We start from the raw sequence: 72,089 nt of genomic DNA, 5'->3' as shown, positions 1-72,089 counted from the left end.
AGCTACACAAGATGAAATTCACTCCTTCCCCGAATTAGGGGTAAGTAGATAGATAGCTCCCTTGAGGGCTGATTCCGGGGCTTGAACGATGTGGCGCCACATACCTTCTTTTTGCCCGAGAGGTGTTCACACATATTTGGACTATGTTGTATTGTTAATTAGAGGAATCAGTAGTACTTAAGGAGTGAGATGTAATTACAGGAGCAAAATGGTAATTTGGCCCAGCTGTACTTACGAGCATCTGTGAAGGATCATCGTACTCATGATTGGTTATATCCGATGGACACAGAAATATATATGTGGTAAGAAGAATTCAGCTATTGGTCTTTAGTGGAATGCCTGATAGTTAACGGATGGTGGATTTCATTGCTAAAGAGTTTAGTCAGTTATTCACGGACCGTTGGAGCTTCAAGCCACAGGTCCATTAGGTCCCCTGGGTAGCTTGGATAAAGTCGAGAATTAGTATTTGGGTTAATTTGAAATGTTCAAATTGACAAGAGAGAGTTCGATTATATATGATATAATTAGATTGGGTAATTATATATGATATAATTGACTAAATGTATGAGATACATTATTTTGGAGAAAATTAGATATAAATATGATTTATATCATGTAGAAAATATAAATATGATTTATATCATGTAGAAGAGAAATTATTACAGTAGATATGTGATATCAAACTATAGGGTAAGAATATATTATGATTATATTTATTAATTATTTAATTATTTAATTATATGATAATTGGCCTAAAATTTCTCTCGGGCGTGCGTTAGTGGGAGCAGCCCCTTCGGTTATGGTAACTGAAGAATAAAATGAAACTAATTAGTTTCATTTTACAAAAGTTCGGAAAAATTGGCATGATGTGGAAACATTAAACGATCGCATAGTCGAGAGCCTATACGATAGTCGCTCAGCGCCTAAACGATCGCACACCTTGCGCCTAAATGATCGCACGCTAGTTTCTAAACGATCCTTAGCTTTCCTAAACGATCGCATAGTGTGTCGTGTTTTCTAAACGATCGTCCACCTTTTACTAAACGATCTCTTAGTAAAACCTACATGATCGTGTAACTTCTTCTAAATGATAAGCATTTAGCTATACAATAGCTCCTTTTCTCTCCCACTTGTTTATCGTCTACATGATTAGTTCTTTCTCCAACCTCTACCAAACTCACCAAAGACCACACTTTGGATTCTCACTCTGAGAATACCAAGGGCTCAATTTTAGTGGTGTCGTCCCCGCTGCGTTCACTTGTTCATGTTGTTGCCATTCGTGTAGACGATCGTGTTGCTACCGCCGGCTTGTTTGCTAGGCGATAGAGTTCGCGTAGAGGTCTTCCACTGCATCTGAGTTTCAAAGCTTGAAGAGGGTCTTCAACTGGTATGAGAACTCTTTCCTTGTAATTTTATTGTTCAAAGAATGCCTTTAATTAGTGTGAATTTGCGTAATTGTCTGTTATAATGTATATGTTATATTTTGGTCACGATGAAATTGGAAAGATCTGAATGCGCTCATGGAAGCTCTTCATTAAGAGTTCCTTCAGATGGGCACTGGAAGCGGAACTGTCCTCACTGGTTAAAGGAGAAGAAGAAGGCTAAGGCCAAGGCCAAACAAGGTAAATGTGATTTATTAGTTTTGGAAACTTGTTTAGTGGAGAATGATGATTCTGCCTAGATTATAGATTCTGGGGCCACTAATCATGTTTTTCTTCTTTTCAGGAGATTAGATTCTGGCGGCAACTTGAGGCTGGTAAGATGACGATACGAGTAGGCATCGGAAACGTCGTCTCAACTGTGGCAGTGGGAGGCCTCCAGTTTACTTTACATAATAGATTTATCATTTTACATGATGTATATGTTGTTCCCGAGTTAAAGAGGAACTTAATTTCTGTAAGTGCTTAATTGAATGTAAATATACTCTCAACTTTTCGGTGAATAAAGTGTTTATTCTGAAAGATGGTGTTGAGATATGTTCAGCAAAACTAGAAAATAATTTGTATGTGCTAAAGCCGTTAGCAACAAATTCCCACAATACCATGGAGATGTTTAAAACTGTCGTAACTCAAAATAAACGGCTTAAGGTTTCTCCTAAGGAAAATGCCCAACTTTGGCACCTTCAATTAGGGCACATCAATCTCAATAGGATTGAGAGGTTGGTAAAGAATGGACTTCTAAGCGAGTTAGAGGAAAATTCTTTACCTGTGTGCAAGTCATGCCTTTAAGGCAAGATGACTAAAAGACCTTTTACTGGAAAAGGTTATCAAGCCAAAGAGCTTCTAGAGTTAGTGCATTCAGACCTTTCTAGTCAAATGAATGTGCGAACCAGTGGAGGCTACAAGTATTTCATCACTTTTACTGATGATTATTTGAGGTATGGGTATGTTTATTTGATGCAACATAAGTCAGAATCCTTTGAAAAGTTTAAAGAGTTCAAGGCTGAAGTTGAAAATGCATTAGATAAACAGATTAAAACGCTTTGATCAGATTGAGTTGGAGAGTTTTTGGATTCTGAGTTCCAAAACTATATGATAGAACATGGAATCGTTTCCCAACTCTCAACACCTGGTACACCTCAGTAGAATGGTGTGTCGGAGAGGAGAAACATAACCCTATTGGACATGGTTCGTTTGATGATGAGTTACACTTTCTTACCAGACTCGTTTTGGGGTTTTGCAGTTGAGACTACAGCTTATATCCTCAATTGTGTTCCTTCCAAGAGTGTTGTCATAACACCTTTAGAGTTTTGGAACGGGCGTAAAGCTAGTTTATGTCACTTCCACATCTAGGGTTGCCCAGCACATGTGCTTGAGTCTAATCCTAGGAAACTAGAACCACGTTCGAGGTTGTGCCTATTTGTAGGCTACCCTAAAGGGGCACGATGGGGTTATTTTTATGATCCTAAGGTAAACAAGGTGTTTGTGTCGACAAATGCTACCTTCCTTGTAGAAGATCATATAAGGGAGCACAGTCCACATAGTAAAATCATATTGCGTGAACTTTCCAACGAAACTACTAAAACTTCAATAAGAGTTGTTGAAAAGCCTGCTACATCAGCAAGAGTTGTTGATGGAAGTTCATCTAGTAGGTCGAATCCACCTCAAGAGTTGAGGGAACCTTGACATAGTGGAAGGGTTGCGAACCCACATGTTCGCTATATAGATTTCATTGAAATATAGGCTATGGTAATCGATGACGAGGTTGAGGATCCATTGTCTTACAAGAAAGTAATGGAGGATGTTGACTGAGATGAATGAGTCAAAAACATGGATCTCGAGATGGAGTCTATGTACTTCAACTCAGTATGGGATCTTGTAGATCAACCTAATGGGGTTAAACCGATAGGTTGTAAATAGATCTACAAGAGGAAACGAGGTGCTGATGGGAAGGTGCAAACCTTCAAGGCTAGACTTGTGGCAAAAGGTTATACCCAGGTAGAGGGAGTTGACTATGGGGAGAATTTCTCACTTGTTGCCATGTTGAAGTCTATCCGTATCCTCCTATCCATTGCGTCATATTATGACTATGAGATATGACAAATGGATGTCAAGACTACCTTTCTGAATGGTAATCTTGAGGAGACCATTTATATGGTGCGGCCCAAGGGATTCATAGCCCAAGGTCAAGCGCAAAAGGTTTGCAAAGTGAATCGATCCATTTATGGGCCGAAACAGGCATCTCGATCTTGGAACATAAGGTTTGATATTGAGATCAAATCTTACGACTTTGACCAAAACGTTGATGAGCCTTGTGTCTACAAGAAAATCATCAACAGTTCAGTAGTTTTCCTAGTGTTATATGTAGACAATATCCTACTCGTTGGGAATGATGTAGGTTTACTGACTTCAATTAAGAACTGGCTAGCGACCCAATTCCAAATGAAAGATTTGGGAGAGACTCGGTTTGTTCTTTGAATTCAGATCTTTCGGGATTGGAAGAACAAAGTACTAGTGCTGTCTCAGGTATCATACATTGACAAGATGTTGATCAAGTACTCAATGCAGAACTCCAAAAGTAGCCTACTGTCTTTTCAGCATGGAGTTACATTGTCTAAGAAATAGTGTCCTCAAACACCTCAAGAGATTGAGGAAATAAGGCGGGTCCCCTATGCCTCTTCCATTGGTAGTTTAATGTACGCGATGTTATGTACTAGACCTGACATTTGCTACACTATGGGGATAGTCAATAGATATCAATCTAATCCAGGACAAGGTCACTAGACTGCCATCAAGAACATCCTCAAGTATCTTCGGAGAACGAGGGACTATATGCTTGTGTTTGGATCTAAGAATTTGATCCTTACAGGATACACGGACTCTTATTTTTAGACTGATAAAGATTCTCGAAAATCCACTTCAAGATCAGTGTTCACTCTTAACAGAAGGGATGTAGTATGGCGAAGCACTAAGAAGGAGTGCATCATTGACTCCACTATGGAGGCCAAATATGTAGCGGCTTGTGAAACTACTAAGGAGATCGTTTGGCTCAGGAAGTTCTTGACTGATCTAGAAGTTGTTCCAGACATGTCTAGGTCTATCACCCTTTATTGTGATAATGGTGGTGCTGTGGTGAATTCCGGGGAGCCTAGGAGTCACAAGTGCGGCAAGAATATAGAGTAAAAATACCATCTCATCCACGAGATTATGCATCGAGGGGACGTGATATTCACGAAGATAGCTTCGGAGCACAATGTTGCTAACCCGTTTATGAAGGCTCTCACGACTACAGTTTTTCAGAGTCACCTACAGAGCATGGGTCTACGGGACCGTCCACGGCTGGACCAAGGCAAGTGGGAGATTTTGTATTGGGCCTTTGTGCCCTAGTTTATTGTTTTCTACTTGTATTTATCTTGTACACCTACTCGCTTTAGGACAAGTGGGAGATTGTTGGGTTTGATACCCTAAATCTCGTAGGTTTCTATACTTTGTAAAAACATGTATGAACAAACATTTGTGATGTAATAATATGAGATATTTTCTTCACTATTGTCTATAAAATATGAGATATTTTAGTTGCATTAATCACAAACCAATAAACTAAGATCCCTGGTTATCATTGTAACTTAAGGATGTATGTGGAGACATACAAGTGGATCATGCCTTAAGTGATAACCTAAATGATTTGTAGTATATGGATAAAGGAGGGAAATCTTATCCTAGTGACACTACGGATATGGCCCGCTTTGTAGATGTTACAAATGTTGTAAAGTGTTATAGATGGTCTGATCTTGATCATTCATGTGGAGACATGCAAGCGAGGGTATCCTATACAAAGGAGTTTGTATAAGACCGACCACGAAATGTTTAGTCTCATTATATAACGTCGTTCATGACAGAGAATTTCATTTTACTAGGTATGTAACATGACCTTAATCCTGAGTGAGTTGGAAACTCCTCCCTATGATGGCGATCCTTTGATTTGCATGGGTGCAAGTGGCCAGATCGCCGACTCAAACCTACCACTTTGGGGATTCGTTTGATTGGAGAGCTGAGAACTCAGCTATACAAGATGGAATTCACTCTTTCCTCGAAGCGGGGGTAAGTAGATAGATTGCTCCCTTAAGGGTTGATTTTGGGGACTTGAACAATGTGGCGCCACACAATTTCTCATGGCCCGAGAAGTGTTCACTCATAGTAAGACTATGATGTATTGTTCATTAGAGGATTCATTGGTACTTAAGAAGTTAGATGTAACTACAGGGGCAAAACGGTAAATTGGCCCAACTGTACTTACAAACGATCTGTGAAGGGTTATCGTACTGTTGATTGGTTATATCCAATGGACACAGAAATATATCTGTAGTGCGAAGAGTACAGCTGTCGGTCTTTAGTGGAATGCTGACAGTTAACGGATGGTGGATATCATGATTAAAGAGCTTCAAGCTACAGGTCCATAAGGTTCACTTCGTAACTCAATGGAAGTTGAGAATCAGTTTTTGGGTTAGTTTGATGTGTTCAAATTAACAAGAAGGAATTTGATTATATATGATATAATTAAATTAATGCAATTATATGTGATATAATTTATTTGATGTATTAGATACATTAACTGGAAGAATTAATATAAATATGATTTATATTAAATAAAGAAGAATAGAAATATGGTTTAAATATTATATATGATGTGATATTAAAACTATAGGTTATAAATATAATATGATAAATTAGTTATTATATTTATTTATAATAAAGACAATTATATGATAATTGTTGGTTGGTTAATCTCTCGATTATCAGTGAAGTGGGAGGTTATTTTCAGTTTTAATAATTGAAGAATAAAAGTGAAAATTGTTTTCATTTTTCATAATCGCATTATCGCATAACAATCGATCGAGTGAAAGAAGAGTTATACGATAGCCCTTTCGAGAGAGTAAATGACCGAGCGAGTTTACTAGATGATTGTTCCTCGTTACTAGATGATCGAGTACCCAGTGTCTATACGATAGACTAAGCTTTTCTCCCACTTACTCGATCGTATACTTCCTCCTTCCCTCTACCAAATTCACACATAGCCCACACCTCCTGGATTCTCATACCGAGAATACCAAGGTAACCGAGTGGTAGTGTCGAGTGTTGCTATTCAAGGGTCGAGGATCGAGTATTACTCGATTGCTTTCAAAGATCTGACAGTTCGTGATTTCAGTGGTTGTTTGTTGCATTCGTGCTCGTGATCGAGTTTGCTAGGACACCTGACTAGTGTAGATCAAAGGAATATGTGAAGAAGAGTTCTTTGAAGGTATGTCACTCGATTCCCTTTGTATTTAAGATGAAATGCATGTTGTAATTTACTCTAAGATGCATAACTGTTGTTGTATATTCGTGAATGTGTTTATTCTTTCACAATGGGTTTGGAACGATCTTGCTTCCAGTCAATGGTTCTCTTGAATAAGGGTTCCTTCATAACTAGCATGTCAGACTATTAATCAACTATGCATGAGAATAATAGGAGGTAAATAAAGATCGATATTAGAGAAACCTAGTGTTACACTTAATTAATTGATTGCATGAGAATGAGTTCATGATTAGGTGTGAGAAAGGGTTGAGTTCGATAGAGGATACCTGGATAAAAGGCTCTTAGGTTTATGTTAGCATAAAATAAATTCGATGTCTAAATAATTAATTTTGTTGATCCATTAATGAAATCATCACCCTAGAATGTGTCATTGTCTAGTTCCACTCCGGTGTTATCTTTTATTTGATTTTTAAGATTAGATTAGATTTAAATTCATCTCAGTCCAGTCCCCTAGATAAAATTAGAAGAATCTCTAAATAGCTAAGAGCGAGTCAAACCAATTTTTCAAAGGGCGTTACTTGGTTTCTTTACCGTTTAACTATATTACAATTTGACACATGTGTATGCATGTATCAGAGGACACATGTCATCGCACATAATATGGAAGTCCTTCAGGTGTTTATGGGGATCCTCACCTGCACGCCTAAAAAAAGAAGATGGTAAGTGAATAAGACCATTTTTAAGCTCGAAATTACCTATGCTCTTAGGGTAAGTAATGCATAGAGTTTTTTAGTCAAGTTTTGGGTCGAGAGGTCCTTCAATGTGTATTCCTCAGCTTGCGCCATTATCTCTTCTCTTTCTACTTCCTTTTCAGAATGCTCTCCTTTTGAATGCTCCAATGCTTTTATGCCTTATGCATAGATTTCCTTGGCTTTCTTTCTTCATCGTCGTTCCTCCCTACCTAATTCTGCAAAATACAGCTAAGAAGAATGAGTTCATGATTAGGTGTGAGAAAGGGTTGAGTTCGATAGAGGATACCTGGATAAAAGGCTCTTAGGTTTATGTTAGCATAAAATAAATTCGATGTCTAAATAATTAATTTAGTTGATCCATTAATGAAATCATCACCCTAAAATGTGTCATTGTCTAGTTCCACTCTGGTGTTATCTTTTATTTGATTTTTAAGATTAGATTAGATTTAAATTCATCTCAGTCCAATCCCCTAGATAAAATTAGAAGAACCTCTAAGTAGCTAAGAGCGAGTCAAACCAATTTTTCAAAGGGCGTTACTTGGTTTCTTTACCGTTTAACTATATTACAATTTGACACATGTGTATGCATGTATCAAAGGACACATGTCATCGCACATAATATGGAAGTCCTTCAGGTGTTTATGGGGATCCTCACCTGCACGCCTAGAAAAAGAAGATAGTAAGTGAATAAGACCATTTTTAAGCTCGAAATTACCTATGCTCTTAGGGTAAGTAATGCATAGAGTTTTTTAGTCAAGTTTTGGGTCGAGAGGTCCTTCAATGTGTATTCCTCAGCTTGCGCCATTATCTCTTCTCTTTCTACTTCCTCTTCAGAATGCTCTCCTTCTGAATGCTCCAATGCTTTTATGCCTTATGCATAGATTTCCTTGGCTTTCTTTCTTCGTCGTCGTTCCTCCCTACCTAATTCTGCAAAATACAGCTAAGAAGGATCCTAGGAGGATTGAGTTATACACAGATGGGAAAAACAAAGCACGATAAAAGAACCATAAACCCTCTAAATGATAAAATGTTTGGCTCTCTAACAACGGTGCCAAATTGGTTGTGCAGAATTCATTGCCCAATTCTAGACCAAATAATTTTATACCGTTTCCACTAAAAATATAGTAACAATAGCACGAAATTTAAATTGCATAAATAAAAGCACCAAGTAAAGGTTTGAGAAAATCGTATGGAGAAAGCCTAGCTTGGATTGTAACGGAATTTTCCTATTCAAAATATTTGATCATCGAATTCTCATTACTAATATTAAATAATTGCTTACACCTAACAATTTAATTAGAAAAGCTAATTAAATCGTCTTAATCAACTAACTAGTCCGAATTGAATCGATGAAAAACATGCAAATTCAAATTCGCCCTAATTGCATTAGGGTCTAGGGTCGTGTTAGGTCGAATATCTAATTTTCAAGCACCTAATTAAATATTCATTCGATTCAAACCTAAGTTAGTTAGAATATTACTCGTCGTTATGGATTTGCAAGCTAACCTAACCTATTACATCTTGATATTAACATACAATCAAGTGTCACGAATCATACATTAATCAAAACAATTAGATAACATTCGATTAAATTTAAATTGAATCCGACAATTACAATAATCTGATTCAAAAACTCACAAATACATCAAAATAGGGAAAAATCCTAAAACTCAAGCTAGAGAATGATTACCTTATTCCATAATCGACATGTCAGTCAATGGGGTAGAGTTTTGAAACATATAAGTGTGAGAATCAGCAGGAATCGGCAAATCTCCTGACCTAGATGGCTGGAATTCTTTTTATAGAAATCAAGACATCATCGCGACCTAGGATACAGCATCACGACGCTGATGGAAATTGTGTGCATCCAGACTTCGGAGTGCCACGATGCTTTAAGGTAACATCACGACACTGTGTATTTTATATGGAATTGAAGCTCTCTACCTTGTAGCGTCGAGCGTGGTGCGTAGCCTAGCGACATTGCGCTCACCCCAAGGGAAAAATGGTTATTTTGCATTCTTTTTCCCGATTGATGGAATTAAGCACCGTTTTAGCCTATTTTAGCTCCATTTCGTCACCAATACCTCATTATACCCTTTAAGTACTTGAAACCTACAAAATATTCAAATAAACCCACAAAATACAACAACAATCTCAAATTAGGCAAAGTAAGATAACACTTTTTCGGTGCTATCAAACACTTAGGCTCCACCTAAGTGTGTGAGACTTCTTTTTACTATGAAGATATATTTCCTCCTTGTTGTGAACATCCCTTCACGCGAAGAACTTAGGCTCCTCCTAAGTTTGAGAACTCCATATGGATGAATGAGCCCATAGGATCTGCCTAAGGAACAGAATCCCTTCTCAATCAACTTTGCCTTAGGCTCTCCCTAAGACTAAATAATGCTTCTTAAAGATAAAACATCCACATCAAGACCAACTAGAGAATGAGCCACCCATAACAAGACTTCTCTTGCTTTTCAAACAAAGAACATACAAAAGGTTGTCTGATAAAACTCAATAGACGATCTCACACAATAGCACATGACAGCAACCTTAGCAAAGATGCTTCTTGGTCTTAAATAGCACAGTAGAAAGAAGGAAAATATCCCCAAACAAATTCAATAAAACACCAATAAAGAATGCAACCCAGGAAAAATAAAATACAAAATATTCTAAATAAGGAAAGGAATATTTTGTAGAAACAATATTCGGTGAAACAACCTCTAATATATCTTCTAAGACAACACCAAAAACAACCTAAGAAGTAAATTCTAGAATCCTTAAACAAATATATAGCCAATAACATAAATCAAACATTAACAGTTAAAAACACAAACTTTAAACGACGATTAAGTCCAAGTACAACGACAACCACCAGCCATATATATTTTTTGCATGTATAGCTTAGTGATAATTTATTGTATTTTAAAAATAAAAAAAAAATTATTGTATTCTTTTCTTTTCGATTTCCGTTTTATTACATTTTTATGTGTAGCCTTCCCTATTGAACTCATTAGAAAGAAAAGGTTGAATGAATCTTATGATTCACGGAAGAAATATAGTATAGCTATCTAACACAAATTAGCTACTATACTATTGGTTAGGGTTTAAGCTTAAAGTTCAGGAAATCTTGTAGCTAGTGTTGAAGAATATTAATAATCAATAATTAAATTGCTTAATTTAGTCATATATTAACAGTACTTTAGATTTGCCAATATAAGTGAAACTGATGACTCATGACGTTTTATTTCCTTTAACGGTATTAATTAGTTTGGGTTCACATCGATAGTTTTACATTTATGATATAATATTTTCAAAATAATAATAATAATAATAATAACTTACAACATTGATAAAGAATATAGTTGTATAGTTAAATTATATGTTTAATCCCAAAACCATCGTGTTTGTGATCCAATAACTTCTCTTGAGTTTTGAAAAATATCAAACAAATTCCTAACTTTTCACCTATGAGCCCTCTTGTTGAGGGTCGTCCAAGACAAGACCCAAAACCCATGACAAGTCCAAGTTCATGAGAAATTGGGAGACGACATGAGAAATGTACATCCGCAAAAAAAAAAAAGTCAGAGCCTCAAATTCTGGGCCAGCTAAGTCGATAAAATATACCAATCGAAAAATAACTGAGCTTCACTCGGTTGGCGTCCTATAACCTCGAGCATTATAATCCACCCTAGCATCACCTGAGTTACATGTAACCACAAATGACTGTCAAACAGAGAATATTATAAATAGCTCATTCTCTAAATTAGGTGAGCTCTGACCTTACTTTTGTGTGCTTAATTGAAATATATACTCCTTGTACTAACTGAAGCATTGAAGTGTGGTAGGCTCGGCACCACACCAATGCAAGGACCTTTACGTAAATCTACTCGGAAGGCGAAACCATACTAGGAAAAGCGAGTCAAAGATCAAGTCCACAAAGAGCTCTTAATGATAACACGAACACGTGCGAGATCCATGTGAAAATAAGTCTAATAGGTCCCTAAACTAAAAATATTAAATAGATCTCTAAATTTTCAATTTTGTGTTTACAGATTTCTAATCTATTAGCATTTTTTAGAAAAACGATGTGTCTAATTTAGGTTGAATTTTAGAAAATTGCAAATAGTTATGTCAATAATCTATTAGACATGCAAAATTTTGAAAATGAAGACTTATTAAATCAAAAAAAATTTGAAGTTCAAAAATTTATTAGATACAAAATTAAAAGTTCGAAACCCTACTAGATATTTTTCAAAGTTTAAAACCTTACTTGGCACAAACTTAGACATTTAAGGACTAAATTTGTTACAAGATTTTTTTACAATTGATTTTTTTCAAAAAGTTTTGGAACATTTTCAAGCCTGATTTTATGAATTTGTTCCAAGATTTTCTTTTCAAAACAACATTGTAAACAATGCGGTTAATGCTGCTACTTATATTGCTTTTATCCCAAAAAAGCTTGTTGCACAAAAGCTTTCTATTATAGACCCATCAGTCACACTACTAGCATTCATAAAATTCTTGCTAAGATTATGGCTGAAAGGTAAAAAAAAAATAAAAAAAATAAAAAAAAAATGCATGCTTCCTTCAATCATTAGTAACAATCAATCTGCTTTCGTTTTTGGAGGAAAATTACTGATTCCATCTTTGTTGCTGATGAGATTGTCGATTATTGAAGGTGTAGTAGATCCAAAGGATTTATCCTTAATGGAATGAACACATGCGTAGTGGAAGAAAGACGGATCTAAAGTACTCTAATTAGATTAATTATGAAGATAAGCATGCATGCAATCAAACAAGTAAAAGGGAAAAAGAATACAACCTTTGTAGTCTTTGAATCTTCTCCAAATCAACTCCAATCTCCTCATGAATGGTTCATAAACCACCAAGAGAGTCTTCCCGACTATTCTTCGACCTTAGAACAGGATGGTGGAATCCGGTGAGTGACTAATTTGGAGAGGAAAAAACTAAAACCTTGAGAGAAAAATGGAAACGCATTAAACACTCCCTTTTAAAGACCATTACATGCAAACATGCAACTTTGAGTTTAATGATAATTTGACACTAAAAAGTCTACTAACTCAAAAAGTGGGATTTAGTGGGACAAGTATCTTCAAGTGAAGACAACACTTAGCCATACAAAAGTTGGTATTTCCCACTCATAAATAATGAATCTTTCTACTAACTTGGTCAAAGTTTGACTCTCAAAGTCCAAGGTCAACAAATTTGACTTTTTGACTCTCAAAAATCAAAAATCAACAATTTGACTTCCATTGCATTTTTTACCTAGTCAACAACTTGGCTTTTAATGCAATTTTGACCAATTCCATTTAATTTCAAAATTAATTCTAATAATCAATGTAAAATTAAATTAATATTAAATAATTTAATTAATTTAATTTAATATTAAATCCAACATTTATCCCAATTTATATGAATCCCTATTCGTAATCTTGATATTTAAATCTTATTTAAATATCTCCTATTTTCTTTCTTTATGTTTAATTCACAATTAAACATTAGGTTAGATATATTGTATATATTTAACGCTTTGCTCCAAAAATCGAATTTGAACACTTCAAATTCGTTCATCACACTGTTATAAGGTTTAGTCTGATATGAACTAGTAGGGGGACCTCATGGACCTACATATCATGGGCTCCAACAATCCGCAAATAATTGGCTAAAGTCTTTAACCTAATTAACCACCATTCGTTAACTACTGGGTCACTCCACTAAAGCCCAGTAGTTGCATTCCCCTCACTATAAATATGTTATGTCCACTCGATATAACCATGATTAGTAAGTTAACCCTTCACAGGTTGTTCGTAATAACGGCTAGGTCAAAAGTTGTTTTACCCCCGAGATTACATCTTGCTCCTTAAGTCCCACTGATCCTCTAATGAACAATTGGTTTTTGATCCAATCACTAAACCGAGTCCCTCTCGGGCCAATGAGAGGGTGGGGGCCCTTGTTCAAGACCCGGAGTCAGCACTTAAGGGAACAACCTCTCTACTATCCCCAAAAGTGAGTAGGAGTGAATTCCGTCTTGCACCCTATGTCCCCAACTATCTACTCGGTCTTACCCCTAAAATGGGAGGCCTATTGAGCCGGCATTGTTGAGTCAACCCTCATCTGTGCAAATCTAAGGATAATTCCGAATAAATAGAAGTTAGCTCAGGATTAAGGTCAAGTTACCTAGGTTATCGCTTTGAAATGGTGAATCTTAAACAGTAAATAGCGTTATAAAGTAAGAGTGACGTAATTCTTGGTCCAATCTTATGCAAACTACATATGATGCCTCCACTTCTCATGTCAATACATGAACGAATCAGGATCACTTCGTTTGTAGCACTTTACAACAAATTATAACAACTACAATGGGCCACATCTAATGGTGTTACCAGAATAAGGTACTCAGCCTAATTTATATGCTATAGACCGTTTTGGCTATTTACTGAACTTGATCCACTCTTATGTCTCCATATAAAGTTCATGTATTCAAGTAATAGCCATAGATCTTTAGTTTATTGAATTTAGACTTTACAAGTACAATTCACATATTCAATAACAGTTTTATTGAATAAACATCAATAACATCTTTATTGATAATAGAATATATTAATCATTACAAATTTCGAGTTTTAGGATGTACAACAATCTTAAAGTTTGATATTGAGAAAGCATTTGATAAGATTAACCAGGAGTTATAACTATATATATTCTTCATCATAAAGGCTTCCATAAAAAAAGGATCGGGTGGATTTATGTTTGTATCTCTTCTGTGAGTTACTCCCTTTTACTAAATAAAAAACCTAGATGATACATATAGGCTACCAGAGGAATTAGACAGGGAAATTGATAGATGTACAAAATGCATGATTTGTTGGATATATGTTTTAGTTTTTTTTTTTTTTTTTTCTTCCTTAGTGAAAGTTGTTATTTATATGTTATTTACCCTTTAGTTGGCTTAAATTGAATAAAATGATCAAGTATAGGTCCTTTAATGATCTTTAAGTATGTTTTTATGATTTTTGGTTGTTTTCATGCCCTTTTACTATGGATTTTGATTGTTTTGTAGAATTTGACATGATGCATCCGCATCGTCTGGATTATGCACTCACAACAAAACCTTAATTTTTAAAAAACGTGACCTTTCATGGTTGCTATTTTCTCGGTTCGTAGCAATTATTCAATGCCAAAAATGCCCGATAAACACTCAGAGCACCATTTTCGACCTTCTTTTAACCACTTTGGGGCCTTTATAAAGGAGCATAAGCCTTCTCTTCATTCATCATGAAATTTAGCAATTCTAAAGAGAGATCTCACCATTTCATCAAAAAAAACCTTCAAGAATGAGAGTTTCTCTAAAGAAACCTAGGTTTAGGTTGTCTCTACTCCATGAGAACGTGTGTAGAGAGAAGATTCATTATTGAGAAAGGTGAATTCGACCTAGAAAGTGCTAGAGAGTGTGAGATTGATTCCAAGGAGTCCTTTATCTATATTTTCCTGCATTACTTTATTTTCACTTTCACTCTTTTATATTTTTATTTTCTTTATTCTTTGAAGGTTAGACATTTTAACCAGGACTTTTGAATCAATAGAATATATTGATTCTTTTTTAGTTATGAGCTAAATTTTTAAGGGATTTGGTCATGTGGATACACTAAGATCTTATGACTTGAGTAAATGCTAAGTCATCTTGTCACTTTGATTCGTATATTTTCTTTATTGAGTCTAATTCCTAACTTGTTAAGTTGAATTGGCATTTAATTTAACATACAAGTGGAGTTTTAATACTGAGAAGCTTAAGATAAAAATTGATTTCACAAATGAATGCGGGACTAAGAGCCTAGTCCAAGCATAATACCCTTTTCGTTGAAACTAGACTATAATCCCTGTTTATCAACTATTGTTTATTGGTTTTTTACTCCGCACTCACAGTCAAACCAATCATCACTCATTTAACCGGTTACTATTGGTTTCATTGTTTACATTGTGCTTAACAAAATCTTAATTAAATCTAGTCTTATGCAATAAGATACTTGGAATACTCTCAAGTTATCACTTATTGACAGTGTGTATATATATTTGTATTTAGACCACTCTTAGCTATATTTTTACCACACATACACATCCGGTCGATCAATGATTCTCTTTCACCTTTTCTTATTGTCATTGCCAAGAATTATCTATCTAGTTTAATCGAATATGCTTAACAAAAATATCTTGCTCAGGGCTTCTCCATCATAAATTCAATTCACATTTCCTACTTGGTTTTTTTAGATGATATTTTGTTGTTCTCTAAGACGGATGCTATACACTTGAGTAATCTCAACTTTATTATTAAAGCATATGAGCATGCTTCTGGCCTATAAAATCAATCCACAGAAATCCTTCATCTTTGGTATAAATATTGACCAACCTCTTATTGATATGGTCATCTCGATCTGAGATTGTTGTTTCACCCCCTCGCCTATCAACTATCTTGATATGCCCTTGGGAGGTAACCTTAGATCTAATTTATTTTGGCATACCTTCAGTGAAAAAATCAAGAAGAAATTTGATCCCTAGAAGTACTTATATATATCCAAAGGTGGTCAGCTCACATTGGTTTAGAATATACTTTGTAACCCATCTCTATTTGCAAATCTATTAAAAAACTTGTGCATGATTTCTTATGGGAATGATCTGAGAAAGCAGGGGACTCACACCTTGTTAGATGGGACTTTATCACTCTCCCGAAGGATAAAGGTGATCTTGGTATCGCTAAAGGGTTGTACAAATGTGGCTCTCTTTTGCAAATGGCTTTGGAGGTATTATAATGAGCATGACAGTCTTTGGAAGAGGCTCATCAGTGCAAAATATGAAATGGATACCCCTGGATCAATCCCTTCCATTTGCAAATACAAAAACTCAAAGGCCCCTTGCTTTCAGATTTCTAAATATATACGATTGGTTCAAGAAATATTTGCTGGAAAATTCAAGATGGGTCAAAGGTTTTCTTTTGGTATCATAACTGAGCGTCAAATGGGCCCCTAGATTTGCATTTTCCTAAATTTTATGCATTATTTGATGCCAATCTTTTATCTATCAATGATGTTTGGACTGCGACGAACAATACATGAACTTTCTATCCTCGTAGATCTCTGCTAAATCAGGAACAAGCACATGGGATCTTGCCTCCAACTCTTGGCCTCGCCCTATATCGGATGTGGGTGATGACCAACTACTATGGAAACTCTCTCCATAAGGTCAGTTTTCTATTAAATCTCTCAAACAGCACTTTTATACTAACATTAATCCTACTGAATCTCTCTGTGTGGGTCATGTGTGGTCTACTACCCTGCCAAAAGAATGTAAATTTTTTTATCTTGACTCTTCTCCATAAAGGACTTAATACAAATGAGAAATGCCAATCTCTAGCCTTCGTTTTATCTTAATCCAAATTGGTGCATCTTATGTAAAAATCAAAGTAAAGCATTCAACCTCTTTTTATGGATTGTCACTACTCAATGAAAATTTAGGATCAATTGTGAAACGTGTCCACTATGATTGTCCCAGGTGGTTTGGATCTAACACACGATCAAACCTATCACATCGGATGTTACCACATTTTCAGTAACATCATAAAGAAATGTAGAAAACTAAAAACCAGAACAAAACACAGAGTTTGGTAAGCTAGTTTGGTGCAATACCATCTAGGTCTAGTGACAGTGTACCCATGGAAAGATATATTCACTAATATAAAGTCAAGTAATTATATCGATGTACCTATTTGTAAACAAACGGCAATTAAAGTGACACTCGAATATCCCAACTTAGAGAACGATCGCTTAGGCTCCCCCTAAATGTGAGACTCCCTCTTAATGAAATTTAAGCTCTCCTTAAGTGTGAGATCCCCTCAACTTCAACGTACTTAGGCTCTCCCTAAGTATAAGAATATTAGTGAATAATCACTTAGGTTCTCTCCAAGTGTCAAGACTCCTTCTCTACTAGTATCTTTCCACCTTCTTGTGAAAATTTCTTCACTCCCCCTAAGTTTAAGAATCTCTTCTCAAGAGATGATGTCTTAGGCTCTCTCTAAGACCAACCAATCTTTTCACAAAGCATGCTTCAACAAAGAACAATAGCATAACTTCAAGATCAACAAAGATTCTGAATCAAAGTTCAACCACCACAAAAACATAACTCATTTTGAACAAATCAATAAGATCTAGAGAATCACTCAAAATCAACAATTGCAAAAGCTTTACAATCTCATAGATTGACACACTTGTATTCAGCACAAATACAAGACAATGGCTTGAATATTCTCCAAAGCGGTCAACCCTAAAATTGAACAATATACCATACATATATATATATATATATGGGAAGCTTTGAGAATATCTTTCTGGAAAGAATAAATCAACTCTACAAAAAAAAAAATGCAACAGATCACAAAATCTGGAAAATCCTACTGACAAATAATGAAATATATTATGCAGATTTTTCATTTTGTCAAGTAATAATGTCACAGCATGTTGTATGACATGTCGTAGAGGACAAGAGAGCACATCAACAATAGTCATTACATATATCAACATCTAAGGAACCAATCTCAAGGCAGAATTAGCACGACATGGAACATATTACATATACATGTTCGAGTTTTGCATGTAATAAATAAGCCAATTATACTGCAATAACAAACTTCTAACAGATGGTATTCTAGAATTGTTTATTCATCTAAATTTAGGTTCAACCAAAAGAGTACTTTGGAAAGCTTTTTTCTAGCCTATCCTTTGTTGTATTATCCGTTGTTTGAGCTCTCCTCCAACTCCCCTCTATATATTTCTTTTATTGATTAATACAACCCATTTTTGATGTCGGAATATGATAAGAGTGCTACGAATGTGTCAACCTAATTGAAATATTCCAACGCACTCCTTGATCCCTCTATCTTTGATATTTTGTTAAAAAAAAAAAAAGAATGCACACAATGGGAGAGAGGATCATATTTTAAATTAATTGTTTTTGTATTATGAAAAAGTTCCAAACCAACCCATCCAAATTCTCAAAAATTATATGCAGTTATTGATATGCCAAAATATTGATTCAATCATATAAAAATAAATATATATCACTCCAAGTCTCTCCACCTCTCCACAAGTCAAGTCATCAAAACATTCAACCACTAGGAATATTAACTTGTCCATACTCTACCAAAGTGTTAAACCCTCTCCCTTCTCTTCCTCATGTCTATATAATTGAATATGACATTTACACTTTCACAATTCACACATACATACACACACACACACTTCTCTTTCTTTATATATATAAAATCTCATTATTTTCCTTTTCTTAGTTGAGTTTCAATAACCATTATACATCATCCTTATTGGATATTATAATCATAAATTATATGTGGATTTAATTTTTTTTTAGAAAAAAGGAAAAGAGAGTTCTACATATCAACATAATCATTAGAAACCAATGGTATAGTTTTGAATCATATGTATATGTGTTGTCAAAGGAATTGGAGTTATACATATCCACATAAACGAAGTTTATTACACCATATTCTTTTTTATTGTATATACATGTGAAGAAGACAAAGGAAAGCTATGACATCTTATAGAACCCTCCACTTACAAAACTATCATTTCCTTCCACAAAAAAAATAATAATATTATTAAAAATATATTTAAAAAAAAGGTCCTCAACTCAAAACACACACCAAAACTTAGACAAATGTTAATGGAAAAGCAAAAGGAATAGTTTGGTAGTAGAAAAAGATTTAAAGAATAAAAAGCATTTGAATGAAAATTTTCTAGTAATACCCATTTACAACATTTTTTTTTTTGTTCATAGTATAAATTTGTTTTCATAAATATTAGTGGGCTCACAATAAGATGAGTGAATCTCACCCTACTTTTAAAAATAGGTTGACGTGACACACAATAAACGGAGTGATAAGTTTGGAAAATTTTCTATACTCTCTTAATAATAAAAATTTAGTTTTTTGCCATTAAATTAAAAAGCAAATGTCAAAATGAACGTAGTTCAATTGGCGTAATATTTATATTATCAACTTCGAAGTCAGTGATTCGATTTATGAGGTTTAGAGTACCAAAAGAAAAAGACAGAAGAATTTGGAAGATCCATTGGCTTTCTCAAAACAACCACACACACAGCAAAATGGTTTTATCATTTTTTGTCACCCACTTTCCCTTTTTCTTCTTCTAATTCTTCATTGGGGCGGTTGTGATTGGTCAGTTGCCCCACGTGTATTCATTTCATTGGCAGTCATAGTGGACTTTGGGACCCTATGGTGTTCCTGTCAATTCTCTTTTTCTGAATTTAAATTTTTTAAAAAAAAAAAAAAAATTGTACTCAATATATCTGAGATTTCATGATGAACTCAGTGAAATCAATTCTGAAATGAGTGAAATTTTACCATCTCAGATGACTATATATTTCATTTTAACTTTTATATGTATATTCCATGGTGTTAATCAGTTGATTACAATGACGTACATTTTGAAATATGTTGTTGTCTATGTTTAATTAGGAGTTAATTTCAAGCCGTTGATTTAGTGTTTGCTTTGCTTAATTTACAATGCAATATTAGACTTTTAAAATTCGCTTTAAACTATAATGATGATCATTTGTCTACACTTTATAATATTCTAAGAGTTTATTTTGAAAACTCAAATGTAATTGAATCTAATTGAGGTATTTATGTATAAAATGGCTCAAATTCTCATATATATATAGCAATATAATTTTTTTTTTATTTTGGAGAAAAAATTATTTTTACTTTTTTACCTAATCTAAGAAGGTTAATTTTAATTTTGAACTTTCAATTTTATGAAATTACATTAAATTTAAATAAGTGGTGAAATGGAATTAGTATCTTCCATTGGATGAGTTTCAATCTTCTTTTCAATCTTCTTTTGGATATTTTTACCTACTTTAACTGTGTGGTTAAAATCAACTTAATTGTCTATTTCTCGAAAACTTTTGTGGTTTGTTTTTAAGTCTCTTATTCGTTGATTTTTATTCCCAATAATTATTTTTTTTAATTTCGCATTTGAGAAAATTAATAATCCCACGTCCACTTATTTCAGTTTTAAAGTTTAAGGCTGTGGGTTTCAAAACATAAAAATAAATAAATAATGGTAATCATTTCATTTTTTTAAAAAAAAAAAATTAAACTTTTTTCATCCACATTTCTTATAATGATTTAAAAACTCCTTTTTTAAGTTCTCATTTTTAAATCATTGATAAAAAATAGATAATAAATTAAGAAATTTGGAGGAGGAAATAGTGTCCGTAGGTCTAATTTTCAAAAACAAAATATTACCAACAGGGTCTTAATTTTTTGTTTTGTATTTTAAAATTAAGTCTATTTCACCTACATTTCTTATAGTGATTTGTGTCTTTCTTAACTACAATGGGTGAGTTCTTAGTCAAACTCCAAAACATTAACAACTTTTTTAAAGCTAATTTTTTTAATTTTTAAAATTTGACTTAGTTTTTTAAACCAGAAAGTAGATAACAAATGAAGACAAATAAAGAAATTTGAATGTAGAAATAATGTTCATAGGCTTAATTTTCAAAAATAAAAACAAAAAACAAAATAGTCACTCAATAGAGCCTAAATAATTTAAAATTTAAGTTATTTTATTCTAACATTTGTTCCTAAATTTTTAAAAAATTTATAATAGAACCCTACAAAATTTAATGGTAATATATCTCTCGTATATCAAACACTTTACCAGAATTTTAAAAAAAAAAAGAACATTGAAAGTTTTTTTTTTTTTAAAGATGATATTCATTTGGAGATTTATTAGATATCGTTATAAAAAGAGAGATTTATTAGATATGATTACGGTACAGAATTTTTTATTTAATGAAAAAAGAAACAAAATTGGAAATACAGCTTCTTTCGTCCAAGCCAGAATGAGAGTTGTTCCTTCATACATTGGTTTATTATTTTTACGGGGAAAAGTACAAGAATTTGAATTTAATTTTCATTGATTCCTAGGTTACAAAATTATATTATACTTTTATCCGTAAGTTATGAATATGATTTTAATTTAGCCTATAAATTTTAAAATATTACAATTTTATCCTTAAAGTTATAGTTTTATTTCAATATGGTCCCTTCCACTTTTAATCTTTATTTTTTTTACTAAATACTCACTTTTAATCTACGAAATTGATGTTTGTTGATGAATCTAAAAGAAATATAGTTAATTTAATTTCACTACTTTTTTCAATACTGTTAAAATTAATTTTAAAATTTCACTTTAAAATTAATTATAGACATTAATGCTAAAATTGAGAATGAATATTCAATAAAAAAAATGTGTTCAATAAAAAAAAATGTGCTAAAAGTATAAATAGTCTTGAAACTTAAAGACGGATTTGAAATAAAATTCAAAACTTAAACACTAGAAATATAAATTTTAAAACTTAAAAGATGAAATTGAAATAAAACTTAAAACGTAAAGAATAAAAGTGCAATATCTTGAAATTTAAGTACAAAACAGAAACTAAATTTAAAATCTAAGAATAAAAAAAAAATTATTAATTAAATATGTTGAACGAGTGAGCCCCACAAACTCCCATTAAAGATTAAAAAGAAAAGTGCACTTATATAAATCTTCACCCACGCGGTTTTTAGCTTCCTTTTGGACTTTGAATTACTCTCCCCCACAAAACAACAAATGCAACTCTATGATTGGTTTGCATTCCCATCAAAAATAAATAAATAACAAACTAAGAGTTGTTTTCAAATATAGGAAAATGAGACAATTTATTTACAAATATAGCAAAATGATAGACATTGAAAGACATCGATCAGTGTTTATCACTGACTATCAATAATAGATGTCTATTAGCATTGATGAACAATAGCACTTTGCTATATCTAAAAATATTTATCGCAGTTTTTTCATTTAAAACAATTACTCTAAACTATATCACATTTTTCTCTTAAGTATAGTCTAACCAAGTCGACTTGAATATAGTTCAGTTAATTAACATATACTCTCAACTAATAAGTCAAATATTGAATTCTTTCACTTTCACATGTTAATTTTAGAAAGAAAATTTTAAAAACCCTCCCAGATTAAAAAGTGTTTAGATTTAATATGACACTAAAATAGAAAGTCTTGAGTTCAAATATTTATAATGTCATTTTTTGCGTCATGATATATTATTAGAGAAAAAAAATCAACTTCTAACCCTAAACTTAGCAACGTGCATCCATTTCTATCTTAAAAAATGTCACTTTAAATTTTACTTAAGTGTTAGAATAAATATAAGTAGTGATGTAGATTTTAAATATTTCTATGTATTCTCCATGAATTATAAATTGTCTTACATTGACAGCTAAATTTTTCTTGAAATTGTGAATTTTTTTATTTTTTTTTAATATATTTTTACTTTTTTTAAATAAATAGAGTACAAATTGAACAAAATGTAAAAAATCCAACACTTTTATCCAGATATATTGTTCAATGGGAGTGAAATTTATATAAGTTTTGACACTAAACTTTTACCAAAACATATTTCATGTGTTGAATTTCATGAACTAAAATAATATTTAATCAAGAAAAGTTGTAAAAAAATGTATTAAAATTACTAAAAAAATAATGGAACACCTTTTTTTAGGTTTCATAAAAGTATAAAGAGAAAATGGAAATGAAAAAAGATGTGTTGTGAGCACTTTAAAAGTTTAATGATGAGGGTTGAAATTAGAAAAATAAAAATTTTAATTGAAAATAATATATAGTGCAATTGAAAATTAGAAAAAGAAACCTTGTCTATGTGTCTATGTGTAGCCACAAAATTGAAAAACAATGCTTCTACAATGTTCTTGAACATTGTAAAGTTGAAGCATTTAGAAGGTTTTATAGGGAAAAAAAAAACATTATCTTTTTTTTCTTTTTTTTAGGTAAAAGGAGACATTATCCATTTGCATAATGAATTGCAATCTTTTTCCATTATCATGTAATAAATAACTTAGAATCAAATTAATCTAATCTCTACACGTATTAAACTTTAGTCTTTCACTTAATCAATTGGATTTGTCGGCAGCCTCACTTTGTTTTAATGCTAATTTTTTGTACTAATTTAGATTGTAATAAATAAATGTTTGTTGCAAATTATTACGATGGTATTCTATTACATGATGTCATGCCTACAAATATAGGTTTACTATATTCAAAAAAATATAAGATAAATAAAGGAAATTATAGATTTAGTTAGATTATTGTTATGCCCTTCCATTAGTGGGTAAAAATAAACTCCAATTGCCAAGAATCTGCTTATTTGGTATGAAACTTAGGGTTTTATCTATGAATTATAAAATATGTTTGGAAGTACTGTTAAATGATATAATATTAAATTTACGTTCATCTATTAATTTAAATTTTTTGGTTAATTGGTGATTTAAGATATTATTAAAACGGGTGGTTTAGAGACGTCTTATGTTATAATATGAAGTTATTAAGTTAAAAAGAAAAAGTTTTGAAAAAAATAGTAAACACTCTAATTTCTTCTAAAATGACTTTTCTTTTAAATTGAACATTTGAAAATGTATTCTAAACACACCCTTCATATTAATTGTGGATGGTTAACCAAAGAATATAAATTATTTCTACCTCCATTGTCAGTAATAAAGTCTTAATACGTCAAACACTTCTTAATATTCGTGGTAATTCTCCAACTGATCTTACTTCTATTTCTAAGATTCTCAGCTTTACATTAAAGGTCACATTTACTAATCCATAATAAAAGTTGGATTAGTAAACGTAATAGAATTTCATTAATAGATTAGTCGTAATATACCAGAATCGCAAATGTAATTAGATTGTTTTTTATCACGTTTACTTAGAATAATAAATTTTATCACATTTACTATTACTATTACCGTTACCGTTACCTCCAAATGTCGAACAATAACAGTAACGATAACAGTAGTAATAAATATGTCAAAATTCATAATCTTTCTTTTGGAATAGTAACAATAATAGTAACCATAATCATAATAGTAACAATAGACGTAATTGTCTCCATCCGTCAATTGATTTGCCTTTTTTATTACAAATCTGAAAATTTGCCCCAATGTCAATACCTGTATAGAACACAAGTAAACAACACCAAAGTTAATTAAATGGGACCCACTTTTTACATTACCATTGATATATTATATTTTCACTAGAGTAAACTTGATCAATATATCAAATTTTCTCGAAGTAAATTTTGTTAATATAAGATTATAGTTTTGTCAACATAATTATAGTAGTAGATACCGAAACATGAAAGAAGTGAATTTTACTAATAAGAGAGTCAAATTTAGTAATATCTTCCAAGTGTAACAGTGTAAATAACACCTGAATGACATCTTTATTTGTCCAAATATATTAATAAAACATTAACCTAGCCCCATTTGATTTTGGTTTTTGAAAATTTAGTATTTTTTTTTTCCAATTTTTTATCATGATTTATATCTTTCTTAAGTAAAAGAGTTGAATTCTTAACTAAATTTCAAAAAACAAAAATAAAAACTATTTTTTTAGGTCCCGATTGATAACTATTTCATTTTTGTTTTTAGCTTTAGAAAATTAAACCTATTTTCTCTCCATTTCTATTTCTTACAATAATTTACATCTTTCTTAAATATAATGGTTGAATTCTTAACCAAATTTCAAAAACAAAATCAAATTTTTAAAAGATAATTTTTTTAGTGTTTAAATTTAGTTTAGTTTTTTAAACCATTAGTAAAAAGTTAATAACAAAGGAAGAAACTTGGAGGCGGAAGTACTACCTATAGGCGTAATTTTAAAAAACAAAAATCAAAAACCAAATGATTTATCAAATAGGACTTTAATTTTCAAATTTTGGTTTATAATATTTGTAAAATATAGACAACAAAACAAGAAATTTAAAAGAGAAAGAGGTGTGCTTAATTTTCAGTTGAAAATTAAAAGCTAAAAATAAAATGATTACCCTAAACAAAATTTTCTATCATAGGGACTGAAGTGAAAATTGTTAATACTACAAAATCAAGAATTTTAAAAGATCGAGAACCAAAGTAGAAATTCCTAAAGGTTTAGGAATTTGTTATATTTAGCCATAATTTAAAGCCAATGCAAGAAAAAATAGACAATAATTTCATAATACAAATTCGAGACAGTGAAAAATGTTTGATTTTAATACAAACACATGGTATAATAACCATCCGTTTCAGTTTTACAAATACATAGCCTAAAGTCATAACAATCAACAGGGAAAAAAAACCTTTCTCGAAAAACTCTAAAAACCAATAGATAAATATAAAAATTATAGAGTACATTTGGAATACATTTTTAAATATATAATTTTAAAAAATAAATCATTTTAGAATAAATTTGAATATTTGACACCACTCAATAATTTTCAAGTGTTTTTTAAACAAATTTTTATCAAAAGTATCTAAATAAAAAAGAATTTTTTTAAAAAACCTTTTTTTTTCAAGTCAATCCAATCAAACTCTAAAAAAGACAAATTAAAATTGATTAAACATGTGCTTATTCTTACATGAATAAAAAGTAGCAAACAACCAAATCCATAAATTTATCAAAAGTGGAAAAAGAAATCCTGAAAATACGGCAGTTGTACTCGCACCAAAAAGTCCAAAAGAAAGCACGCATAAGAACCAACCACCAAATCATCCATTTTGTGCCAGGAAAAGAATGACCATAAGAGACCCAAAAGATAAAAAAAAAAAGATCGAGAATTGCTTTAGAATGAACATTGAAGAAGTAATTAACATAATAACAAACAGCCACGTTCCAACTATGTAGCTGAGTCATTTTATTCATATACAAATGAGAATTAATTATTCTTCACTTCAGATTCATGAACAAGCTTGGACAGATTGAAATTATTCTGAACTTTCAGAGCAAATGGAATATTTGTACAAATTGTACGCAAACAGTAAACTATGAGAAACTAACAGCAATCAGAGTTCCAGTTTAACTTGTGTGGTTTGGAAACTGCTGTATTCTGCAACCTTCTTTGAAGTATTTTCTTGCACAAGAGCTCCGCCATTATAACCATCCATCAATAGCTTCCCTATTTTTGATCTCCATTCGGAGATGTCCTCATTATTCCGGTCGTGAACGACTCTACCTCGGTAGTTCAGCATTGTACCCAAGCCACTATTTGGCATCCATCCATAGTTCAATAAAACCGCTGCCTCGCCTTCAGTCAAATCCTCCCCAACCTTGCATAGAGAAATGAAGACTTGACATTAAAGGGTAAGAAAGCCATTGTAAGGCATCTAATGAGTAATGACAAAAACTCAATGTATTCGAAAAGCAAGGACTAACCAGCTAATCACAAACAAGAGAGAATGAGTTCTTAGTAGCATCCCTATGGGCTATGAGAACTTAATAACACAGTATTCTTCCCCTTCAATACGGAGGATTAGTGATTATGACTTATCACCACAAAAAATAATAATAATGATAATGAATAATACTGCCCTCGAGATTGACTCAGGAGGAAGATGCTTCTGTGGAAGAATATGATTTCAAGTATTTATAGTGAGAACCCCAGGTCGGAAAACTCCCCCCAAGACTCGTTTGACATGGCAAGAAATTGTGGTTTCTTCTTCCATTTTCTGGACTTGAAAGCTAATCAAGGGAGGAGAATCAAATTCTGGAAAGACAAATGATCGGAGGAAAACACCCCTTAGGTTGCTAGAAAGAGAACTTGAAGCACTGGGATATAAGCCTTAGAAGCTGATTTTTTGACAGGGAAATTGTTTGCTGTTATACTACAATAAGAACTTCCATGTGTATCAGCCGGATATGTAGTCAGCATTCCTAAATGGAGGTCGCAGTAAGTTTCTATTTTCATTGAATGTATTAGGGTTGTATATATTAGCCCTAAGGACATTTTAGGACTTTTACTTTGCCCTATTTTTTCTGTATTAGGGTTTTATGGAGCCTATTTATATCTAGGCTCTTTCTTGACGTTAAGAAATAATAAAAATGAGCTCTCTATCGTGGTTTTTTCTCCCTCTTCTAGGGTTTTCCATGTAAATCTTGTGTCTCCTATTTTGTAACATGATATCAGAGCGTGGTGACGAAACCCTAGCCGTCATCAACGAAAATTAACCATTGGTTCCTTAATCTTCACCAAACATAGCAATCGGGGACACTACCATCTCCAAACAAGTGCAGCCACCACCGCCGCCGTACAAGCAGCTGTTGACTGCTACCTCTAGATGCCATTGCCACTTCTCCTCAGCTCGACGTCAACGCTGCCGTTGCCGCCTCCCTCGCCATTGGTTCTGCCTGCCGCTGCCAGACACAGCCCACGCTTCTCTACCCGAGCACCGACCTCCCTAATGCCAACTACCAGAGCACCACACACACATCAATGCTTCTCTACCCGAGCATCAACCTTCCTAGCGCTAGCCACCTGAGCACATGCCATCTGAGTCGCACGAAAGTTGAAGACCATAAGCACACTTTTGAAACAAGGGAATCTTCATCCTTTCACAGTGGACAGCAACCAACCGTGTCGGCCACGACCAGTCACATGCAACCTCTTACGACCAACCATGGTGCTTCGGGTTCGATAGGTCTATCTCCAATAGTAGTTCAACAACAATTAGCTAACTTTCAACAGCATATTGCCGCTCTTAAGGCAGCTCTTGGGACTACTACAAATCTCCAACCGACTCCCGTAAATTTAGATTTATCTTCCAATCTACTGATGTATTTAGAGAATCCGATAACCGCCTTTCCTACTTTACCTATAACAAATGTTATGTCTGGATCTATGGGAAATCCTGTCGGTTTCATTACAGGAGAGAAGCTAAATGGCCACAATTATTTTTCTTGGTCTCAATCCATCAAGATGGCCCTCGAGGGGCGTCATAAGTTTGGGTATCTAACTGGAGAGATACCAAGACCTAGACCTGGAGATCCACAAGAGCGCATTTGGAAAGGGGAAGACTCCTTACTTCGATCCTTGTTGGTTAACAGTATGGAACCACAGATAGGAATACCCTTAATGTATGTTGCAACTGCTCAAGATATCTAGGATGTAGTACAGAAACTGTACTCTAAAAGACAGAACGTGTCCCGTTTGTATACCTTGCGTAAACAAGTTCATGAGTGCAAACAGAGAACAATGGATGTTACTTCCTATTTCAATAAACTGTCTCTAATCTGGCAAGAGATGGATCTATGTCGTGAAATTGGTTGGGATTGTCCGTGTGGTGGAGTTCAGTACTCTAAAATTGAGGAAATTGATCACGTTTACGACTTTCTTGCTGGTCTGAATCCAAGTTTGATACAGTGCACAGTCGAATACTGGGATAGATGCCGATACATTCTCTCATCGAAGTTTGCTCTGAGGTTCGTTTAAATGAAGGTAGATCAAGTGCCATGAACAACTGTATTGTGTCAACCACCGACTCTGCTGAATTTGGTGTAAAATCATTTGGGTCTGATGATGACAAACAGAATGGTAAACCACCTCCAGTGTGTGAACATTGCAAGAAACCTTGGCATACTAAGGATCAGTGTTGGAAGTCACATGGTCGACTTCCAAATGGCAAACATCGTCCTCCAAACGATAAGTCAAATCCTGGCCAAGCACTCGTGAGTGATTCAACGGATGGTGTTTCACAATCTCAAGTGAATAACCAAAATAACCCTGGTGTTGTTGGGGTCGATGCTATTATCCAAATGAAAACACTGCCCGGCACGCTAGGGGACTCTATTTCCTTAATGATGATGCTTCCTCTAAGAATTGTTATAGGACTAGTTTGTTATCTTCTTGTTTCTCAACTTCTGAAAAAGACTATATATTATGGCACTTTCGTCTTGGTCACCTAAATTTCCAATATATGAAGTATTTATTTCCTCATATATTTCACAATGTTGATATCTCTCTGTCTTGTGATATATGTTCGTGCAAAACAGCATCGGGTTACCTTTTCATCCCAACCCTACAAACCTTCCCACCCATTCACTCTTATCCATAATGATGTTTGGGGTCCCTCAAACATCACATCTTATGGGAAATGTTGGTTTTTAACATTTATTGATGATCACACTCATTTTACATGGGTGTTTCTTCTTAGTGTTATATCTGTGTTATATCTGAGGTTTCATCGATATTTCAACAATTTTAAACTACAGTGGAAACTCAGTTTAACACAAAAATTGTCATCCTTCGTAGTGACAATGGTCGTGAGTTCTTTAGTAACACCTTTCATGAGTTTCTGACTTCTAAAAACATTGTTCATCAAAACTCTTGTGCCTATATACTCCTCAACAGAATGGGGTGGCCGAACGGAAAAATCGCTACCTTATCGAGGTTGCACGATCCTTCATGGTATCTACTTCTCTTCCTTCTTACTTATGAGGAGATGTTGTTCTGACTGCAGCTTTTCTTATCAATCAGATGCCTTCCCGTGTTCTTCGATTCCAAACTCCTCTTGAATGCTTCAAAAAGTCATACTCAACCACACGTCTTATTCCAGGTGTTCCACTTCAGGTGTTTGGGTGCACTGCCTTTGTTCATAGTTATGGTCCTAACCGCACTAAATTTACCCATCATGCTCATAAATGTGTCTTTGTCGGGTACCCCCTTCACCAGCGAGGTTATAAGTGTTTTCATCCATCCTCACGAAAGTACTTCGTGTCTATGGATATTACGTTCCTTGAGGATAAACCATTCTTTCCTATTAGTCCTCTTCAGGGGGAGAACACTAGTGAAGAAACTAATTGGTCCACATCTTTGGTTCCTAAGAACTTTCTTCCTTAACCTATTCTGGGTACGAATATACTATTCTTCCTACCAAACAAGTTCCATGGATAACGTACTACTGGAAGAATCTCATAAAGGAAATAGTGTCGCATGTTGCTCCACCGGCTACGGTCCATGAATCGGAACCAGCACCAACTCAAGGTACTTCTATCTCTGATAATACTGATGTTTGTGTTAAAGGTGATATTTGTGATAATACTGATGTTTGTGTTAAAGGTGATAGTTGTGATGTGGTTGAGAATGAAAAACCTGATATGATCGCTCCAGAGAATGCCAAAGTTGCAGTTAGTGATGAGTTATTAGAAGAAACACAGGAAGGTGAGGGTGAGACTCTGCCGCAAGTAATTGAGTGTGACCACTGTCCTCTTACTGATGAGGGGTCAAGCAAAACAGGGAGTTATGATGTCTCTCTTGATATGCCCATTGCTTTGAGAAAGGGTACCAGGTCATGTACTAACTATCCCATGCATAGCTTTCTCTCTTACTGTAAATTGTCTTATGAGTTCAGGGCTTTCAACACTAACCTGGATTCGGTAACAGTTGGGAAAGTGTGGCTCTTCCTAAAGGGTATAAATCAGTTGGGTGCATGTGGATGTTCACTATAAAGTACAAGTCAGATGGAACTCTTGACAGGTACAAGGCCAGATTGGTAGCTAAAGGACTTACTCAAACCTATGAAATAGACTACTTAGAAACTTTCTCTCTTGTAGTGAAGTTAAACACGGTCTGAGTCCTTTTTTCAATGGCAGCTAACAAAGACTGGTCTCTCTACCAACTTGATGTGAAAAATGCTTTTCTGAATAGTGAATTAGAGGAAGAGGTTTATATGAGTCCACCTAGTTTTGAATCTCAATTTGACCATCACGTTTGTAAACTCAGGAAGTCTCTGTATGGTTTAAAGCAGTCTCCTAAAGCTTGGTTTGACAAGTTCACTAACTTTGTTAAGTCCCAAGGTTTTACTCAAGGGCACTCTGATCACACTCTGTTCACAAAAAAGTCAGTATCAGAAAAAATTGATGTTGTAATTGTGTACGTAGATGATATTGTTTTGTCAGGAGATAATGCCGCTAAGATTATCAAGCTTAAGAAGAATAATTTGAGATTAACGACCTTGAAATCCAAGGTATTTCCTTGGAATGGAGGTGGCAAGATCAAGAGAGGGGGGATTTCTGTTTTTCAATGGAAATACACACTTGATTTGTTGAAAGAGATAGGTATGACTGGATGTAGACCTGTTGATACACCTATAGAATTCAATGCTAAGCTGGGAGATTCTGTTGACAAAGTTCCTATTCATAAAGAAAGAAACCAACGTCTAATGGAAAAATTGATTTACTTATCTCATACTAGACCAGATATATCCTACATTGTCAGTGTAGTTAGTCAGTCTATGCAGGCTCCTTATGAGGAACATATGGAAGCCATGAATCGAATTCTGAGATATTTGAAAACTACTCCAAGTAAAGGTCTGATGTTCAGGAAAACTGACAAAAAATGCATTGAAACTTACATCGACTCTAATTGGGCAGGATCTGTTATAGACAGAAAGTCAACTTCTGGATACTGTACGTTTATGTGGCGTAATCTTGTCACATGGAGAAGCAAGAAGCAAGGTGTGATTGCTAGAAGTAGTGCTGAAGCAGAATACGGCACTATAAGTCTAGGAATATGTGAAGAAATCTAGTTGAAGAAAGTTCTATCTGATCTTTATCAAGACAGTGATCTTCCTATGAAGCTCTATTATGATAACAAAGTAGCTATAAGCATAGCCAACAATCCTGTGCAACATGATAGAACAAAACACGTAGAGATCGATAGACACTTTATCAAAGAAAAATTAGACAGTGGCAATATATGTATTCCTTACATTCCTTCTGGTCAATAAGTTGCCGACAATCTCACCAACGATCTACTCAGGCAAAGCTTTAATTCTTGTGCAATAAGTTGGGTCTAGTTGACATTTATGCCCCAATTTGAGGGGGGATTGAAAATAAGGGGCATTTTAGTACCTTTACTTTGCCCTAATTTTTCTATATTAAGGTTTTCTAAAGAGCCTACTCTTTCTTGTACAAGGGTAAGTTAACAAATAATAAAAAGGAGCTCTCTATCGTGGTTTTTTCTCCCTGTTCTAGGGTTTTCCACGTAAATTTTGTATCTCCTTCTATCTTTTAACATTTTCTTATGATTGATTAAGGTCCAAACGTCTGGTTTTATTTTGAGTAGTAATTGAATGAAAATTGAGACTTCCCCATTTCTTCCCTTTCTCCATCGAGTGGTTGCTCAATTCATGTTTTTTTTCCTAACTTCTCTTTTGTTTACTGCTATACAAAAGTAAGAACTTCAATATTAGTTTTATTGCTATACAATTAGACTATTACTTCATAAAGTAAATCCTCATTCTAGTATAACATACTACTACTCTATTAGCAGTTAACACTAGTGATTTTTAAGGTGTTGTTTCTATTCTTTTATAATAGGATGGGAGAGCAAAAATGCAAATAACCTAGTTGGCAGTATGTGATATTAGAAAATAAAAAGGATGCGAACACGTGCAAATGTATGTTTTGCGAAAAAGTCACCAAGGGTGGCATTTGTCGAGCAACACAACACTTGGTGGAAATCGAAATGTAAAAGCATGTTAAGTGTCCACCTAATGTAAGAGAGGAAATGAACGAGTATCAAATGAAGACAAAAGCAAAGAGGGGGAAAAGTAATACCCTCCAGACCATGGTGCTTATGATTTGAATATTATTGATCGAGATGGGATGGCGATGGCGATGGAGGATCAAGTACCGTAATATCTAGAAAACGAGCAATTCAATCGCAATACAAGCAAAGCCCCCACGAACTAAGGAAGCAATGGATAAATTTATGTATCCAAATCCAACAAAGGTGGTTGATAATCGAAATAGATTAAAGAAGCTGAAACAATCGATCATCACCCAAAAAATACAACGATGAAGGGAGAGATGCAACGGGTCAGTTTATCATGTGTCGGATTTATCAAACAGGTATTCCTTTAAATACAATTCGGTTGAAAAATTTTCAAATAATGATTGAAGTCATAGGACAATTTGGGCCAGGGTTGATACCTCCTTATCCTGAGGCAAGAGTAACATGTTTGAGAAAGGAAGTAGAACACAAAAAATTTAATGAGTAACCATGAGATTGAATGGAAAAGAAATAGTTGCTATTTGATGTCCGATGGGTGGATTGATAGAAGAGATACGACCTTGATAAACTTTTTAATACTTTCAGCTGCTGGGACATTGTTTTTGGAATCAATTGATGCATCTTCCTACATCAAAATTGGAGAAAAAGTGTTTGAACTATTGGATGGCATGGTGGAAAAGATAGGAGAAGAGATTATTATCCAAGTTGTGACTAATAATGCCTTAAACTATGTCCTAGCTGGCAAATATATGGAAGCAAAGTGACCACATTTATATTGGATATCATGTGCTGCCCACTGTTCAGATTGGTATTAGAGGACAATGGAAAGATTGATCAGGTCAAACGGTATCTTAAAAGGGATGTAGCACTTAGTGGTTTTATTTATAATCACTTGTATGTACTTAACATGATGAGGGAGTTCACCAATCAACATTAATTGGTAAGACCGATGGTTACACGTTTTGCAATATCGTTTTTTACTCTCACAAGTATCCACAAGAATAAAGCTAATTTGTGAAAGATGTTTATTTCTGAGAAATGGATTACTTCCAACTGGGCAAAAGATCCAAACGGAAAGAGAGCCGCGAACACTGTTTTGACGTACTTAGAATCCATCACTCTTCTTAGACTTATCGATGGTATCACTCTTCAAAGGTATCAGACCCTTAGTTCGAGTACTTAGACTTATCGATGGTGATCACCTGCAATGGGATATATTTATGAGGCTATGGATAGGGTAAAACGAGGCCATTAAAAGTGAGTTTAATGATAATGAGATGAAGTACAAGCCAATCTGGGAGATCATTGATAGAAAATGGGGATTGTTAACTTCATCAACCTTTACATGCTGCTAGATATTATTTGAATCCATCACTCTTCTATGACTACGAGGATGGAATTACTCAAGATGTTGAAGTCATGAGTGGTCTTCTTAAAGTTGTGCAAAGATTGATACCATCTACTAGTCAATGTGTTTCAAAGTGCAAGGCACACCTCAAGGCGACAAGTCTCTTGATCACCTCAAGGCGAGAGACGACAAGAAAGTGACGCTCGAGCGAAGCGATGCACAATGATTAAATAAATAAGTATATATTATATGTAGAAGAAGAACATAAGTTTATATACAAATGTCAAAGCCTTAAATATTAATAATAGTAATCTAATAAATAAAAATGAACAAAACTCTAAAAGTAAAAGTTCAAAACACGATCAAACGTCAAATTCAACATTATACCCATCTAAATCTAAGGTTTCGTCCATTGCTCCCCATTGGCCAACGTCCACGATGTTTAATTCCTCTTCATCGTGGTCCTCATCTTCATCACTAAACACTTGTATAGTTGGTATTTGCTTTTGAACTCTAGAAGTGGAGGCAGAGGCAGAGGCAGAGGCAGTTGATTTTTCTTTTGATCTAGTGTACGTGATGGGTTCTCTAACACTACTAGCACGAGCTACATCTCCCCATATGAGGTCGTCGTCATCAAAAACTAGCTCATTGTCAACTTCAGTTTCATTATTTTCTTCATCCAATGTTCCGACCAGCCATTCATTACTCTCGGCTATATGATCTAAGGAGATTGGATCAAGTTGATCCTTTAAATCAAAGTGCTCTTTAAGTGCTTGATTATACTCTATATAAACGAGATCATTTAAGCACTTCTATTCCAACATGTTCCTCTTTTTTGTATGAATCTACAAATTATTAACCATTATGGAGTTAGAAGTTTATTTTAAATTTTAAATTAATAATGTAGAAAACAAAATGATCACTTACATGTTCGAAAACACTCCAATTGCACTCACACCCAAAATCACTACACGTCAAATTAAGGACTCTCATGACTAATTTTGCAAAACTGGAGTACTACCACCATAAAGAGCCCACCATGATGATGTTCACACATTTGACATGATTTAGAAATAATATACTTATATACACCATTAATGTAGTAGGGAATGTCCTTACTTGGCGTTTTTAACTTTCCTCGTGTTGATTGCTAAGTCAATGTCGAACTTGCCTTTAGCTTCATAATATAACTCTAATTCCACTGTGCATTTATTTTAGTAGATGGTATCAATCTTTGCACAACTTTAAGAAGACAACTCATGACTTCAACATCTTGAGTAATTCTATCCTTGTGGTCATAGAAAAGTGATGGATTCAAATAATATCCAACAGCATGTAATGGTCGATGAAGTTGATAATCCCATTTTTTATCAATGATCTCCCAAATTGGCTTGTACTTCATCTCATTATCATTAAACCCAATCTTAATGGCCTCTTTTGCCCTATCCATGCCCTCATAGATATATCCCATTGCAAATTTATCACCATCGACAAGTCTAAGTACTCAAACTAATGGTCTAGATGCCTTTAAAGTGTAGACCACTGAGTTCCAAAAGGATGGCATCAAAACAATGTCGATTGCTTTCTTTCCCTTTGGATCTTTTGCCCATTTAGAAGTCGTCCATTTCTCAGAAATAAACATCTTCTCAAGTTCGCTTTATTCTTATAGACACTTGCTAGGGTCAAAAACGATGTTGCAAAACGTGTAACCACCGATCTCACCAATTCATGTTGATTGGTGAATTCTCTCATCATGTTAAGTACGTACAAGTGATTATAAATAAAACCACTTAGTGCTATAGCCCTTTTAAGACATCTTTTGATCTGATCAATCTTCCCAATGTCCTCTAATATCAAATCTAAATAGTAGACAGCATATAGTGTCCATTATAAATGTGGCCGCTTTGCTTTCAAATATTTGCCAGCTAGGACATAGTTCGAGACATTATCAGTCACAACTTGGACAATATTCTCTTCTCCTATCTTTTCCACTATGCTATCCAATAGTTCAAATACTTTTTCTCCAGTTTTGATGCATGAAGATGTATCAATCGATTCCAAAAACAATGTCCCGCAGCAGAATGCACAAAAAAATTTATAAGGGATTTATCTCTTCTATCAGCCCACTCATTAGACATCAAAGAACAACCATTTCTTTTCCATTCAACCTGTGGTTACTCATTAAATTTTTTGTGTTCTACTTCCTTTCTCAAACATGTTACTCTTGCCTCAGGATAAGGAGGTATCGACCCCAGCCCAAATTGTCCTATGGCTTCAATCATTATTTGAAAACTTTTCAACCGAATTTTATTCAAGAGAATATCAGCTTGATAAATCCAACGCATGATGAGTTGAATTGTAGCATCTCTCCCTTCTTTGTTGTATTTTTCAGTGATAGTTGATTGCTTCAGCTTCTTTAATCTATTCCGATCATCAATGACCTTGGCTGGATTTAGATACACAAATTTATCCATAGCTACCTTAGATCGTGGTGGATTTGAATGCGATTGTGATTGAATTGCTCGTTTTTTAGATGTTCCGGTACTTGATGCACATCCACCCATTTCCATCTCATCTTCCATCTCATCTCCATCAATTATATTCAAATCATAAGCACCATAGTTAGGAAGGGCATTGCTTACCTCCCTTTTTGCTTTTGTCTTCATTTGGTACTCCTTCAGTTCCTCTCTTACATTGACTGCATTCAAGCATGCTTTAACATTTCAATTTCCACCAACAAAGTGTTGTGTTACCCGACAAATGCCACCTTTTGTGATTTTTCCACAAAACATACATTTGCATGTGTTTGTATCCTCTTCATTTTCTAATATCACATATTGCCAATCGGGATGTTTGGGTTTTTGTTCTCCCTCACCCATCCTATTATAAAAGAATAGAAATAACACTTTAAAAAATCACCTAGCTATTGCCTGCCATACTATAAATTTATTATTTTAAAACTTAGATTAGCTTACAAAAAACAAAAAAAACAAAAAAAAAAAAAAAACTCAATCTGTTTTAAAATTTCAACTTTTTTTAAAATAAAATTTAAAAGTAAACAAAAAAACTTTAAAAATAAACCCAAAAGAACAAACCAAAAAACTTTAAAAATACAACCATAAACCAATTGGTTTTGATTTTTTAGATAATCTGCCAAAAATCACTGCACTAAAAAAAAAAAAGTAAAAAACTAACCTTTCTGAAAAAACAATTCACAGAAAGAAGAATAATGAAAGGGGGCAAGAAAATTTAAAAAAATAATAATAAAAAACTAACCCTTTTAGAAAAATTTGACAGAAAGAAGAGAAGAATAATGAAATAAAAAACTAACCTTTTTAGAACTGAAGAATCATAACAAAATCTGCCAGAGAGAAGAATAAATGAAAGGGAAGGAAAAAAACACCAACCTTTTTCTGGATATTTTTCCCTAGAAGTGCAGCCAAGATTAAGAAGAACTGAAGAAGTTGAAGAACTGAAAAAATTTTCCTTATTCTTGGAAGTCCCTCAGAAACTTATGAAGGAAGATTTAAAATTTTCACAAAATAGCTCATGTAAATGAGGAGAAGTGGAAGAGTAGCACGTTTTGCTTCCTTTAATTTTTGCATGATCCTGGACGATTGTATAATAGTAGGTTGCATGGCTACAGTGGGCTTTAGTTTAGGTTATAACTTATAACATTGTATTAGGTTTTAAAAAAAAAAACGCTAAATATCACCCAAGCACACACCTTGGCCAAGGCGCAAGGTGCCATTGCGCAAGCGCCTTATTGAAATCGATCGCCCCAGCTACGTATGAGGAGTATAGGCCCCTGGGCGCCTCACCTCTCGCCTTAGGCGCACGCTCGAGATAGTCTCGAAAACACTGCTACTAGTAATCAAAATCAATGCACAATGGAGTTAGAATTATATTCTGAAGCTAAAGACATGTTCGACATTGATTTAGCAATCAACACGAGGAAAGTTAAGACGTCAGGTAAGGACATCCCCTACTACATTAATAATGTATATAAGTATATTTATTATTAAAGTTCTAAATCATGTCAAAATGTGTGGACAGCATCATGTTAGGCTCTTTCTGGTGGTAGTACTCCAATCTTGCAAAAGTTAGCCATGAGAGTCCCTAATCTAACATGTAGCGCTTCTAGGTGTGAGCGCAATTGGAGTATTTTTGAACACGTAAGTGGTTATTTTGTTTTCTACGTTATTAATTTAAGATTTAAAATACACTGGTAACTCTATATTGGTTAATAATTTGTAGATTCATATGAAAAAGAGAAACAAATTGGAGCAGAAACACTTAAATGATTTGGTTTATATAAAGTATAATCAAGCAATTAAAGAGCGCTTTGATCTAAAGGATCAACTTGAACCAATCTCCATAGATCATATCGACGGGAGTAACGAATGGCTGGACAGAACATTGGATGAAGAAAATAATGAAGCTGAAGTTGAAAATGCGCTGGGCTTTTATGACGAGGATCTCACATGGAGAGATGTGGCTCGTGCTAGTGGTGTTAGAGAACCCATCACGACATTAGATCAAAAGGAAAGTCAACTACCTCTGCCACTACTTCTAGAGTTCAAAAGCAAAGACCAACTATACAAGTGGCTAGTGATGAAGATGACAACAACGATGAGGAAGAATTAGACATTGAAGAGGACAATGGCCAAGGAGGAGCAATGGATGAAACCTTAGATTTAGATGGGAGGATGATGATGAATTTGACATTTGATCATGTTCTAAACATTTACTTTTAGAGTTTTGTTTATTTTTTATTGATTAGATTACTATTGTTAATCTTTTGAGGCTGACATTTGCATATAAATTTATGTTCTACTTCTACATATATTATTTTTATTCAAAGCGCCTCGCTTCATTCAGGCGTCGCCTTTTTGCCGCCTTAAGGTGCGTCTTGCACTTTGAAAACACTGAGCAGAGCTAGTGGAGAACATTGTTAATCCTAATTCCATTTCACTCACTTCTCATAGGTGTATCACTCAATTTCTGTTGTAGAAATAGAGCTATAACTCCTTTAAATTGCTGATTAGTCATTTATATTAGTTGGTTATTGTTTGTTAGTGACCGTCTTAGGTGACCAATTATATAGGTAGTCAGTCATCTTTCTTGTATAAATAGGCTTAGTGTCATCCCATTTATTCATTAATAAAAAAATTATATCAAGTGGTATCAAAGCACCGATCCAACATGAATTCTTCTTGGATCTCAACTTCAATGGACGCGGAAGTATCCTCTTCAAACAAAGCAATGGAAGCCCGATTGTCAATGGTAGAGAAGTCTATTGTCGAAATGTAAGGAGAAATGGGCAAGTTACGTTCCATGCTAGCCCAAGTTCTGAGCCAAATGAACATCCAAGTTGGAGGGGATAATCATGAACATGTTAACATATCGAACAGAGGAGGAATTCGGATTCTAACAAGGAAAAAGGTGAAGAGCTAGCCATTTTTGATAAACAAGAACCACCAAGAAACTATGGAAAGACCAAGATCAATGAAGTGTTTCATCAAGAAACCAAACAAAACAGAAATGCAGCTCCAAGAAACTTGTACCAAGCAAGATTCAGACCCATAATGGAGGAAGCTTTTTGATGCAAGATTCTGATTCTTTGACTGAATGAGAAAACTACTTCGGTGGCATACAAAACAAAATGGGTTTTAATTGTGGAAAACAACAATTTCATCATGACAACACCGAGTACAAGATGAAAATTTACCTCCCTAGTTTTGATGGTCGGATGGATGTAGAAGAATTTCTTGATTGGGCTTCAAAGGTAGAAAACTTCTTTGGATATGCCAACTTTCCGAACGACAAGAAAGTTAAACTTGTAGCATTCGAATTTCAAAGAGATGCTTCATCATGGTCGGATCAACTTGAGACCAATTGGCGTTATTATGGAAAGACTCCAATCAGATCTTGGCCGAAGCCTTTAAAGCTGACGAAGAAGAGGTTCCTCCCGTTGAACTATCAACAAAGGCTCTACAATCAATACCAAATGTGCAAATAAGGAGACCGCTGAATCTTTAACTACACCGAAGAGTTTCATCAACTTGGTGTCCGAAATAACCTACCTGGGACCGAGCAACAATTGGTTTCAAGATTTGTTCTTGGCCTTTGCAAAAAGATCAAAGAAGTTTTCAAACTACATCCCGTGGCTTACTTGGCTGATGACATCTCCTTAACCAAGACAATCGAAGAAAACACTAAGCCAAGGCCACCAAAAACCTACCAGAGGAGATTGTTATGATATTTATTTATTAAAATGTATTTATATTGTAAATTTAATTAGATGTCCTTTATTGTAATTTCATATCTCCTAGATTAGGGTTTCTTAATTACCTATATATATATGTATCTTCGGCCTGATTAAGTGAATAAAAATTATCACTCTAATATTCAATAAATGCACTTGTACTTATCCTATTTCTTCATTTGTTTCGTATAACCAGTTGTCATCTCCCACTTATTCTTTTCTTACATTGCTTGATTCCACCTCTATCCCTAAATCTGTTAATGAAGCTTTATCCTATCCTCGATGTAGTGCAATGATGGAGGAGATGACTGCTTTGGATGATAATGGTACTTGGGATCTAGTTTCACGTCCAGATGGAAAGAAGGCTATTGGGTGTAAATGGGTGTTTGCTATCAAGGTTAATCCTGATGGAACAGTGGCTTGGTTGAAAGCTCGTTTGGTTGCCAAAGGTTATGCTCAGATTTATGGGACTGATTATTCTGACATATTTTCTCCTTTTGCCAAATTAACTTCCATTCGACTGTTTATCTCGATGGTTGCTACTTACAATTGGCCTTTACATCAACTTGACATTAAGAATGTTTTTCTATATATGGTGATCTTCAAGAGGCAGTCTATATGGAGCAACCACCTAGGTTTGTTGCTCAGAGGGAGACTAATAAGGTATGTCGGCTTCGAAAATCCTTGTATGGACTAAAACAAAGTCCTTGTGCATGGTTTGGTAAGTTTAGTCAAGCACTCGAATGTTTTGGTATGAAGAAGAGCACGTCTGATCATTCTGTATTCTATCGACGATCTGATAATGGTATTATTTTGTTTGTTGTATATGTTGATGATATCGCTGGAAATGATGTATCAGGTATATCCTCCCTCAAGACTATTCTCCAGAGTCAATTTCATACCAAAGATTTGGGATCATTAAAGTTTTTGTTGGGTATTGAAGTGATGAGAAGCAAGAAAGATATTTACCTATCTCAACAGAAATACGTACTTGATTTATTGTCTGAGACAGGTAAACTAAGAGTCAAACCATGTAATACTCCGATGATACCAAATTTGCAACTTACAAAGGAAGGAGAAGTGTTTAAAGATCCTGAGAGATATAAGAGATTAGTTGGGAAGTTGAACTATTTAACAGTGACATGACCTGACATTGCTTATTCTGTGAGTGTTGTTGGCCAGTTTATGTCTTCCCCTACTGTGGATCATTGGGCTGCAATTGAACAAATCCTATGTTATTTGAAAGTTGCACCTAGACGTGGGATCTTATATAGAGATCATGGTCATACAAGAGTTGAATGTTTTTCAGATGCTGATTGGGCTGGATCTCGAGAAGATAGGAGATCAACTTCTGGATATTGTGTTTTTGTAGAAGGGAACTTAGTGTCGTGGAAAAGTAAGAAACGGAATGTAGTTTACCGTTCGAGTGCTGAGTCAGAATATAGGGCAATGGCACAATCTATGTGTGAAATAGTGTGGATACATCACATTTTGTCTGAGATGGGCTTCAATGCTACTGTTGCAGCTAAATTATGGTGTGATAATCAAGCAATTCTTCATATTGCATCCAATCATGTGTTTCACGAACGGACTACACATATTAAAGTGGACTATCATTTTATTCGTGAGAAAATACAAGAAGGGTTGATATCTATAGGATATGTGAAGACTAGTGATCCGTTGGGAGATCTACTTACTAAAGCAGTAAACGGAATAAGAATAAGTTATCTGTGCAACAAGATGGGCATGATTGACATATTTGCTCTAGTTTGAGGGGGAGTATTCTGATATGTATTTATTAATATGTATTTATATTGTAAATTTAATTAGGTGCCCTTTATTATAATTTCATATCTCCTAGATTAGGGTTTCTTAATTACCTATATATATGTATCTTCAGCCTAATTAAATGAATAAGAATTATCATTCTCTCTAAACTTCTGAGTACAGAGACAACCTTAGGAGCGCCAACAACCTCCTTTCAAACGAACTCCCACAGACCAGTCATAGCAAAACACCTGAGAATATGACCACTCAACAAAACAAAAAGGATGAAACTCCTACTAAATAGCCAAGTAACAGGGGTACGCACAGCAACACTTCCAAACGGAATCCCAACCCCTACCAACGAGCCGCTATTGGAAAATGTTTTGGATGTGGTCAGCAAGGCCACCACTCCAATGAGTGTCCCCAACGAGGAACTTTAGCAGTCCAAGAAGATGATGTCGTTGATCAAGCCAACTGTGATGAGGACCATGTGGATGATCTTGCTTATGTTCAACCGGATGATGGTGATCAGCTTTTTTGCGTACTCCAACGAGTTTTAATCACTCCAAAGTCTGAAAATTATTCTCAATGACGCCCTTTTCCGCACTCGATGCACAATTAATGGGAGAGTTTGCCAAGTGATAATTGACAGTAGCAGCACAGAAAATATTGTTTCCAAAAAGCTGGTCAATGCTCTTAACCTTACAGCTGAACCACACCCCAATCCATACAAGGTCAACTAGATTACAAAGATGGGGAAAACGGTTGTCACAGAGATTTGCACTGTGCCTTTATCTATACCAAGATCAAATTGTATGTGATGTCCCCAGACAATTTGACAACAAAGCTCCTCAGGCGCCCATGGCAATATGACAACAAAGCTCTACATAATGGACGTAACAATACATATGAATTCAGCTAGATGGGTAAAAAGGTAGTCCTCCTTCCCCTTGGTAAGCAAGTCACCCCAAACAAGGTACCATCTTCTACACATAAACTACTTTTTCTGTTATCTCAGGGCAAAGATCTTCTAATTTCTAAGGAAAAATATCTATTAGCCTTTATGGTCAAAACCGACCCTTGTGAATCTCCTAATAATAATCTAGTAGACCCATAAATCTCTCACTTACTAAAAGAATTTCTCTCTCTTTTAGAGGAACAGTCGAATTCGCCCCCCTCTAAGAAACATACACCACAACATAGACTTAACACCAAGTAGCACCTTACTAAATTTACCCCACTATCACATGAGCCCTAAAGAATATGAAATTTTACATGATGAAATCCATGAACTTCTATAAAATGGGCATATTCAACCAAGTATCAGCCCATGTGTCGTCCTGGTTTCACTTGCACCTAAAAAAGATTGTTCATGGCGTCTTCATGTGGATAGTAGGGCAATTAACAAAATAACAATCAAATATAGGTTCCCTATTCCTAGACAGTCGGATTTACTAGATCAATTTTTTCCATAATAGACCTCAGAAGCAGATACCACTAAATTTGAAGACGGCCCGGAGATGAACGGAAAACAGCTTTTAAGACAAATGAAGGACTTTTTGAGTGGCTAGTCAAGTCATTTGGCTTGTTGAATGCCTCGAGCACCTTCATGAGGTTAATGAATCAAATTCTACTACCATATCTCAATAAATTTGTAGTAGTTTACATTGATGACATATTAATTTACAGTTGTACTTATACTTCACACCTTGAACACTTGCATACCATTTTTCTGTTTTACATGAAAATGCCTTATACATCAATTTAAAAAAGTGTTCTTTTCTCCAGGAAAAACTACACTTTTTAGGCTTCCTCATCAGCTCTAAAGGAATTAGTGTCAATCCTAAGAAAATACAAACAATTCTAGATTGGCCCCAACCACAGTCAGTAAAGGAAATTCAAAGCTTCCTTGGCTTGCCTCATTTTACAGAAAATTCATTAAAAATTAGTACAATTACCGGGACCCCTAACTTGCTGTTTAAAAATAAAGTTCCACTTTTTTGGGATAAGAACAAACTCTAAGCCTTGAAAAACTTAAAACAGCTCTTAGTACCACCCCTGTTTTAGGATTTCCTGACTTTGATAAGCCTTTTGAAGTCTCCGTAGATGCCTCTGGTATTGGGATAGGAGCTGTCCTTAGCCAAAACAAACACTCTATTGAGTTCTTTAGTGAAAAACTAAGCTTACCTAGGCAAAAATGGTTCACCTATGAACAAGAACAACTTTACTCCTTAGTTCAAGCTTTAAAACAATGGGAACATTACCTCCTAGGCAAAGAATTCATATTATTAACTGACCATTTTTCATTAAAATTTTTGCAATCTCAAAAGTCTATTAGTCGTATGCAAGCTTGATGGTTACAATTTCTTCGAAGACTCGATTTTGTTATAAAAGATACTCCAGGTAATGTCAACAAAGTTGCAGACACACCAAGTAAAAAAGATACACTTCTAACCCTCCTTTTAAGACGAAATTATTGCTTTTAATCATTTAAAAGAATTGTACTCCACCGATAAAGACTTTGAAGACATTTGGTATAACTGTTCCAACCATCTTCCAGAAAAAAAAAATTCATATTTTCGATGGTTTTCTCTTTAAAAATGACATTCTTTGCATACCACACACGTTCAAATGGTTTAGCTGGACACTTTGGTAAGGACAAGACTTTAGCACCTTCGAAATTTTTTTGGCCACAGTTAAAAGAAAGATGTTGCTAATTTTGTCAAAAGATGTTAAATTTGTCAAAGCTCTAAAAGAACTAGCACAAACCAAGGACTTTACTCCCCTTTACTAATACCAAAAAATATTTGGGAAGAACTTTCAATGGATCTTGTCCTTAGTTTACCTAGAACTCAAAGAGGATATGACTCCGTTTTAGTAGTTGTAGATAGATTTAGTAAGATGGCACATTTTTTTCACTTGCAAAAAGACTAATGACGCTTTAAATATTGCAGACTTATTTTTCGGGGAAATTGTTCTATCACACGGAATACCAAAGAGCATTGTGTCCGATAGAGACGTAAAATTCACGAGCTACTTCTAGAAATCTTTATGGGAACGTTCCAGCATTGACTTACTTTTCAACTCAACGAGCCATCCTCAAACGGACGGGCAAACCGAGGTTACAAATAGAACACTCAGGAACCTCCTAAGATGTTTAAGTGGAGACAAACCCTGTCATTGGGACCTTACTCTTGCTCAAGCTAAATTTTCCTTCAACATGATAAATCATTCCACGGGGAAATGCACTTTCAAAATAGTCTTCACTCAAGTACCAAGAGTAACTCTAGATCTTGCTAACTTACCTATTTCAATCGACTTAAGTGCTAAAGCGAACATTATAGCTGAAAGAGTGAAGAAAATACATGAAGAAGTCCACCAACACTTGGAAGCAAGTACTAACCTTTACAAAAGTGGACGAACACAGAAGAGCAATTGAATTTAGAGTTGGAGACTTGGTTACGGTGCACTTAAAGAAAAGCAGATCACCAACTGGACAGTACTCTAAACTCACAAACAAGAAGATCGAACCCTTTCCTATCCTCAAAAATCGGGAACAGATGCCCACCACATTGATCTACCTCCTACATGAAGATTAGCTCAACATTTAATGCCTTAGACATACATCATTACCACCCACCAGATGATTTCGAGCTAGCACAACCAAACTTGGTGACGAGTTTGATCTTCTCGGGCGGATAGAGCTGATGTAAAAGTAGAGTCATAACTCCTTAAACTTCTGATTAGTTGTTTGTATTGTTAAGTATTTAGTTGTTTTATGAGTTTTAGTCCAGTTGGTTATTGTTTGTTAGTGACCAATTGTTCAGGTAACCAGTCTTAGGTGACCGGTTATATAGGTGGTCAGTTACCTTTCTTGTATAAATAGGCTTACTGTCATCCTATTTATTCATTAAGAAAAGAACTCTCTATTGCAATCTTGAAGCAATTACATCAATTTCCTTCCAGGGATATCTCACTAATTTTCACACCGCTCAAAAATTTAGGACTTTGAGGCTATTGAATTCTTATTGTTATATAGCAGCAAACAAAAGGGGGGGAAACAATTGAACTCCAATTTTGTAGTCTGTCTAGAAATTATCTTATTTTCATGATTTAAACCCAAACGGAAGCCTTATTCCAACACCTCAGCTTTGGTGGCCTTTTTATATATTTCAATCCTCAATTATTTTTTTTTTTTTTTTTTTTTTTTTTGAAGTAATAATAATAAGAAGAAGAAGAATATAGATGAGACAAATGAAGTACGGTTACTAAAGTTATTACCAATAGAAGAAGAAGAAGAATATAGATGAGACAAATGAAGTACAGTTACTAAAGTTATTACCAATAGTGGTCTGTTTTCAAGTAGTGAAATTCTGCTACAACTCGTAAGCTTCATGGCAATCACCAACCGCTTTATCTGCCAATTGACGGGTAAGGAATCCACAAGCTCAAAAAAATATGTTGCAAAGCCATACTCAGGACGTTCCATCACTATTCTGCACTCAAATGCAGCACCATCAATATCTCAGTAATCAGTTCACAAAGATACAAATTATATTAAATGCACCTTTTATGTCTCTCAAATACAAATACAAAAGACTGGAGATCCCGGCACCACCCCCACTCAACAGGCCAGTTTCGGAAATGAAGATATCTTGTCTAAAAAAGAAGGTTGAACAACAAATGTAGATCATCAGAGAGAAATGAACTGGACAATTTCAAAATTTGAGAAAATTCATCATCTGAAATGATGAACTAAATAGAAGTAACAGAAAAAAAAACGATACCAATGCAAAATAATTCAAAACCTTCAAGGCATCAGATGGGGAAAAATAAATAATAAATAAAAACTTATTACCTGCTCAATAAGTGAAACTAGACAAGCTAAGCAATAGCTTGCTCTTGAACTTTTCATGCATCTTATAGAGGGAAACTTCAAAAAGGAATGGCGTTGAGAAAAAAGCTGTTACCACATGGTTAAACAATAGTTTAGAGTATAGATAGAGTACAAGGACAAACTGACTAAAATCCCAACCATAAACCAATAGGCAGAGTAGTACTAACTGCTAGAAACCAATCAAAATTATCGTAAAAAATGTTTTGAGTTCTCTTCTTGGATAACAAACCAATATCATTGAAAATTGAAATATGACCAAAAGTGAGAAAAACAAAAGCCCTTTCTAGTTGGTAATTTCAAAGAAATATAGTTAGCGAAACTTAATAAGGATAAAAATAAAGATAAGTACAGAGGGTGGTATTACCCCAAATTTCCTCACTACTCTTCTAATACCATAAAAAACTCCATTCTGCCCACACATGTATGCACACTGCACAGCAAAGGAATAGAACAAACCAGTGATGTGTGAGCCCCAAACATGCAATCCTCCAATGACATGAGGTGCAGCCGTGCAGGTTGGTTAATCTTGAGATATTCTCCCTCATATAATTGTATAATTGAAAAAGTGGTGATAGCTAGTTGCTATCCTAAAATGGTCATCCAAACTTCAGACGATCCAAAGGAAGAACCCTAATGGAATGAAAATTTTGAAATTTTGAAAGGAAAGAAAAATAAGTAATGCCTCCTGATACAACACTTCTTCTCTTTTTTGGTAAGAACGAGAGCTTTCAATGAGAAATGACTCCAATCTAAAAGAATGATATCAAAACGAGTGTGCATAATTTTTTTATAAGAAACGGAGACTTGTATTCAAAAAAGAACAAACGAAAACAATCTAAAGGCAGGGGTTTAGAAGACCCCCCAAAAGTGCTAATGAATAAGAGCCTTCCTGTTGTTATAATCATCAAAAGCTATAATTACAAAAGTGTTTGGTGTAGTTTGTGCAGGCTATATGTTGAACAGCAGCTCAAAAAGAATCAAAAGAATCAAACTTATCTTCAAAAACTATGCTATTCCTCTTGTTCCAAATGCACCACAAAAGGGACCGAGAAGCACACCTCCAAAGGACATTCCCTCTAGGACCAAAAGCTTTACTATCTAGCCCATCAATCAACCAATCATCGATCTTGCTTGGGAGACAACACTCCAAGCCAAAAGTTCTAAACAAGAGATTCCAACCCTTCTTGGCAAAGTCAGAATGCAGAAACAAATGGTCAAGGGACTCCTCATTTTTAAGGCAAAGGCTTGAAGCTTCCCTTGAAGCTTTTCATGAGTATTAAGGCTTCTGTAAGCAAGGGACCATAGGAAAAACTTCACCTTTTTTGGAATTTTGAGTTTCCAGATGATACACACCAGAAGAAAGGTGAGAGGGGAAGCTCTCTTAGCAATATTCAGAAAGGTACTTTTAGTTGTAAACTTCCCCGTGGCATCTAGTTTCCACTCAAGACAATCATGTCTACTCTGAGGAGCCCAAGACCAGGATTTCCAGAATGGCAATCACATCTCCCATCTCTCTGTCCAAGACAAATTCTAAGACCCAAATTCCAGGATTGGCTGGTAGTGCACCAACAATCAGCCATTAAAGCATCCTTTTTCAGAGACAAGAAAAAAATTCAAAGGATCTAAGAGCTTTCCTCCCACAATGAAGGTCGAGAATTTGAAAAACAGCTCTTTATGTTTCAGAATTCCAGCCCAAAGCCTAGAATTTCTTCCCCTTTTCGGCATATTTGTGGACCAACCAGCAGCATCCATACCATAAATGGCTACAATTAACCACCTCCAAAGCGCATTTTCTTCCTGACAAAACCTCCAAAGCCACTTCATAAGAAGAGCTATGTTTTCTTGACGGAGGGACCCAATTCCAAAACCTCTGTGGATTATAGGGAAGGAAGAAGAAGTCCATTTAACGAGGTGGGAGGCAGGCTTGCAAGTCCCACCATTTCAAACAAGGTCTCTTATGACGTTTTCCAACCTGTTTATAATACTTACCGGAGCTAGCATAAGACAGAAGAAATAACAAGGAAGACTATTTAGCACCGACTGAGCTAGGGTCAATCTACCAACCTTTTGAGAGGGAAATTCCTCCCCATTTGTCCACCTTCGATTTAAACCGCTCCTCGAGAGATCTCCAAGCTTTCTTGGCACTGTGACCCCTCCAATAGGATAGACCAAATAAGTCAAAGGGAGAGTGTCCCCTTTGCACCCAAACTTAGTAGCAAAAAGACCCACCTCTACCCTTCCAAGGTTAATTCTGATGTTTGAGGTTTTAGTAACATTAAGATACAGTCCCGATCCCAAGAGAAACAGGTTTACAACCATCCACCAAGCCTCAAGGTTGTCTTTTTCCCAAGAGGAAAAGAGAAGAGTGCTGTCTGCATACTGGAGGTGAGTTAACTCAAAAAGTCATATTTCCAAAGGGAGAAAGATCCATTACACAACATGGGAACCCCAAACAAACTAAAACAACTCTAGAGGGAGAAAGAAAACAAACACCCTGCAAATGATGATCAAGATCCTATCTTGCTGTTCGCAAAGGAAACACCACCACCAAATGTAAAACCATGGGAGAATGTTACTATCAGAAAAATATTGTTGGAGAGAATCACGAGGCAATTACATCCGAAACCTTAACTTAAATTCTTTCAAGAATCAGACCATTTTCCTTGAAAATATGCTCAAGATAATCTAACTCTAGCAAAATATCCACTGGGTAACAACATGAATTCATCAAAAGCTCTTGCCACCTCCTTTGGATTACTTTGAATATTGGGATTCAACTACATACCAACTAGGTGTTAAAAGATCTACTATCCGTACCACCCAACTACAAAAACTACACCTCTGGCGTGGTGGAACTATAGTAATTATCCTTCACTTTGATGACAACCTCCATAAAATCCATCTGTCTTCCTGACCATTTTCCGAGCAGAAGTTACAAAACCAGCACAGAAATCACATATATGGTCATTGCTTAAATGCTTAATAATTCAATTATCAAGAAGAAAATTCCCAACTCTAGTCCAGTCATGGTAAGGAATCTGCGAAATCTTCCAATGAACACTTGCATTTCTCCTTCCAAAGTTAAAAATAATAACTCTTTTACAGTGGCATAAGCATTCTTAATGCACAACAATTTCACCATATCTTCATCCTCAATAAAAGGTCTAGGCATACTAGAAAAGCTTCCTTGTAAACTTCTCAAGCAAAGACTAGAATTTCACCACCATTTATCTAGGACTACAGAGGTTTTCATGTTACCCTTCCTACCATTATTTGACCCCCTGAGATACTCCAAAAAATAACCACTCGAGCAAAAAGCTTGATTAGTTTCCGGGCGTACATGGTTCATTACCAATATTAAATCTTAAGAAATATATATTAGTTAATTCAGTAATATAAACCTCTCCCTCATGATATTAGGAAACTTGTGTTTAGTGGTCTAGAAAACCATATGTTTGATACGGTTAAAAGCCCTATGGGAGAATCATTAAGTATCATCCAAGGGTCGTCATTTCCCAAGTCTGAAAAATATCATAGGCATAGGATACTGAAACCTTATGGCTAGAAAAGCCAACAGCATATAGCCCATAAAGGAAAAACCTTGGGTTGAAACAAGATCGTGAATTTATCAAGACATACATGAGACTTTCCTTTATGAAAGATTAGTTTATCGTTGAAAAAAGTTAAAAATAGATAAAATCATGTGTCATTGCTCACCCTCGAGATCACATCTTCAAGCTCACCAAAGCTGTCTTCACTAAAAGACTCATCTAGATCATCATCAGTTTCAATCTCCCCATAAAGCTTGATTTCATCAACTTGAACACCTTTGTCAACTAGTATCTGCCAATGAAACTAGAATGAATACGATCCAAAAAAATTTTGAAAAGGATTCGAAACTTTTCATTAAGTAAATAAAAAGAGACTAATGCTATATCACAATTAGAATACAATCCAAATTCGCAAGCACAATTGAATGACATGTGAATATCACCTGGAGAAGGCCAGGAGCGTCTTCCTCCAGTGCTGTTTCAATTGAATTCCTGCAAATAAATTGACACATATAACATCTTAAAGGGATTGAGAAAACATAGAAAACACACTTTTATCGGGGGATAAAAAACCAACTTTCAAAAGTAAAATTCCAAGTACATACGTGGCAGTTTTTTTCCGTTTGCGTCTCCCTTTAATGTTCATAAAACTACCAGGTTCTGGAACAAGAATGCTGCATCCAGGGTCAGAAGGTTTTGGATGCTCATAATCCATAGATGTAAAACCAAAAACCTTCCGAGAAGAGAAAAACTTCATTCGATCTTGCAATCGCATATTGTCCAACTTATTTTCATAATGTTCATCAGGAATGGTTGTTTCACTCTTTATCAACACAGTGTTGCTACAGACATTATTCGTATCCTTACCATATATGTTGCAGTCATCCACATGACCATAAGGTTCATCCTTCACTTTCGTGGAACTCAATAAATTTGCTTTAGGAACATGATCAGTCAAAGGCTGTGAAGCTAATTTTGTAGCTACCTTCTCTGTTGAGCAGATCTTATCTTTTTTAAGTTCCATATCATCGCCTGATTCGGTAGATTTGTTCGAAGAATGGTTGCTTGAGAAATATGATGCCGGAAGAGTTGCATTAGGTGAACAAACTACTGAAGGGCTGCAAAGACGAGGAGCATGACTTCCAGTTCTATCATGCAACACATTTTCAATTTCCATCAGTTCTTCACAAGCAAACATGGATTTCTCCCTCTGTTTCAAGGAGCAATGTAAAAGTTCTCCCGATGGCACACCAGAACCACGCTGCACAACCAACACTATATCAAATTACCAAGAACTCTAAACAACAACAACAACAACAAAAATTAAAATTAAAATTAAAATTAAAAATTAAAAAAATAAAATAAAATCATGAAAAATCATCACAAGACTTAATGTTTCCATATGAGAAAAACATGGAAGGAAACATTAAAGGCCCACCAATAAAATAAGCATAAAGAAAATAAGAAAGACTGTATAATCAATCATAAAAGTCAGGGGTCATAACAAGAAGCGTTTGACCAATTTCGTTGGAGAAAACAAGGATCCATAACAAAAACCTATGCTTGTCTATATTTACACAACCTTTGACAGAACAAAATTATGAGGAACGCTTTTTAAACATTTTTCTAAAATAAAACTTGTGCCCTTTAAACTGATGACTTTATACTGATCTCATACGCCACAGTTCACATTGATAGGTTTGCTTTCTTAAGAGAAAGATGTATAGTATGCACATGGCCGAAGAATACAGCCTAGGGGCAGGGGAAGAGAGAAACCCCTCCCTCGCCAAAAGGACTAAAAAGAGGGCTTTCAATTAGATTATATCATGAACAAGTTGTAATTACAAAAGAAATTTTGGTACTTCAATCACTACCAATGCAACAATTGCAAAGAAAAAACTCGCGACAGCAAAAGAAGAAAACAAGCAAATGCGAACAGCAGCCTTGCAAACTCAAACAAACAGAGCTACCTTGTCAACGCAGACTTACTAACAAAAAAGCCTGTCAGAGGTAGGGTGGCCATTGTAAACAGCAACTAGGGTTCCCACTCTAGGAAGCAGCTAGGATTTTAGATGGTGACTAGGGTTTGTATAAGGATTGTGGCTCTGATACCGACTAGAATTTGATGTATAAAAATAATTGCATTTCTTCTAAGGTCTCCTTATCTAGAAGAAAGATCATCTACCAATAAGGAAAAAAAATCATAGGGGCTGTTTGGGGGGCAGAGTTTAGTTCATATGTCTAGAGTTAATGTCTGTAAAGTTTATGTGTATGTGGAGTTTATATGTTTGTGTTTGGGGTATTGAGTTGAGTTCATACGTCAGGGATATCTAGTACAATTTTTTCTGACATAAATAATTTGTTTTTATGATGATTATTTTTGTTTGGAAACTATTTTATTCAATTGTTATACATATTTTTTAATAAACTATGGATTGCACTTTGTTTTATTTTTTTTTTTTAAAGTGCACATGTATAATTGGGAATTTTGGGAAATGGGTTTTAGAGTTTACTTTTGGATCATGCATTTTAAATTTATTTTAATTTAAGCAATCATTTTACAAATTTGTACATTTCACGTTTCTAGTTAAGTTGGACAAAATTATATTGCATTCATTGAACAAAACAAATTTGGATTTATATTGTAAGTGAAATATCCTCAAAATGTAATTGTACTGTAATGACCCTATTAATGACCACATTACATGGTTTGTATAAAAAATATGTAACAAAGGTCACATTCTCCAGCTATTATATGATACAAAACAAATATATATATATGATATGGGCCAACAAATGGCAAGTCCACGTACACAAAATAATTATATAAACGTCCACCTAAATCCTCTATCTAATAGATATGTTCAACAACTTCCTTTCGCCCCCTAAACACCAATTCATGCTTATCTTTTTGTCATGATACAAGCATCTGTTTGGATTAGCTTAGGAAAAAAAAAAGTTTTTCAAAAGTTATTTTCATTTAAACACTTTTGATAAAAAAAAAAAAAATGTTCAAAATCTGTATTTTCCATCCAGTGTGCACTGCGTCAGAAAATCTTCGTCTTCGATCTCTCTTCGCAACGCAATATAGAAGTCTAACAGTTTCTCTCGGCATCTGTCTTTTAAGTCATTGATTTCATATCGTAAGACCAGGAATGCCCTATTTGATCTCTTCCTCTCCCATCTAATTGAGTTGCTTCCTCTTTCATTTTCATTTCCAAATCCAGCTCACTCCCACGTGTCCTTTGGACCCTTTGCTTAGAAGTGGATTCAAACCACTGACACAAGGTCCCTGCTGTTGCGGTCGATGCTCGTTTGCGCGTGCGTGAACCAACCACATATCAAAAGGTTTGGAACCCAAGCTGACCTTATGGGTGTAAAATATCAATGACAAACAAAATTGGCCCCCTAACACTGAATTGAGTTCAGATCTCAACTGATAGCAACTCATACCCTCACCCCAAACGCCCCATACAAATATAAATGATAAATATACACATAACACGCATCTAATGTTACAAAATATAAAGGAAATCCAACAGCATGCAACGTTTTGAGAAACAAGCAAATGTAAGTCTCGTTGGTGGTTTATTGATAATCCCTTTCTTAAAAAGTCTTAGGAACACTTTCACCAACTTTATGTTCAAGGCTTTTTAAGAAATTCAATTGTCATACCGTGAAGACCCAAAGACTTTTGATTGCCAAGATTCCAATGTCTTGCAAGGGAGGGAACCACTTCATCTGTTCAACTTCCATCCATTGCACGCTTAACTCTGGGAGTAAATTTTCAAAATCTCCTTTTCTATTCCTTTCTTAGAGATAAGAAGTTTGTCCCTTTGGTCCTTATGAGAGTACCAATTGGTGTTATATTGGGAATATTAATACAACATTGGTAAGGGCATCATGGTAATTAGATAGGGATATCTTGGTTATAAATAGAGGAGGTTGGACACCTTAGAGGGGAAATCAATTTAGTGAGAGTTTTCATTGTAGGACTTTGGGAGAGAGAGAGCCTTCTCAAAAGTCTATTGGCATATTGTAACTTCTCGTGATATTGCGATCTATTACTAACTTTGTGTTCTTTGTTGTTCTTTTTTTCATTTTTTTTTTGTTAGTTTCCTTGTTATGTGGTATTCTAACAAATTGGTAACAAAGCAAGTTTATCCTGGAGTACTGTTTTTGGAAATGGGAGAAGAAACACGGTGGTCATGGGAGCAATGGCTAAATTTGGTAGCTAACACGAGCGAGAGATGGCAGAAATAGGAGAAGCTCTATGATCATGGAAGCAAGTGCAAAATTGGACTACGGATCGCAAGCACGACACACAAAAAAGAGAAGTTCAGTGGGGGAAATTGCAACAAACTCCTAAAGAAAAGCAAAAAAGAGATGAGAATGTCGAGTTGGTGATCAAAGCCAAAGACTGATAGTCTTGAAGACCATTGACATCAGGGGATCAAAGGAATCTTCTGTGAAGTGCATAAGCAATGGCAGAGGAGAATTCGAACGAGGAAGATGAAGAAATTAAGGAGGAAATGCGTAAGGAAAAACATGATAGCAAAAAAGAGGTGAGGCAAGTGGAGAGAGAAACCAAGGGCAGACATGAGGTGGGATAGACAATAGGTCCATTCAAAGAAGAGCATTCGAACAATGGTAAAGGCAAAAGTTTGAAATTGGAGAAAGATGACGAGGAGAGAAAATACCTCCAAGGCATGGAGATGAGTGGGAGAAAAACCGAGGGACGAAAGAGTAGTCCGATAACCACTAGAAACCGGACCAAGAAATTGTGTACGGTGAAACTTGAAGAATAAGGTTTAGCAAAGTTGGAAGAAAAATCAACAAAGAAGGAAAAAGAAGAAAATAAATGGTGGTGGTAGATGGAAGGATAAATGTTGGGGAAAGAAAATACATCGGCATTCGTATGGTCAGAAAATCGAGGCATCAAGGGGAAGAAGTCACAGCGGAGGAAAGACACATGGGCGGTCACTCATGGTTGAGGGAATAAGAGGATTTTGTATAAGCTGAAAATGACTAAGGACATGGTTGGCAATGGATGGAGATGAAGGCTTAGGGAAGGTGCAATTTTCGTGAAAAGGATGGCAAAAATTTCTCTAACCACGTGAAGTATCAAGAGGCAAGGTCAGGGGTCGAAAAAATTTGCAGCATTAACTTTACTTTAATAAATTGGCTGGATCTAGATGAAAAGGCACAAGAATTCTCAAATGGGCTTAGTCTAAATAAAGAAGTTGAGCCCAAAATGGTACGTAGCTTCAGGCTAGATTGGAGGTGCTGAAAAGGTGGAATATCAAGCCACGTGAGAATATACAAAGAAAGAAAAAAGGAGCTTCGTGGGCTGGATTTTAATGAATTCATTGAGGCCCATTTGTTAGAGGCAAAAAAAAAAAAAGTTGTAATGCCATTCAGCATTGGGTTGCTCAATGGTCTCTTCTTATGTTAAGTTGGGTTAGCATTCCTTGTAATGTTCCTTCTAATTTTGATTTTAGGTGTGCGTAATTTTTTGTTTGGCGTTTGTATTGGACCAAGGTGTCTTTGAAGAACAGGGTAATGTGGGAGTATTAGTTAGGGTTATATTGGGGTATAATATTAGTAATGGCATTGTGGTAATCACTTAGGGATGTCTTTGTTTCGAATAGAGAGGGTTGGACGCCCTTTGGGGGATCAATTTAGTCGGAGTGAGAACCCTCTCAAAAGGCTATTGTTATATTGAAACTTCTCATAGAATTGCAATATATTACTATCGTTGTGTTCTTTAAGTTTCCTTGTTAGGTGGTATCCTAACAGCCCTCCAAAAATGAGACGATTATTTTGATTTTCCAAGCCATCGTCCATATGTAGAAAGAACTAGAGTTCTCTCCCTCCTTCAGCCACTGGAACTTATATTATGAAGTCTCATAGGCTACTCCTTTTGAGGATCCAACATCGAAAAAATCAAGGGACCTCACGATGTTTATCAGAATCATGGTCTAAACCTAGCTATGTGGAGGATCCTGAACAAAGAAATTTAGTGAGCCTCGTGATGTGCCTCGAGATTTAGAGAAAAAGCTCTCTCATGGTTGGGAGTGGACAGATTTGTTCAAGGGAAGGCCCAAAGTTGTACTTTGTTCATGGGGAGGATTGTTAGGAGTGTAAACAAAGACCCACCTTGGTTAAGGAAGGAAATGATCATGGGGTGTATCAGCGAAGACAATTACCTCCATTGGTATGAGGCCTTTTGGGTGGTTCCAAAAGCAAAGTCATGAAGATTTATGCACAAAGTGAACAATATCATACCATTGTGAAAATGGATGGAGATTTTGTTGTTATCAATTAGTATCAGAGCCCACGAACTTCAAATGGGCATTCGGTCCAAAAACAAAATTTGGGCCCGTTCCAAGAACGATGAAACCTAAGAGACACTATCTCGAGGGGGCTTGTTGAGGATCCAACATTGAAAATATTAAGGGAGCTCACAATGTTTATAAGATACATAGATACTCCTCTCATTGCCAATTAGTTTTGAGATGGAACACCATGCTATCTAACAACTTCTTTGATATTGACTCCAAAAGTAAATCTTTCAAAAAGCTTCCTTGCCTGGTTAGGTCATTATTCACCCCACCCTTCTCTTCAATCTTATCAGTCTCATAAATTCTATCGATATATGTGCAATTTTTGTCAAATCACAGCGGCTAAAGCCACAAAAGGTTTGTCAATGAAGGATATCACACCTTTCCCCTAATAAGGAATAATTTGGCACAAAGATAAGCAACATTGTTTTATCCCCCAAAAAAAAAAAAAATGCTAGAAAGAAATATATATTTGTTAGTCTAAGACTTGTGCACACCTCAAGTAATCTCACAAGAACTACTAAGTTTTGTTGTAAGGAAACTAGTAGGATATAAAATCATTGGTAGGTCTCATTCCCTCTAAGTCGTTTATTTATTTCCTTTCTTAGAACTCAAGGATACAATTGTACAACCTATAGAACAAATCATGTTCAAGTAAGGTCGTCATTTACTTATTTCGTTTCGGCTTTTCTTTTCTAATACCCTTCACTTAGTTCATTGGCTTCAATGATTATAGATGACCTAAAATATTGCAAGAACAACAAAATTCACACCAAGAGTAACAAAAAGGTGTGATCCATGAAACCCTACAAGGCTTTTTTTTTTCTTTTGAAGATTCTATTATTCTTTTGCAGCCACAAAAACTAAGATGAAGCTTTTTCAAGATAAAGCCATATAACTTCTCTCATCTGAAAGGATTGTCACCTTCAAGGACGATGAGGAGCAAATTTTTATAATTTCTAGGAGGTGTTTGGCCCAAGAGTTGGAGTTGGAGGGTGGAGTTGTTAACTCCACTCCTTGTTCAACTCCACCTCTTGTTTGGTTCACAAACCCACAACTAAAAAAAAGCATCAATCTCATACTAGAACTCAAGGACACAGATGTACAACCTATAGAATAGATCCTATTCAAGTAAGGTTATACATCAATCTCATACCTTGTTAGCTCCTTACATTGTGGGCCCATGACTAAACTATTCCTCAGACTTCACAACTCCACTCTTTACCTCAAACACCCTTCTAAGGAGGGCTAATTTCCAAATATTGCAAGAAGTGGAACAAAATGGGGCAAAGGGGAAAGTGCTGGAAATATGATATGATCTTGAGTTTTAGCATTTTTCTTGCACAAACCTCACCACTTACCACTTGGTGAGAGAAATATAAAAGGACTCCTATTATGAATGAGGCCATGTGTTAAGCTTCCATGAGAGAGTTCCCAAAAGGAGATTTTAAACTTCTCTCATACCAAATAGAAAAGAAAGGGATTATCCAACCTTCCTTTGTCAATCAAATTAGTGAAATATTCCTTTGTTGGCCCATCGTTTCTCATGACCCATGTCTAGCCCCTCTAAATGGGACTCAACCCCTTCTTCTGTTGACCCACTCTTGAGTTGTTATCCCCAAACTTCTTCAACCACAAGAAGCTTAAAAGAAAATCCTCTACTTTCCCTAGTCTACTTCATGACAATAGACGTTTCTACCTTTTAGAGCACTGCTGCCCACCCGCCACACCTTCAACTTTGACCCATAAATTTCTACTTGACAAAGAAGCACCTAGCAATGCCTAATTTCACATCCCAGAGTCCTACTTCTAAAAATTTCACTTTCGTCTTGGTCACTTCACTATCATACAACAGAAACTAAAGTTGTCGAGGACATTGGGCTTGTGTGAGATTTTACCTATGATGTTTAGAATTGCAGATTTTTTGCTACAAAATTACAGAAAAGCAAGGAATTACCTCCACATGATTTGTCAAACCCAATGCTCGCCTACAATGGGAACAAGAAAATAACATCAGAGAAAGTCTAATCCTTCACAAAAGGATATTCAGAAACCGTCCAAATAAATTTTGTGATCAACTTCGACTTGATTTCATTTTAATCTCTAAGCTTTTGTGCTTTCAATTATATCTCTCAACTTTAAATATATAGTTATATAACTAAAAACTTTTACCATAAATGTTCTTTCTGAAAAAATGATGATAATAATAAAAATAATAAAATCATCAGTTGTCAACTAAGTTAAAACATGAAATTGTTGGGGAGTTTTATTTCACTGGCTTCTTTTCTTCTTTTTTATAAGAAATAGATATGTATTTCACTAGCTTCATTTGTTTGACAATTTTTAATTAAATTTAAGTAGTTAAGAACTATATTGTTACAGTTATGTGGGTTATATTATTTATCCTAGTTATTAAATTTAACTAGAGAAGTTAGTGGTAAAGATTAATTTTGGGTGATTTACTAAATTGAAATAATTGAAAGTTTAGGAACTTTACAGTAAGACTAAAACATTATTTCAACCAAAAAAAGAACCAGATTCAATCAAGTCATATTACATTCTTGTCTAAGTATGGGGGAAAAGAGTAATACCAAGTTGATAGAAACAAATAACTACAGATAGAGAAAATATGATCACCAAGAAAATGTGGAACCTTGATAGCAGCATCCTTAGTCGATCTATCAATGGAACATGATCAAGATCTTCATTGAAGTCATTAAACATCTCATTTTTAACCTTAGTTACAGCCACACCAGCAGAAGCAAAGTCATCTACACCATCTACCAAGGTACCTGATAAGGTGCTTGTGGATTCCACCCTTACCCGATCAAGAACCTTTTGTGACATTTGATTCTCAAAAGTCGGGTTCTCTATATTCAATCGAGGCCCCTGACTGTGATTGTCCATAAGATGACCTACATAAGGTAAGAACTATAGAATGAACGTGAATGAAATCAATTATCTGAAGAACAATATAGAAAGGCCTTCATAAGTACACCCCCCCCCCCCCCCAAAAAAAAAAAAAACCCACATACCAGTAGTGTCATTGATTTGTGCTTTCAGTTGTTGATCTTCCAAATTTTTGGCGTCGCAGGCAGATATCATACTGGAAACACCTTGCAGCATGGACAAAGAACGAATTGGAGAGAGAGAGAGGGGAAGGGAAAAAACAGTTGCACCAATACTCACTGGCCATAAGTTATTTTATGTCAATTTCATCTGATTAAACTTTTAACGAATAAAATAATACGAGTCATTAGAATTCATATTATCAAGTATAGTTTTTTTTCTTTTCTTAATGACCTTACCATTTAAAAAATGAAAGGACATGCAGCTGGGCAATATAAAAAAAAATACTCCAAAACAAGGGGTGTGACAAAAACTTCACAAGAACAAAACAGAAAAAAAAAATGTACCATATAATTTGAAACTTTGTATTTTGTTTAAAAATTCTAATTCAAAACAAGAAGCAAAAAATATTTTAAACTCATTGGTTAGAGGAAAATGTTGAACCTACTTGAAAACCAAACCTCCCATCTCCTCCTCTACTATTTATCCCAAGTCATTGTTTCAAGTTTCTACACAACTCCTGCAAACCACGAACTAGGAAATTCTAATATATATTGACTCACTTATCTAAAATTACCTAGCACCTGCAAACCAACAATATTTCTACAACACAATCCCAGAGTTTATTTGCACAAGGCTAGCTAACAGGGCCAAAATTGAAATTAAAACCTATATCTCAATCTCTTATTCAACCAGAATCATATAATAACAAATATCCATATTTTCAGTGACATTTTCATCAAAACAAAATCATGCAAAGTAACAAACAAATAAATTTCCATTAACCAATCAACAAAACGTTTTTACAAATAAGGTAAGTATCATATGTCTAACAAGTTTTCCATACATAATGCATAGGTAATCAATTAAGTGATAACAAACAGACATCATATATATCGTCCGATGAATTTACATATTCAACTCTAGTCTCGTCAAAATCCAATTGACTATACTGTGAGTTTGTCTCGTCAACTGCAAATAAATAAGTGAACATAATACATTTTTAAAAAAAATACTTGTAGTAGCGTAAGCTCACAATGCCTACACAAACTCAAATTGCTCCATTTCCGACTACGTTGTATCCACATACAATAAATATTATGCGAACAAATAGTGAGTTTGTAATGAGGAATACCTTGTAAATGAGCATTTCCACAAGAAGCATCTAATGTTTATATTCGTGGTGAAAAAGTGAATTCTCCCTGACTTTGCTGCTTTTTTCTACCACCATCTGGATGTAGTGAAAAGGAATTACCCACAAACATTATATAAGTTCCACCACAATGAGACCCCCCCTCATTTTGAGCAAAAATAGAAACTAACTTGGCTATTTGACTGAATAGGAATCTATAAATATAGTTTTCTAAAAATATAGAAGATTATCAAAATAATTAACATCAGCAAATACTGGTCACTAAAAATTATTTTCGTACCATTGCCCAAGGTCTTATGATATTCAAATGCCTCTCGATATATTATAAGAAGAATAACCTGTAATAACTTCAAAAGCATATATTATTTGCAGAGTACATCAACATGTGCAAGACGATGGATCCCAAGAAGTTGAAAAGGTGAACATAAATATCAACATATATGTACATTAAAGAGGCAACAATCATATCAAAATTAAAATGGTTCTTAAGTTCCTAATGATTTTTTTTACAAGTATGATGCCTCAAAACAACGAAGTCGCCATCTAAAATTATCTATAGCACCTACATCGGCACCATGGAAACCAGGGAACCTAAAAACTATAAGATAACACTTCAAGAACCCGCGTGGAAGATATTATGTTTATATTTAATATAACACTTTAATGACCAACTACACAACTAGCAATCCCAAGGTTCCATTCACGCATACCTAAGTCGACAGCATCGATCATCTCATTGAAAATTTGAAACAAGTAACATATGTATCAACTTCACACAATTAACAAAACGTTGGTGAACAATGCATATTTATGACACTTTTACATTGTCAATAAATACATCTCATGCCAGTTTGTTAAATGTGAAAGAAATTATTATATTGATAGAAAGTTATTTTTTTAACCTGTCAATACACGTGATTGCCATCATCAATTAATCCTATTTTGACAAGAAGAATCAGAATGGTTATCACAAAATATATACTTTCGCTGTTTTTTTTTTAGTATCAAAAGAGGAGGAAATGAGAAGAAAATGAACAAATTATTTTTACATGCAACAAATTTGATATGATGGGAATATATACGCTCTAATACCATCATAATTCATCCCCCGTAAGCATGTCAAAAGCGACTTAGGATAAAAGATTCAATCATAATGAGGCAAAGTGAAAGTTATCTAGCTAGTAGTACCTCATATCGATGGGAACATTGAACATCCTCTCACTTCTGCTTAGCTCTTTGTGAGTTTCTGTAACTATAGTGCTTCCTTGTCCTTCCCAACCTTGAGGAATTCAGTAATTCTCTTCTCATATAGGACATGGCCCCAAAGGCAGAAACATCTCGAATCAAACTCCTCACAATGATACCTCTTTTTTGCTACATTTCTGTAGTTATCAATTATCAATCAAATTCTACCCATCAATTTTCAAAAGTATCATGCAAACAGAAAAAAACTGCGATTTGAAAATTAGCAAAGGAAGAATAGAGTATTTACTAGCATGGGTTGAACATAGGTATGATTGATGCACATTTTAAAACAAATTGCCTACTTAGAAATCTCTCAAATCCACACGTTAATTAGCATTCTCACAAAGTTCTAAAAACATATAAACGTAGAAGTTCTCACAACTTTTATTACAAGTCTAGAAATATTTATTTCTTTTAACAAACAAAGTAACAGAAAATGGCTCAATTCAGCGCCACAACTCACTATGATGCATACCAATTTCCTACATATTAGGGCAACAGTATCAACTAAAAATAGTGTATTAAGGTCAATCAGCTGCAGTAAAAAATTTATGTCCTAAATGACCAATTACAACACCTACTCATAATCACAACAACCTCAGCATAATCCATCAGCTCCTCTTTAAATTATATTCATCGACATGGAAACAATTCTACAAACACACACGTGAGGTCTGGTTGTCATTGTTCACATGTCAATTACACACGGTCATTTATTTCTTTCCTTCTAAGTGGCAAACTTTGTCTCCATGTTTAGTATCAAATGAGTTTATGGTGAATAAAGAAATTCAAGCATTCTTTTAATATATGAGAATATAACTTCATTCTTCCAACAACAATCAAACTAAGGCCATACTGGGATATGATAAGGATGCTATGGTTGTGTCAATCTAGTTGAGATAATCGGGTGCATCTCTTGATCCTAGGATTTTGTGTTATTATATTTTGTTGTATCTTTTATCTCTATTACTTGATGTCTCTATATATTTTGAGCATTAGACTCTGTTCATTACATCAATGAAAAGCTTTGTTTCCGTTTTCCAAAAAAAAAATCACAACCAGATATCTTCTATAGGCTGTACAACTATTGTCGTCCTTGAATTCTAAAAAAATAAATTGCTTGTTATTGTTAGCTACTTTTGCAACTATAATTAATAGAAGAAAAAAATACTTTACATACTCAACAACAAAAATCCAAAAATGATAATTTTGCAACCATTAAAATAACAGCTTAAAACAATATGGAAAGTACTTTACTTACGTTATCAACAACAATATTTATGCAAACTGCGAAAACCTTGGTTGAGTGGATGGTGGGTTTGATTAAATTTTGGGTCCAGAATGCTTTAAAAATTAATAAAATGAGTTTTTTTTCTCAGAATCCTAACCCGGTACTGAATATACAAGTCATTATAATCTCTCTTTTTTTCATGACAACGACCTAACCAACAAGATTATGCAACAAAAAATGAATTTTATATATATACAAACAAAATAGAACGAAACATGCAAAACTGAGTATTGGGAATACTTGAATTGAAGAGCTATTAAACAAAGACATCCAAATTCTGAACTGTTGCGTCCTTCACTTACTAAGCAATCATAACAAGAAAACAGTAAGTTTCAAAAAAAATGTAGTAACTATTTTTACGAAAAAAGCCATAGAAAATGCAGAACGATTTACATAGTCAATATAAACTCAAATAAATACCCTAACCTATAGCTATGTGAATTAACCTTGTTGGTTTGAAACTTTTGAAGCTCCGTATCCAACTCCAAAACGAAGTGGGTAAAACCAAATTGGGTCATGGTAACGAAAATAAAGGGGAGAAACTCGAAATTTTAACCATACCCATGCTGGACAAGACAGGATATAGACTGGAGGAAGAAGCTCCAACCACTGTAGCAGCGTCCGACGAAGCCTAAGCGTGCTGTGTGGCGGTCGGCGACCTGTGCGCGAGGACAAGAGATAAACGGAGGCACCGGCGACGATCCTAGGCGCGGCGCGACGGCGACTGGGCTGACGCTCGAAGACGACGGCAAATGGATAGCGCTGCAGCGGCGGTTGTTCGGTTGAGCGGTGGTCAGCGGACGGTGGCTGTTGAGAGAGAAAAAGGGATGGTTTTGGGGTTTTCTCTTGGGCTTGAAGTTTGGTTCGCTTAGGGGTGTCCAAAACCTCCATTGTCCAAAAAAAAAAAAAAAAAAAAAAAAATCAATCAATTCAATCCCATCCGTGCACTTTTGATTAAGTTATCAACTCATCTCAATTGTATTAGATTTAAATAAATGAAATTTTTTTGAATTCAGTTTGTTCATAGTTTTACTTAAAATAATTTGAATCAGTCTAAATCAATCTGAACTTATTATTAATTTTAAAATATTTATTTTTTAATTAATTTTATTTTTTTTATACTCTTAAAAATACTTTTTTAGTTCTATGTAAAAAAAATCGTTATTTTACCATTTTTTATAATAAAAATTTAAATAAATGACCCGACTAATCCAAACAAACCCAACCATAAATGTTTTTATGGTTGGGTTTGGAATTATTTGGGTTGAAAAAATTTACCACCTAATAATTGGGTTTGATCTAAAAATTCTTTCAACCCAACCCATGAACATCCTTAATTCGTCTATTAGATAGACAAAATTTTGAGGGGGAAAAAATGGGATTTGCTCAGAGTGTTCAAAAAACTCGGTCAAAAAAAATAATCAATCTAATCCAAACCGCACCAATCAAATTTGTGATTGGGTTATCGTGCAATTTTAATTGGGTTGGGTTTAAATAAATATTTTTTTGTTCGCTTGGTTTAATAGTTCACTTGACCAAAATCAATCTAAACCTTTTTTTTCTTTAAAATTTAAAAAAAAAAAATTATGATACAATTATATATACATATATTTATTTTTTTATTTAATTTCACGATTTTTAGAAAGTTCATTTTAACAATTTATAAAAATAGTTTATTATTCGTTTTGAAAGAAAATTTACATTATATAAATTGAAATTGAGTTGTTAATCTTAATTTGAAATATAAAAATAATTAAATCAAACTTTTACGTATTAATGTTTTACTTTTTTATAACAATAATTAAAATAAATTACCCTAGTAACCCAAATATTTCATAGTTGAGTTGAATTGGTTTCATTTTTTAATAAGGGTTATTTAGGTTGAAGAATTTTACAGTCGAACAATTGATTTGGTCTAAAAAGTACTTCAAACTCAACCTACGAACACTCCTATTTGCCCATTTGTTGAGGTCAAATTCGAGTAAAAAGATGTTCAATGAACTATATAGTTCCGTTTTCTCTCACAAATTACTCTCATCTCTCACGATCTATTTCTCTAGTACTCGGGCTAGCTTTGCAACACAAACTAAATAGAAAGAGAGAAGAAAAGGCGATCGAAGCTGCTCGTATGAACTCGTCAAAGTTGGCGCCTGGTCTTGTCGAAGTTGGTCGCACTGGATGACGAAGAAGAAAAAGAAGAAACGGGAAAGAATGGAAAAGAAAGAACAGAGAAAAAAATACATAAGGGTGTGATTTTGTAAAACTATTATGAGTAGACAAAAGGTCAAAGTTTCTATATTTTAAAAAGTGGGGCAAACGTCATTTTGGGTTTGAGAATGTGTTTTAATTTTCTCAATTTAATAGTTTTTTTTTTCTTTTGAGAAATTTCTTCCTAATAGTTAGGGAGGGAGGGAAACAACAAATGAATGGTTTTCAATCTAACTAATTATAAATACGTGGTTTGAAAATGTTTACAATATTTACGACATAACTTATATGATAAAATTTAAAATTTTGATTGAGAATTTGTTTTTCATTGAGTTTAACATGTAAATAATTTTCATGAAGTAAAAGAGAAAGTGTCTAAAAATGTATATTTATTGTTTATCATACAATGTATCTATTAAGAACTATATCTAACAGTGTAATTATGGATTTTCAAGAACTTTATTATAATTTTGAATCATTCTGTTCAACGACAACAAATAAAACAATCTAATTTGTATTAAAACCGTGACTTGATAACGATTTTATTTTTTCAAAACAAATATTTTCATTCAAACCAAAATATAAATAACAAAATTGTGGTAGAGAATCTTGGAAACATAATTTATAACGTGGAAATAAGATTTTTGAAAAATAAACATACTTGGATGATTAAAATTAAAATATTGTGATGTAATTGAGATGAAATTTGTAAAATAAAACGATAAGCAACAGAGACAAAATAAGATAGCTAGTAAATTTTTTTATAACATTTTTGTTTGTTTATTAAAAGTAAATTTTTATGATAATTTTTGTTTGGTTATACAATCAAATTTTAAAATTCAACAAAATTAATTTACCAATTTGATTTTATATTATACTAAAGCTACTTCTTATCATTGAAACAAAAATTATTTAATTCTCTTTGAACGAAGTAATGATTTTTATTTTTATTTTCATCCTTCCAGTTCTTAGTTTACTATTCATAAAATGATTAAAATTTTCGTCAGGTATAAGATTACATGTTTTTTTATTATGCAAAATGAATATATGCATGTAATAGATTGATCTATCGTATTTTCAACATCATTTTAAATAAAATAATAATATACTAATTAAAAAAAAATTAAGACCCTAACTATACACATTCCTCAAAATAGACCGATCATTGATTTTCCTAAACAAATGTTTAAACAAACTATAGTTATTTATAAAAAACAAAAAAACACCCCCACACAAAAAAACAATAAAAGAAAAGACATTAACAAAAAAGTACCGTAGATATAAATTAATTTCTTCCTAACAATGGGTAGACAAACACTATTATTCAACTTCATCGAAATTGAGATGTAACATTACAATCTTCAGATTAAAGATATAGATACGACTAAGGATTGTCGGTACCAGGCAGAAATCACGGTTGTGATCAGCGGACGTTGGTTGGGATTGGGTACAGACAGCAATTGGGATAAAAGTGTTGCGGCTGGAATCGGCTGGGTCACGGCTGAGAGGATCCACACGTGCGCAACTGGAATCGTTTCAGAGGGCTTCAATCGGTCGAAATCCGGATAGGCGGGTTGGAAATCGCCAGCCGGCTGGCGTTCGAATGTGGACAGCTCAGCGCGAGGCTGAAAGCCGCTCAACGTCTGGCTTCCAATCATTTAAGGCACGTCGCGACTTCCGATCGTCTAAGGCACGCCGCCGGAAGTCATCTGGTTGCTCCACGGGTCCGTCTGATGCCTGATCTAGTCAGTTGGCTGGGTTTGCTGGTTGCCGGTCATTTGAGTTGGGCTGCTCCAGTCGGCTAATGAAGATGTGGTAGGACCGTCTGGAAGTACTGTTCTTTAGTAGTCTTTACGACAATGGCTATATCAATGGTTGCGATGCCAGATAGCACTTGTGATTCTCCTGTTGAGTTTTCCTCAATAGTGGCCAGGGTTTCGTCTTCATGCTCTAGTACCATGATGAAAAGTAATAAAAGAAAAGAGAATAGAGGCACACAATAGTTTACGTGGAAAACCCTATAATAGGGGGAAAACACAATATAGAATGTTTCTTAGTAATTTTCTGATACAAATAATACAGGGAGACTATATATATAAATATAACGGTAGGAAACCCTATAGCACAGTTAAAAGACAAAAAGGCCCCCAGGGCAATTCCCTTGTTTTCAACAAATATGTGATATGAATCATAGATATGGATGTCAATAAACAATCTACAACTGGTTCGAGTAGGTCGAAACACATGTGGAGTAAGATAGAAGATGATAAATTAGTAGAATGCTTATTGGATTTATCTAACATTGGCACATGGAAGGTTGATAATGGTACTTTCAAACCATAGTTTCTTAATCAAATAGATAAATGGATGGCTGAAAAAATTCCCAATTGTGAAGTTAAGGCTGAACCATACATAGAGTATGGAGTTAAATCATTGAAGAAGCAGTACGACGCAATAGCCGAAATGTTAGGCCCAAATTGTAGTGGCTTCGAATTGAATGATAAAGAAAAGTGTATAGAAGTAGAAAAATATATATTTGATGAATGGGTAAAGGTAAATGTAGATTTTTTATTGCTCCTGTAATGTTATCATGTTTATTGTTGAAATGTATTAAAAGTTTATTTATATTTGTTTTCACGGAGTCATTCAGATGCAAAGGGACTGAGAAACAAGTATTTTCCGTTCTACAAACAGTTAACCATTATTTTTGGAAAAGATAGAGCAAATGGACTTGGTGCAGAAGGTCCAGCTGACATGTTTGGAGCGGTAGAGCGAGAAATGGACAACAATGATATTTGGAGATAAATTGATGGGTTTTATGTGCTTGATCCACTAATAGTTGGAGGGGAAGAAGCAGATGGACCTACCTCGATGAGTGAAGCAACAACAAATATACTATCTACCGCACATACATCAAATAGGTATAGTAAGAAAAGAACAAGAAGTGTGGACCATTGGTGGCTGCAGTGAATGATATTAAGAATGTTACAAGCAGTCATCTTTCAAGCGTTAATGATGACATTTAAGAAATTGCTATGTTTTATCGACAGGTAGCCGAACGAGAGTCTACAAGAGAAGCACATCGAAACTCATTAGTTAGTGAAATTAGAAAGGTAGATAGATTAAGTGTTTGACAAAGGGTAAGAGTGGGTAAGATTATCACTAAAGACCAATCTCAGATTGACTATTTCTTTAATCTTCCACATGACGAAAGATATGAATTCATAATTGGGGTTCTACAAAAGACGTTCATTCTTAAACTGTGGGAATATTGTAATATCTTCTACGTAATAAGAGATTTTATAATATATTATACATGGACGATATATATATATTGATGCCCTTATCAAATGATGTGTATTCTTTATTTTGAGCTACCATGTTATTGCTTGCGAAGTATCCTCATTTTAAATGAGTGTTGCACTATACTGTTATTTGTAACTACGAATATTGACATGATATAAATGCTTATTTTGTTTATATTTTGATATTATTTATATTTGATTTTTGGAATAAAATATAATCTAATATAATCTAACTGCTTAAGGTTGTTTTTAATAATTACATAATAAAAATAAAACTGCACAAATTAATTATTTGAAATCAATTAAGACAAGTTTTTTTTATTAGTTATATGCTTTATAATTGCACAAAATTTTAAAAGTGATAACACAATTTAAACAAAAATAACATTTACTTAGGTGAAATCTAATAATATTCTCATGCAACACCAAACACGTGTATTACTATTCCCATAAAAAGTTGATAACATTTTCTACGCAACCAAATACAATTTATCTTTAATTCTCATACATATTATTCCTAGACATTGTTTTCCCATGCACAAACAAATATAGTCATCCTTGATTTTCAGTAATTTTATTTCCAAACATATAATTTTTAGACATCCTTAATTCCTGGACATCTAAAAAACCTCAATCCATATGCCCCTTAAGGAAAAAAAAAACATGGCTTGACTATGATTCATGGGACAACCATAGAATATGCTATTTAGAAAGAAATTCACGACCTTTTGAATTTTCCAAACTTAATATTCTAGCATGTACTTTTAAATCAATAAGCTAACCTTGCATTGCTAGAGTCTACAAAACCTTATAACCCTTAACTTGTATACCAATTATAACAATCCGTATTTTTCAATACAACTATTAGAATAATAATATAAAAACATAATCATCATAAACTTTTACAACTTATGTATTTAACTCATTTATTTTACTATAATTCTTATTTTTAAAAAAATTCACATTCTTTTTATTGATGCCTCGACCAGGAAACACAAACTTGACCTCCATGTGACAACAACATTAAATTTATAATTTGGGGAAATGAGAATTGCAAAACAAAAAAAAAAAACTGCTCCAATGCCAAAGTTAGAGATGGAGAACTCCATAATGGAGAAGAAATTAGAAGTTTAAGTTTCAGATTAAGATTTCAGATCTTCGATCAAGTTAGCTAAATCGAAGTTCCATTGACAGAGATATGACCGAAATAAAATCGCAAAGCAAGAGTTGTGCGATGCTAAGCTTATGCTTAGCGATCACACATCTTTTATTATGTAAAAGTTGATTTTGTTTTGGTCATATCTCCATTGATACAATTCCATTTTAAGTAAATTACCATTCATTTTTATATGGATTCGTGTTCTTTCCAATCATGCTTATAAATTGAGCAAAATGTTAAAAAATCTTTACTTTTAAATGGCCTCACAAAGTTTAAATTGAAATCATTTTCTATATTTGAGAGTTTTTGTAATATAAGAAGAAACACATAGTAGAAAAATGGATAAGTGATTCATTTAAAATGATAGTAAACTAAATATTTCACATCTCAAAAAGATTAAAAAAAAAAAAGTTTTTCAAAAAAGAGGTTGGTTTGATAGAAGTTTTTGGATTATAGGTTATGTTTGGGAAATGTTCTCATTCTCTTTCTCATCTCTCCCCAACTTTTCTTCATTTCCAAGAAATATGGATGAAAGAATTGAGTAAATTGACTTTATAGCTATATTTCTATTCTTGAAAGATGTAGGCACAAATAAATTTGTAATTTTCTCAAGAGAGAAAAAAGCTGTAATTGTTCCATTATTTATCATTTCATGGATATTAGTTAAAGGACATGTCATTATTGAATCGTTATAAATTTAATAAAGTTATGCATACTGCATTTTATCAAAACCTCAAATATATGTCTTCTTTTACAGGATTCCAGTAAGGGAATTAAGCCAAGCTCAAACTCAACTTCTTGATTTTAGCCTGCTCCATATCCAAATTTCACTTTAGAGGTCTCAGACATTATGAACTTCACTTGGCCTCAAGGGCGTAATGAGGCATTGTGTCAGCCTATTACTCTCGATGAGGATCACACTATGTTATTTTCGATGGATAGTGGAAAAGTTCATATTCCTGAGGGTTACATTGTGGGATTTTTTAAATCTGCTTGGAGTGTTGTTGGACATGAGGTTTGCGATGCAGTAGTGTATTTTTTTTATACTTTATTCCTTCCTCAGGTGGGAATGTGACGTTTATCACTTTGGTTTTGAAACGGCTTGGCCAGGGGCCTTGGAGACTTCGAGCCAATTTCTTATTGCAATGTGCTAAAGAAGTGCATAGCAAAGATTATTGAGAATTGACTTTGTTCATGACTCCCTTACTTCATTACTCCTAATTAGTATGTTGAAATAGCTTTTTTTCGTTGCTTGCAAAGGACCAAATAAAAAAAAATATATAATTATTGATCACTACAATCTATACTACTACGTAGTACAAGTGGCAAGATAGGGTCGACCCATAAGGAAACAAGAATATAGTTTCAAACTAATCGGATTTCTAGCTAAAGCGATAATGGGAAGGGGAGTGTTTGGAATTGTTTTAGAATTTAAAACGAGGAAAATAAAGTGTGGGAATGTAAAATGCAGAAAAGTAA

The 72,089-nt window shown here is 34.4% G+C and overlaps 1 protein-coding gene across 47 annotated transcripts; it reads right to left on the bottom strand.

The window, feature by feature from the left end:
• Positions 1-26,303: 26,303 nt before the first annotated feature.
• LOC120067269 (uncharacterized) lies at positions 26,304-64,899 on the bottom strand. 47 transcript variants are annotated; one of them, XR_016525142.1, is made up of 15 exons: positions 64,500-64,899; positions 62,591-62,784; positions 61,385-61,480; positions 60,216-60,296; positions 59,834-60,095; positions 59,138-59,168; positions 51,442-52,097; positions 51,280-51,328; positions 51,003-51,128; positions 47,650-47,715; positions 47,247-47,351; positions 46,956-47,047; positions 46,731-46,884; positions 38,081-38,220; positions 26,304-26,763 (listed from the first exon to the last, which is right to left on the bottom strand). XR_016525142.1 is itself a non-coding variant. In XM_090307874.1 (15 exons), the coding sequence occupies exons 4-15, from the start codon at positions 60,283-60,285 to the stop codon at positions 26,744-26,746; spliced, it is 1,788 nt and encodes a 595-aa protein (XP_090164000.1). In that variant the 5' UTR covers positions 60,286-60,296; positions 61,385-61,480; positions 62,591-62,784; positions 64,500-64,899; the 3' UTR covers positions 26,304-26,743. The 47 variants fall into 47 exon arrangements, 43 of the variants coding, with proteins under 43 accessions (XP_090164000.1, XP_090164003.1, XP_090164009.1 ...); XR_016525145.1 differs by lacking the exon at positions 47,650-47,715 and adding an exon at positions 61,683-61,740 and having other exon boundaries at positions 59,834-60,111; positions 64,500-64,859; XM_090307874.1 differs by having other exon boundaries at positions 26,304-26,783; positions 38,081-38,217.
• Positions 64,900-72,089: the final 7,190 nt, after the last annotated feature.

The sequence above is a fragment of the Benincasa hispida genome, chromosome 12 (genome assembly GCF_027475165.1).
Source record: "Benincasa hispida cultivar pf3 chromosome 12, pf3_genome.v1.1, whole genome shotgun sequence".
Classification (NCBI taxonomy): Eukaryota; Viridiplantae; Streptophyta; class Magnoliopsida; order Cucurbitales; family Cucurbitaceae; genus Benincasa; species Benincasa hispida.
Note: the sequence above shows the minus strand (reverse complement) of the source record. Positions and strands in the feature narration are given on the sequence as shown.

What these genes read in the sequence shown, in the direction of transcription:
- LOC120067269 (XM_039018800.2), bottom strand. Translation starts at nt 60,285, where the DNA reads ATGATATCTGCCTGCGACGCCAAAAATTTGGAAGATCAACAACTGAAA. An exon ending in GTTTGACAAATCATGTGGAG is followed by an intron (nt 52,098 to 59,137) that starts GTAATTCCTTGC and finishes TTGGTTGTGCAG; the next exon opens with CGTGGTTCTGGTGTGCCATC. An exon ending in GTATTTGAGAGACATAAAAG is followed by an intron (nt 46,885 to 46,955) that starts GTGCATTTAATA and finishes ATTTGAGTGCAG; the next exon opens with AATAGTGATGGAACGTCCTG.